Source organism: Coloeus monedula (assembly GCF_965178545.1).
Source record: "Coloeus monedula genome assembly, chromosome: 6".
In the NCBI taxonomy this organism is placed as follows: Eukaryota; Metazoa; Chordata; class Aves; order Passeriformes; family Corvidae; genus Coloeus; species Coloeus monedula.
In genome coordinates, this window is record NC_138786.1 from 39,050,801 (window position 1) to 39,122,889 (window position 72,089).

The window sequence follows — 72,089 nt, forward strand, 5'->3', positions numbered from 1 at the left end:
AGGAATTAGAGTGCCAGTTCCTCAAAGAAATTACACCAACGCTCTTTATTCACCTCCGATAAAAACAGGGAAATACACAGAAAACGATCTAGGTCTTAGTTAAAGATGAATGTAAAAGAATAGTAGGAGTGCCTAGAGACAAAATCAGGAATGGTAAGACAAAGTGAGATGCAATTAAGAAGGAACATTAACATATACACTCTGGCAGCTAGAAGAATAGGAAATTTAGCTTAGGAATTCAAAAAAGAAAAATATTAAAAAATTACACAAGTCCACAACACTTAATGTCAAAATCCCCAATAAGAACAATAGGTTATGATAACTTGGCCATCCTTTTTCATATTGGTAGAGCATGATGTTGTCTGTTCTAGGATAATAATAAAAAGCCAGAGGAAGTGTTGGTAGCCATCCTGAGGAACTCATGGGCAGTTTCTAGAAGGGAGAAGATCTACAGCACCTCTAACAAGGGGAGAAAAAAAAGAGGAGCAGAAAATTAAAAACCTGTCATGTTCAATTACCAGCAAACTACTGGAATAAATCATACCATCTGTAAACCCACCAAAGGTACTAAAGCAGATGAATGGTAGGGAACAAATCAGACCAAACCAATCTACTTTCCTTCCACAAGAGACCAACAGGCCTTGTGGACAAGGAAGAAGAAATCAATGCCAAAGCTCACTTTCAGTAAAGGCCTTTGACTTTACCCAGTATGACAAACTTGTAAGTAAGTAAGCTGCAGAAGCAAAGGTTAGATCAAACCGCCATAGGATGCCTGCAAAAGTCATCAGACACTATTCCTAAGGGATAATTATCTGTGGTTCCCTTTCAAAAAAGGAAAATGCATTGAGGTGGATATTTCATGGATAACTGCACCACTTCAGCTTCATTCAGTGCTTTCACTAATAATTTGGACAATAGAATAAACAACCTTATTAAATCTGCACATGAGAAAGTAGGGAGAACTGCAAGTACACTGGATGGCAAACAATTCAACATAAACAAACTGGAAAGCAGTTGGGAAAAGGAAAAAGGACACAAACCAAGCAGGAATTAATGTCAAGCACTGTATTTTCATAATAACTCCCAAATTAATGACTTTGAGACAGGAAATGGCTGGCAAGGTAACAGCTATTAAGAGGAAGGGAAGGCAGCAGATACCAAACAAAACACAAGTCAATGTAACGCCATTGTGAAAAGAGAAACATTGGACAGGGATGTATGAACAGGATTATTTCATGTGGTTTTCAGGATACAATTTGTCTACTTCACTTGGCACTGAGAAGGCCTCAGATGAAGTAATATCCAGTTTCAGAAAGTATCTGAGGCAATTTATCTTATGGAAGATTATTAATTCCCTCCCTTGTCCCTCCTGCCTTGAAGTATATAAAAACTTGTTGCAAAAGATCACCCATCTTTGCACATGGTAGACAAGACAGGTAGCAACAAGCTTAAGGAAAAGCAGGATTATGGTTAGAAATAAGGAAAATCATTATAACTGGAAGGGTAGTAACCCCACCCCACAAGAGATTACCTGGTTTGTTTCTTTATTTGCACAAGCATATGACACATACAAAAGCATCATGAAAAGACACATAGGGACAAGAACAATCAGACCACTTTTTAGCTTCCAAAACTATAGAAGACCCCACTGATCATGAAAATAGACTCCCTTCTCTTCAAAACCATGCACTGCATTTTTCTGTGCTAGCAGTCCCCAAAATTAATCTCTAATTGGAACAGAGTTCTGCAAAAGCACACAGCTGGGAGCAGCTGGGGAATCAGCCACTTGCAGATAGACAGGTGCCATTTGCTTTTCACTAGTGTAAACTCCACAGCTCACTTGACAGCACGCTTGTTAAGGAGTAATTCTTGCAGGTTGTCATTTGCTGATGGCTTTGGGAGGTTGTTTTGACTAGAAACCTTAGACTTACAGCTCATTTAGAAGCATAGCAGTTGTTTGATGTTTTTAATCCAGTTGACATCCTGGCTTGTTATACCGGTACATCAAGATGGTATGACAAACAGGCTAATTAAATGGAGAGCAGGGATTATTTTCACAAGCTTCACCCCACACTGTAGAGGTGAGGTGTAATTCCTGGAGTGCTGACATTCAAAATAAGTGACTGAATTTAGTCCTGTGGTTGCCAGGAGAATTGCAGGGATCAGGTAAAGGTGCCCTGAGGTATATCAACTGAGTTGCCAATGGAAAAATCTGTCTCATTCCCAGAATGAAATTTTCAATCAGGTGTAAAGAAAAATTGGAAGCCAATGTACTTGAGGCCAAACTAACCTGGACACGTGCTAAGAGGGATGCTACAGTCTCCCTGATACTCTCCTAAATTTACTTGGATGTGAAAGCAGTGACTGGAAGCTGAGTTTCCCCCAGGTGAGTGACCTGCATTTTAGCTACCTAAGTAAAGCTGACATTAACTTCAGCTAGAAAGGGTAACCGCATCCTGTACCCATTAGACTGGACATAGAGATGGGAGGAATTCAGTTACAGGGATCCTCATTTTTGCCAAGATCTCTGAGACCTTATAGTCCAAAGAAGCTAAAAATCAGCTCTAGCAAGAAGAAAAGCTCTCTCTCTTTTCAGCTACTGCAAAAGGACAAAAAATAAAGGGCTACTCTCTGACAGAACACATCTAAGTGGCATTTTTAAAGTGTTCTGACCCCTACAATAAAAAAGTTCTTTACAGGGTACTTTTTTTCTTGCTAAGGAAGATCCAGGGCTGGGAGACAACAGAGCATTCCTTTTTAACAATTCTTAACCACATATCATTCGGGAATTCACAAAAGAACATTAATAGCAATTCTATAATAAAAGGAAAGAAAAAATTACTCCATAAATACTTACTGCAAAACAAGCTTGTTTTCCCTGGTTTACAGTTTAGGGCCTTTCATGAGAAGAACAAGCCCCCAGAAATAAGCCATTTTCAAGTTCCACATGGAAAAGCCTCAAACTGAATCAGTGGAAATTAGATTCTTCTTTTTGTTCTCTTCCAGAAACAATACTATACAGAAAATGAGAGGAAATATTTTGATTTCTTAACAGCAGAGTCATTCAAGACTCAAATACAAAAGTCCTCAAATATGAGTAAGGATGAATAAATGTTTAAGCCCAGAAGACAACTCAGGACACATATTCCAAGGCAAAAATAATAACAAAGTACAGGGCAAGTCCATGAGACACCTGTTCTGAAAACAGAGATCATTAAAAGGTAAATAACTCTGCTCAGCTTGCAAGCTGTTCAGTTTTACAGGAAACATACTTGCAAAATATTGCAGCAGATGCCTCTCTTGATTTTTTTTTTTCTCATTTCAAGCTCAGAAAATAGTTTGTTCTGTTGGTTTCAGTCTTACTAACTGTGATGTTTTATTGACTAAAAATAGCATAGAGGGAAATGCAGTGTTGCTGCAAAGATCATCTTGGAATCATGTCACCACTGTCATCTCAGCACCTTCCCTATACTTTCACTCTGTCATCCTATGAGTTTCTAACACTTTGGATTCTATATCATTCTCCTAATGCCTACTGCTTCATTGCTGTTATGATCCATGTAAATTTTTTTCTCACACTCCTTCACCTGACTTCTTCCTTGGTCTTTAAAGAACAATAGAAAAGCTGTTTCAAAGGTGCTTCCTGAGATCACCTAGTCCAGCCTCCCACTAAAAGCAGGACTAACACCAACACTAGTTCGAATCAGGTTAGTCACGGCTTTGTCCAGAGAAGTCTTGAAAACCTTCAAGGAGAAAGGTTTCACAACTGCTGTAGGAACCCTGTTCCTAACTCCTAACTATATAGTCTCTTCTGGATAGTTTCTTACCATCCTTCTGGAATCAAAGAGCGCAAAACCAGACACAGTATTGCAGCAGCTGCTTCAGCAGCATGATGAGGACAGTAATTTCCCTCCATTTGGTGGCCACATTCTCCTACCATAGGCTGGCATCCAGGCTGCCATATTCATGTTGTGAATTCACTGTTGGCTAACATTCAGCACATACCACTGATTCCCAGGATCTCTCTCAGCAAAGCTGAGAGTTCTGCACTTCTTGTCAAACAGCATGAAGTTTCTGTCAGCCAAATTCTGAACCCAGGCTCTATCTTCCAGCATATTAATTCTCTTTCCCATAGAGGAACATTGTCTAATAATTAGGGTCAGCTATGAAGATACTGAACATCAGCCCCAGTATCACCTTACAGGGTACTCCACTTTTAGCCACTTCACAAATTAACATTGAGCAACTGATGAGAGTACAGCGATCCATCCAGTTCAAGCCACCAACCAGCCCATTCGCTTTACTCATAGTTCCTCTGGTCCACATGCAAACACTGGGGGAGAATGTGTCAGAAGCCATTCTAAAGTCAACTTATGAGAATAGCCACCACTGCCCCAACTGACATAACAAGTATTCAAGCTTATAAGGCCATCTGGTTGTCTAACCAATGCTTTTACACATCTCCTTTATAGCCTGTCCTTACTTATTTCCACTTCTTTTTTGGTCTTCTAGTACACTAGAACTTATTCTTGTCTAGCTTATATAAGTAAGCCTTTTTTAAAAAAAATAAAAAAATAATTCACCTGCACAGGCCAGACATCTGAGCAAAGCCTCAACACAGCATCACAACTGTTACTTTCTAAGTCTTGTCTTTCTTTGTTAGTGTAATTTAGTGCTTTACCTTGGTTACTCCAGTCTCCAACTGTCAAAACACACCTGGTAACTTCGCAGGTGAAATAAAATGGACATGGATGGATTTCAGTTTCTCTTATCCCTGTTACCTCTTATGTCTACTGTCCTGTCTAGGCCTGAAACTATTTAAGAAAGCATCCAGTGGTTGAAACCAGTCTAACACACAAGGCAAAGGGTTTATCAGTAGTTTTATGTAGAGTTCCAACATTGCTGAAATGTCAGACAAAAGAGGGTTTTCCAGCAAGACTGCTTCTTGAAGCAGGTAAAGACATCCAAATCATTGGTATATCCCATCTATATATGGGATACATAATATGTTGGCTTCAAAAGGAATGAATATCACCATCATCTATCAAATTAGAGATTACCAATCAGTGTAGCACCTGCTCCCCAGACTGCAGTCACCAGGCAAAGGAGGAACAAAAGACCTGAACTACACTTGTCACTCTCCTAAACAAGCCTTATGATTTTTCAAAAAGCACAAGACAGAACATTTGTGCTCACATGTGCACATGACATTGAGCAGAGGTAGTATGGAAACCCAGTATGTCATGAGGATACCTAACAGCTGTCTGCATCACACCACGCAGCACAAAGCAGAGACCAGAGCTGGCATGCTTTACTTCAACTTCTTCATGATTCCTCACTAACATTTGAAATTTTTTCAATGTAAGCATTGCTTAATATAACTCTCTTTTCAAGGAAACGCAGAGAAGTGGCACAAGTCCTTCTGCAGGGTACTTCTGATCTCAGCATTAGGCACCATCACATAGTGCAGGCACACCCTGCAGCTGTGTCCTGACCCAGAAAGCCTCACACCCACAGATGTTGTCTCTTATTCTCTGGGTACAGATAGCCCCTTGATCCCTTTCCAGTGAACTCCACCTTTCCATTTGATTAGAAAACCAAGAGTTCAGCAGTCCCTCTTTGTGGTCTAAGACAAACAGACTGAACATTTCATCCTCAGTCACGCTGAGCTGAGCACTACTTTTTTGACCAACCTACTGAAATACTCTACAACACAGAAGGGGTTTTGAAGATTTTTTTTCTTTTAAACAAGTGTAACAACAAAACATACCCCACTTCATATAATCACCAGCCAATTCTATCCTGAGTTTGGGAACTATTTGCTAACTCTAATTAAAATTCAGGAAGTATTACCTAAGCAAGCATATAAACTTCTGGGCTTCTGGGATGTGGCACAGGAGGCTTTCTCTCAAAAATGCTTACTTTGAGGTGGTGATATAAGATGAGCACAATAAAAAGCTGTCAGTAGTCTGGCACCTAGATACTAACTAGATATTCAAATTAAGAGTGCATGCATGCCTCAGATGAACTGATAGGACAGTCCTATTATTCCAGCAAAAATATTATTCAGAGACATCTTCCAGAATTTTGTAACCTTACCAGTGTGTATTAAATAGCAACACAGAGCAAAGTGTTCTGAGGCATTCATTTCTTCCTTTTTGAAGTATCTGCAGCAAAAACATCTTGAAGGAAGAGAGGACAACAGCCAATTACAGAAGTGGGAAAGAACATAAACCTTGGCGACAAGATTTTTGGTTTAAATTCCAATGTAAAAATAACTACTTACCTTTTCTGCCTCAGTAGACACAAACAAACTTCACAGAAAAGACAAATAATATCAATCATTGCCATGACAATTTTTTTCCCAAAGAAGTTGTTTTAGGGGTTTTGTAGTGCATCTCTTGTCATTGTAAAATCTGGGCCTGAGACATGCTATCTCAAATTGCAGAGAACACAAAATGCAAGACATGCTGAGACAACTCCACCTGCAGATACAGGCATAAATACAAACCAGATACATCAGACATGATTATCAAGGTGTTGATCACCTATTAGTTCCAACTATGTGACAGATCTTTTACTTTAGAAATTGGAGTGTTTGACTCAGGTTTATATCAAGGCCTGTTCAACTCTTGTCCAGCTAAACTCTCAGGGAAAGTTCTTCGTAACTTCTTAGTATTCAATCATGCAATGCTAGTTAAGATGGATTTAGGATCTAGTGGTGATGCACTGAAGGTTATGAAAAGCAGAGGAGTTTCTGCCCAAATCCCACACTGGAATCTAGATCAGACCTAGAGTTTCATCTCTAGATCCAGCTCTGGACTATGATGCCAGATTTTCTTCTTAAATCATCACTACACAAACAAAAGGCAGAAAAGGCAGCAGCTATTTGATGACGGCTGTTTAAGGCTGACCTAGCAGATCAAATAGAGAAACAATGCATAAAAGTTTTGGTTTCCTTTTGTCTGGGGGGGTGGGGAAAAAAAGGATAAAAGCACCACACTGGTATCAGGAAAACATGTCAGCAAGAGGGGAAAAACTGTCTTCCTATGATAGCAGTCGTAGAAAACATGAGCAAATAAGCACGTACAAGGAACTTCTGGCACTGAAAACCTTTATTGGGGTGCCAATTCCAGACTCCACTGCTCTGGTATTTTAGAGGATGGCTGCTCTGTCCACAGCTTTGTGCACAGCCCATGGTACCCAATCTCTTCAAGTTGTGTCTCTTCACCCCAATATAACCTTTATTTGTGTTAGTCAACAGCAAGTACCCCTTCTTCAGCATTTATAATGCACACTTCATTTCTTCACCTGAACGGAAAATGGCAATGCTTCGCACCACACCAGCTGGAGCCAATCTGCAGTAACACAATGCCCATCACACAATATCTCTTTACAGTGCTATGCTCCTTTCACACCTATTTATTTTTAATATTGATGGATACACAAATATATTTATTGCAAAATTTTGTCAAGGAAGTCTCACTTCAAGATTCTCTGGTGTTCTCCTTCATAGGGTCGTTAAGAAACCAGAAAAGAAACCCCACAGCCTCTGTCTCCAAACTAATTGCTATGTAATAATTTTTTACAAGAAATAAACTGTATTTATATATATATATACACACACACACATTTAAAGACCAGAGTATGTGTGTACATATGTACATAAAAAGATAAAACTGATTCAAGCCATACATACACCACACAGGTCCTGGATCTGTTTCTGGCTCCAGCCTGACATCATCCTGCAATACAATGCCTGTTTTGGTTAGAGCAGCTCCTTCTGCACAGGTTTTTAATAAATAATTCCACAGTACCCAGCCCTGGAGGCAGCCAAGAAGCCTCTGCAGAGCTGGCTCTGGGAGCCCCAGGGCCTCCAGCACAGCAAGTCACCCCAGCTCAGTCTGCCTGGCAGGAACTGGAATTATCCGTTCTGCTATATGACACACCTAATGCATTTTTAAATGCTTATTTCTAAAGATACAATCTAAACCCCAAGAGCTATTACTATTAAAAGATTAACATACAGCCACTTGGCAGGTCTCTCAGGCCATTTTTTTTTCTCATTTCTCACAAATGTTTTTTTCCAATTTCATCTAAATTACTAATGCCTCAATTGTTATCAACATGTTTGAACAAAAGCATAATTGACCAGCTGCCTCCAAATGGTATTTGAAGCACCTTCGACCTCCAGCTTGCAGAGAAAAAGCTTATGGTTCTATCATAGAGGACATGATCCCCCAACTAATAAGACAATAAGGCAGATTGCAGTGGGAAAACAACTTGGTAGCCTTATGATTCATTTATTATGATTCAAATGTAATGATTAATTAAATCCCTACCAATACCCTTACTTTAAAAAAGAAAGCTCTGCTTTGTAATAATCACCACTTGAACCATCTCTTCACTAGCTCAACCTTAACAAAATGACACACAGCAAAAACTTTCTTCTAGAAATTTAAACTTTAGTAACACATCGTATTTTATTAATGAAAGTACTCCATCTTTCACAAAGTATTCAGAATCTAAAAAGAACTATCCAAGACTGTAAGATTCTTGATTTATACTAAAAGAAATACTGAAAAAGACTACTCAAATTAGCAAATTGAATTCAAGTATGGTATCATCAAGCCAACATAACACAAATAATTGGAAATTAGTGGTTACTCTTTTTTTCCTCAACAAAAAGCAGACAGCTAATAAAAGTCAGTATATCAAAGCCCTTTTATAAAACCTTTCACAATTAAAAATCATGCTTAACATTCCTAATGCCACCACACTGAAGGGATTTTCTCACCCTCATACAAATAACATATCTACTGCTGAGAAAGAGGTTATCAATCATGGTAGTAGTTTGCAAAGAAACATCACAATCAAGTATCAATTTAATCCACAGAGAGACTGGACTTATCATTATCTCCATATATACACTTAAAACGCTCACATACAACTCTGGATACATTTAAATAAAACCACAATAAAACACCACCAAAAAAAATAACAAAAAACACAATCCCAAAAACCTACCCATGTTTTGTCGGCCAGTTATTAATAAGTGAAAGCACTGAATTTGAGGGAGACTCCTACCAACTTCAGGTTCATCTGAGAAGTTTAAGGCTCACTGTTTTTAGTTCCCAAAACAACAACAGGGTTTTTAATCAAATACATATGAAGTTTTTAAATACAGGAAAAAACACTCTCTTCTCATGAATACACCTTTGAGAAAATTAAATAAAAGACAATATCTCTATAGATACTGGACATCTACAATTTCTGATGTCAACAGACGTTGCATAAAAGACATAACAGTACCTATTATTACTGGACCATTAAAATCACAGTTCTTTGGTCAAGTATCACTTTTGGAAAGTTCTGAGAAAAGCAAGCAGCACTCGGAAACACATTTAACTTCTCCAGGAAAGTTCCGCATCAAAGCTCTGCTTTTTAACTTTTATTTTTTAAACAACAACAACAAAAAAATTGTCCACTTAGGAAAGTTAAGTTGTCACCATCTTACATTTCAGAATACAAAACTGAAAAAAATCCCTATTAAAAAAAAGACAGGACTTCAGCCAAATATTCAGCTACTTATTGCTGTAATTGTAACTCAAGTCCATTGAAACCCCTATGTTTTGGTCATTTGTAGCGAAAACATGTTTGGAACACTAGCAGCAATAGAAAACCCCTTGAAAACCTAGACATAGTTAAACTGTTGAGTGAAAATCAGCAGAAACCATAGCTATTGGAACATAATAAAGCATCCTGTAAAAGTACAATTAAATTGGTAGCTAGAAAAACAGGGTTGATTTAAAGTGCTATCCCAAACCTTATGTGGGCCAATACCAGTAAAGGAAAGTCTATTTCTCCTCCCACCCAGATAGAGCCCAGAACCACAGCACTACTTCAAACATAACGAATGCAGTCTTCACTCTGCTTGAATGCCTCATTTCCCCCTCCCTCCTCCAACAGGTAGAATACAGAAACTTGAAATAACTGCCAATTCCAAATTTAGGTGATATGCACAAATATACTGTTGAACAAAGTTTGGACAGCAAACAGTACACCTGAGTTCAGTCATACAAACTAACTTTTGTAAATAGCATTAGACTAATATATCCATGTCTCTAATATGAATCTAGATGTATTTTCTTACAAAAAGCATTAATAGAAATATCCAGGCAAATACATACCATACAATAGCAAAAGCTTTAAGCCCCATTTAATAAGATGACTTTCTGATTAAAAATAGAAGGCAATTAAGATTTACTCAAAATTACAATTAAGAAAAGCTTTCACAGTGCAATATTGAAACTGTCACAAAGTTAAGAAAATACTGATATCAAAGTACAATCACAATGTTAAAGTAGACAAAACTACTATACAAGGGCATATCTTGTAAAATTAAAGGGAATGAACACAACACAGGGGACATCTCACGTCCCTGCTCTACATATCTCATTTCCTAGTCTTCAGAGTCATAATTGTGTCTTTCGGACATCAGTAGAAATCTTGTTAAAACTAAGAGGTTCATTCTTCTTTGTAGACCAGATTTCAAAGCCCAGTTACTTCTTGAAAATACGTTCTTCATCACTGCACAATTTCAAAGTAGTGCAATATTGCCATGATGTGCTGAGGCATGAACACATAGCCTGTGTACAGTGCCATTCCAACAATGGAAACTAACATGGAATCTGAATTACAGTTGAGGAAAAAAGCACTTGAAATAGAAACCGCACAAGACATCACAAACTATAGCATTAAAATTTTAGTGGCTACTATCTTATAACATCATGTTTCTGAAACAACAAGATCAACTGTATTCGGCAATTATAAGCCACAGAAGAACCTAATGAACACTGAAAACCAGAATGCCAGTAGAAGCAATCAGCTGAATTGCAAAGGATGCCTTGCAAGTTATCCACTGCCTTGTCAGTGACACAAGAGGACACGCCAGAGCATGGGAAGTGTGAGGGAGAACAGAAAGTGGGCACTGAGAAAATACACGTTTTCACATTCATCTTCTTAGATGTTGAGCAAGTCTTGCTGAAGCCAGCCCCATTCAGCCAAGCAGAAAAAAGTCAACCACCACAAAAATCCAAAACAAAACAAAACTACAATAATATGAGTATTTACTGAAAAAGTAGTTTACTTACTCAGTAAATTACTTTCTAAGTAAATCAGTATTTACTGAATAATACCATTCTTATTTGTGGATGACCTCCTTTTTAAGCAGACAGCATTGGATGTTTTCTAACGACTTCACTCACAAAGCCTCAGAGCATCAGCATAGCTTTGACTCAAGGTGTGTACTTAAACACAGTCATTAGTACTTTACTATAGCAGATTACAATGCAAAATAAACTTCACATGATGCTATCAGCTAAAAAGTCTTCAGATGACCACCTTATTAGTTGACCTCCTAACAGGGAACTTTTGTAAAACTTATATAGAGAACTGAGACAATAGCTTATAAAGTATATGTACAGCTGTATTTTTCTCAAGCTCTAGCGGCTCTTGAAGCTTTATCTAAACAAATTCCGGCATCAGATTACTGAAAGATTATGGTTTCAAAAAGCTTAAGGTTTCAGAAATTCGGAAGTACTCAAAATTAATAAAAAACTGTTGATTTCGTCCAACTACCTGCAGAGATTCAGTAAACTTAGCCAGAAACACTATAAAACACACTGGAGATTAACAAGCACGATAAGACAGACAGCAGTACTCGGTTTCCACAGGTGAAACCGGAGGAGCTGTGCACGCTCTGCGCTTTCCTGAAATCAAGTCTCCACAGCACAAGCATAACAAGCGCTCTATGACCGACTCACCCACGGCAGAGCAGAGCTATGAGGTGTGCCTTTTAGAGCTGATTGGTGTATTTATAGTCCCAGAAGATTATACAGCAAGAGATACTAAAATGAAGGTCAACTCATAAATCCACATTTCCATATCAGTGCTCACTTCTGATACTGGAGCACAGGCAGCAGCATGACACGCAGCACAGCCACACACCATTAGTTCCCAAGGCCACTGTGTCTGCACTGCATCCATACAGCACCTGGCAGACATGGCCCACCTACAGTCAAAGCATCCACTTTGAGGACAAAAAACATTTTTGGTGATCTGAGATCAGAAGTGATACATGTGCCACTCCTTACATTTGTACACTATGCGGCAATTACAATATGAGCATTTTATGAAAGTAAGCATGTACACACTTTCATTTACTCAAATATTTTGCACAAGGCAAAAAGGAAAAAAAATAATGATGATTAATATAATTGCAGGGAAAACAAAAATTAGGTTTCCTCAATAACGCAAGCATGGCATAAAAGGAAGAACGTATGTTAACAAGGAATACAACAGAAGAACCCCTACCTGAACAATTGTGCACAGTAAGTCTATAAAAACATAGTATTCCTCTTTTCCAGTCATCTCCATTTCTACTGACTTGGCACACGAAAAATAAAATGACTGACCACAGCACTGTAACTTGGGCAACCACTTTTATGCAACAAATATGAGTTTCTTTACAAAACTGAGCAGAATCTCAGCAAAAGCAGATTCTTGCTACTGCTTATACCCTTCTCTATGTTAATGTTTCAATTAATTTCTCTATCCGCCTCTCAGCATTAACTGGAGATGTCTCAGGGTCATTCGTATTAAGACATCATTTTAAGTCAAGATCAAAACAGTCACACTTCAGAGAAAAATACTTGCAATGCCATAGCAATACTTAAGAAAATGCACTGCCTGTACAAAAGGGCCAGGTAAAGAAGAAAACCTATAAATAGTGTTTATACAGATGCCTTTACATGAGCATCTATCAAGTTCTTCCACTCTGAAACAGCCAAGCAAATTTACCAGCTCGAGGATTAAATACCCATGTAATAAAAGCTATGTGACAAAGCAGCATGAAACCCTAGGCTTCCCAGGTTTTGCAGCGTGCACATTTACTTTCCTCTAGGCAAAAATACAAAAGAAATCTTTAAAGACACTCATCCTTAACAGAAAGCTCTGGATTTCAGTGCAAGAGACAGAACTACCACAACTCTAGAGATAAAAACTTACACCGGAGGAGAAACGGACTAGGCTGCCAGGCGCCCGGACACGACATACGAAAACAGCAGTGAGGCTTATTCCCAGCTCGGGCAGCATGTAAGTTTGGAAGGGTGAGGAGCTGAGTCCCCGCCAGCAAGGTGGGGCCAAGCCTCGGTCCCAAGCGGACACAGCCGCCCCTCTGGCCGCGCTGGGCGCCTCAGGCCGGCTCGGCTCGGCTCCCCTCCCGGCCCGACTCTCCTCCACCCCCAGCAAGCCCCGCCGGCGGCAGCGCCCTCAGCACGACCACGGCCCGGGCGCTCCCCGAGCCCCGCGCAGGGCCGGCGGAGCCGCCACACCCGCCCGGAGGCCTTGGGGCAGCCCCGGAGCCACCGCCGGACACAGCGCGGCAAGGAAGGGGGAGAGCCCCCGGCCCCGCACAAACCCCCCCCCCCCCCCCCCCGCCAGGCCCGGCCGGCAGAAGGATACTGAAGACGGTGCGCTCCCAGGGCTCCAGCATGTAGAGCGCGGTGACCAGCAGGTACTGGTAGTACAGCCACGACATCTGCTTCCACGCCGAGCCCAGCGCCATGGCGCTCCCCCGCCCGCCAGCGGCCCCGCGCCGGGCCCAGGCCGAGCAGAGATGGGGCGGTGCAGCCGGGACCGCCCTCCCCCAGCCCCGCCCTGTGCTCGGGCGGCCGCGGCCACCGGCAAGGAGGCGCCGCGGCCTGTGGGGTCGGCACGGCGTGCTCCGGGCGCTCCCAGAGCCGGGGAGCACGGTGGGGACACACGCCGCTTCCCCGGCCCTCCCCGCTGAACGCCGACATCGGGCTCCAGCTGATTAAATTATACGGCTGACCTGAACCTGGTAACCTCCCGGCCCGAGTCACACCGAGGAGATGGTGCTGCAACCTAGTTTCTCTCATCCTGTTTAATCTAAATTGACGTTCTGGGAATCACGGAAGAGTCAAAGCCTGTGCTTGGCAGGGCCTAAGGGAGGCATGTTAAAAATTATCTGCACGAGTCTTCAGTTTCGTTCAATTGTCGGAGGGTAAAACCCACCTAAAAACGTGGCTCGGATAAATGCGACCTTAAGATAGGCCAGCTCTGGCGAGATTAATCCATATGAATAGGAAAAACAAAGAAGTGATAAATCAACTGTTTACTGTGACTGTTCCTAACTTTGCACTACCCTAAGGCACTCGGAGACAGAAACCAGAGGGTGTGGGACATCCCTGCCCTGACTGCTATTTGGCCTAAGAGAAATTCCCAGAGACTGGTTTGGAACTTGGTGATTAGGAAGGCCCTTGGCAGTTTATGCTGACACTCCAGAAGACAGGTGTTGAAAGCCCACTGGAAGGGGATGTACACAATCATCAGGCCTTAAATGAGCAGAGCATGTGTTGCAACTTCCAGGCACTGGGGCCAGGCCACTGGTCCAGACCACACATTCCAAGTGTGCACAGCATAGATTAGAAACTGGAATTGACCCACTATACTTACTCTGCTTAGTAAATCAATTTGCAGTTATGTCACTGAGCAATGTGATTCTGTCCTTTTAGCCATCCCACCCCTACCTTCACCTGTACTATTTATCCAATGAAAAATAAGGAAATACAACCACAGGAGAATGCACGTATGAGTTACTTATACAGCTGCAAAATACAACCACAGGACCAGGAGATAACTGTGAAAAAGAAAAGCAGCTGGCAAAACTTAAGACTGTACAATTTTGTGTACTATTTCAGGAATCTGAAATGGGATTTAATTCACCCTGAAGACGTTTAGACACACCTTATCTATGCAGTTTTATTTCAACACAAGGGGAAATGAGAGCATTCAGTTAACACTCCTACACAATGCCTACGGGAGCTGTTGCCACTATCCAAGTCTGCTGTTACTTGTTGCAGTTGCTGTTGGAGGAGTGCCGTGTTGGTGTTGCTGCTTGAGCACATGGTGGTAATCACGAAAGGTGCCTTTCTGTATAAACATGTCCAAAGTTCAAGGACAAATGGGGTATTCAGCACAAGTAAAGCATTACTCCAATTCAAAGCTGCAAGAACATTATCAACATGGAGCAAACAGGTCCAGTCCTCTCTGTTCCTGTGATTCCTAACAAAACGCTGTGCAATTCAAGTGGTAAGGCAAGCAAAATGCTTGCAGCAGCAAGAAAGGACCTGGGATGAGAGGAAAGGTAATGCCTAGAGGCATGCCAGCTTCAAAATGTACTACATCTGTCCTAACCTACCAAGTAGGCAGCCCCTTTTTTGGTATGGTGAATACTCATCAGAGTTTTTTTGCTAGTTAGCCCCTTAAGGAAATTGGACATTATTCCTCTATAGTTTCCCCTCCTTCACCAGCTCCATTGTACCCCCGCTTACGGACTGTCATCATGTAACTGATTTTTGTGACACCACCTGCATTGACACTTGAGCCTGTGAACTACATTCTCACGTGCTCATGTTTCCAGCAGGTCAGTGCAAACATCCTTAACCTGACACTATAGACAGCCTTTGTGTTTCACCTGGAATGTGAAGAGAGCTAAATTGAGGCCAGCATGCTCTAGAGCACAGACCATACTCCCTATTACATGTGTTCCTCCACAGTTCTACCAAGAAACAGTTCTTGATACATTCAAAATTTCCTGTATACACCTCTTGACTCGTGGCACACAGTAAGAATTTATCCCACTTCTGATGATCCCACAGCTGATACTGCAAGTTAGATACTTCACTAATGAGTCTGAATGTAGGTAGCAAAGATGAGATTGAAATCTTGTCTCATGCATACCCCAAGCCTCAGAACCAGCAGAGCTCCATTTTGTTCATAGGTTGCAAATGCAGAGGAAGGCACATCATAGTGACCAACCACGTGTTCAGCAGCTGCATCAACAGTCCTCTACTTCATTAGGCAGAGGCTAAGTTTCTGCTGATTTGATAATAGTAATTCAGTGCTTTTCTCATGTAATCCTGACAGAAGAACCAGGATGTTTGTTTCTTCCTAATCTCATGTAACAGCATAGAATGAGTATGTGTGGATTAGTAAAATACCACACCAGGGACTACAAAAGGTAACAAAAGAGTTAGAAGGTTTTATTATAATCTAAGGCACAAAAGATGCTATTCAGGTTCCTATCTCCTAAGTTCAAATATTTCTGACAATTCCTCAAAGCACATATAACTAGTTACTCCCAGTACTCTTACGAGAAAAAACACAAAGATGAGATTTTTTTTTTTTCCCAGACAGACCCTTATTCAAAGTAGAGTGAAAAAAAATCAGGCTATAAAGAGATGTTAATTACTAATAAAAAACAAGAGTTCACCTCTTGGGCACACACCTGAATGGAGACCGGGAAAATCCAGTATTAAAAATACAGTGGCTTCATAAACATAAATACCAAGTAGCAGAAGCTCTTCGTGCTTCCATAAAGAAGCTGTATATCTACTAAAGAAACAGAAAAAGCATACAAACTAGTTCTATGGTAATAGATCTGACTGTAAATTTCTTCTTAAAATGTGTCATCGTAAGGAAAAAGGACAATAAAGTCCAGTACTTTCTTCATATACATATTTACATGTACAACATTTAGCTGTATTGCTGGGCATTAATATGTTGATTTACACGATCAGTGGCAGAACAGTCCATGCCAGCAAAATCAATGTAAACTCATCTTCCACTCTGTATAAAGGAAAGTTTCATTTTTTTGAGAGCTTAATGAACCAAAAAATCCAAATATCATTACAATCTATCAGTGTCCTGGTTTTGGCTGGGATGGAGTTCATATTCTTGTCAGTAGCTTGGATTTAGTATGAGAATAATGTTCTCATGAACACCCTGATGTTTTGGTTGTTGCTAAATTAAGTACTAAGGTCCAAACAACAGGCCCTGAGCCAAAGTTAACCTCTAGATGAACATTTCAACCAAATGTTATATATATATTCGCTCATTAACAAAGTATTGTTATATGTATTCATTTATTGGCAAAACATTTATTTACCTTTCCATATCTAGAAACCAGATAAGGCCACATCTGGCCTTACTAGAGGGGTATGGGGTCAAAGACAACTCCCTTGGTTCCTCCTGGAGCCCTGGTGGGGCTTTAGGGGAAAGCAAACAGAAGAATGAAATCAGAAATTATGTCAGCTTGTTTGTTTAACAGTACAAAATCTGGGCTACTGTCACAGTTAAACTGGGGGAGCCTCGTGGCCTGCAAGGTGGACACTCCGCTGGAGTTCCATTACCGGGCCTGGTTCTCCAGTCCTTTGCCCCACAGCTGATGTTTTGAGGGCTTGGATGATGGTCAAGTATTAGGGTAACTGGTGATGTATCTTTCTTAAATCACTATAGGCATTCTTTCATAGTAACAATTAGGTGCATTGCTTAGCCTTGTGTAATTGTTTCCTAAGGATTATGTGCATTGCTTAGTCTATGCTTTTGTGATTCTTTGCAGTTTTGCATTATAGTAATTTACACTATTCCTTAAGTTGGTGTTGGTTTGTGTCTGTGTCTCTGACCCTACTCACTGGCAAAACACTAGGTGGTACTTAGGATAAGTCAAGGACTTTTCAGTGTCTCATGCTCTGCCAGTGAGGAGCTCCACAAAAAACTGGGAGGGAGCATGGCCAGGACAAGTGACCAAATTGGCCAAAGGGATATTCCATACTCTAGAATATCATGCCCAGTATATAAACTGGGAGAGTTACCTGGAAGGCACATGATTGCTGTTCAGGGACAAGCTGGCTGTCGGTCAGCAGGTGGTGAGCAGTTGTGTTGTTGCGGTGGGTTGACCCTGGCTGGACACCAGGCACCCACCAAAGCTGCTCTGTTATTCCCCTCTGCATATGCACAGGGGAAATACAGAAAAAGGTTCATGAGTTAAGGACTGGGAGAGCTCACTCCCCAAATACCACCATGGGCAAAACACACCAAACTTGGGGATATTAAATGGACTTACTACTAACAAAATCAGAGCAGGATAATGAGAAATACAATAAATCTTAAAAACACTTTCCCCCAACTCTCCCTCCTTCTTGGGCTCTACTTCCTCCCCCACCAGCAGTGCAAGGGGACAGGAAATGGAGGTTACAGTCAGTTCATCACCTATTGTTCCTGCCACTGCTCCAGGAGAAGTCCTTCCCCTGCTCCAGTGCGGAGTACCTTCCACAGGAGACAGTACTCCACAAACTTCTCTAACATGAGTCCATCCCACAGGCAACAGTTCTTCCCAAACTGCTCCTATGTAGGTCTTTTTCTATGAAGTGCAGTCCTTTAGGTACAGCCTGCTCCAACATGGGTCCACCACAGGGTCACAAGTTCTACCAGAACACCTGCTCTTGTGTGGGCTCCTCTTGCCATGGGTTTTCAGGTCCAAATTTTCCTCCCCGCTGCGGGAGGGGGTGGGAGGAGTGAGCAAGCAGCTGTGTAGCTTAGTTGCCAGCTGGGGTAAAACCGTAACACAGATTACATGTGTGCAAATCTACCAAGAACAACAGCCTAAGCACATCAAACATCCTGACTGAAAGCTGTATATCCCTTGCTATAAATATAACCAATGCAGCTGTGGAAAATCAGTTACTATAAAGTATTTATTCCAAGAAGCAGTTCTAATACACACTGAGATAATGAATGGATTGTATATATACAGGGAATGATCATAATATACAGATCTTACATGGTATTTACAAAATTTTTAATCCCCAATGATTCAACTGCCTGATGGTGGGAACGAATATTGCTCTCAAATACATGCAGTTAACCATATGCCCTTTACAAACTTTGCAAAAAGTCCAACCATTATAAAGTTCTCAGATGATAATGTACATTTACAAGACCACATTTTAAAAAGGCTAGCATGCCTGCATTTCTAACACTTCCCATGCTCTTAAAAACAGCACAGGATTTTTCCCCTGGCATTTGCACATTAGGAGTGGCTGGCCAGAACATTGAAGAAGTGAAAAACTTCATCTTTATCCATTACTGCTACTTCAGTTGAACATTCAGTACATAATACCGGATGATAAACTTCCTCTTCTTCTTGATTTGATTGTATAGAGCCAATTTCTTTGCTGTGCTTCATTTTCTTACTTCTCTTTACCTTCTTTCTGTATTTCAGTATTTCCTCTTTGTTAACAACACAGTTCATCACAAACATTGCTCTGTACTGTGTTTTGTAAGATTCATGTCTATGGAGAAGGGAAGAAAATGCAAGTCATACCTTACACAACTCTGCTTCCAAGAAATCTGTTATCACCATTGAAAATGGGATTAAAGATAGGAAATAACATGCTAAAGGGCTGAAAGCCAAATAAATAGGAATTTTATAAACAGAAGTCACAGCTACAAAAATAATAAAAACATAGAATTGCAGCCATCTGTTGTTTTTTTTTAAGGCATTTAAAAAAATACTGGCTGTTGCTGAAAGAAACACTCTGGAGTACAATGGTATTGGTACTGCAGAATTATGCATTGCTACGTATAGCTGATAATAGGCAAAAGATCAGGAAGCTGTGAGTGCAAATGACTCAACTACTGGCACTGACATCCTAAAATGTCGTGCAAGTCTGAAATTCCTTACTTATAAATAACAACATTGACACATCACATTAGAAGACACGTCTATAATAAAACATAAAACAAAATTTCAGCTGTCGTCAGCCTTAACAACTGTATATCTGGAGTATGTAGCAAAATTCAGTGCTGTAGGTCAATTTATTGCTATGTCCCTCAGGCTGCAACTTTACAGCAGCCTAAACCAACATAACAGTGGCTATAGAAGTCCAGTCTCAAATTCTGCTGGCTTACTGCTTGTATGACACTGTGCTGAGCTATTTCAGTTTATTAAACCCAGGAAAGACCAGTCTGACAATAAAAATAGGGAGTTTTCTGTCATCATAGCAAACTGAAACACTTAACTATAGAACAGGGTCAAGAAGTACCAGAGCCAGCAAAGCAAAAAACAGGACCAGTACTTAGATGATTTTAGGCTGCTGTGGAATTTTATCCTCAATCACCAAAAATACTCAATAAATGACAGGTAGTTTATTCCTCATTTCAGAAGATTTCTTTCTACTTTACTCCCAGTTCTAGAGTCCTTTCCTTAGCACGGGTTAGCAGCACTAACCAGGCCTGCAATGCAGTCAGACACTGAAGACTGGCAAAACACACTGTGGAGTCTCACCTAAATACCTCACCTAAATACCTTCCTGGCACTTTTAAATGTAACTACACTCAAGACACTTTTAAATGTAACTGCTAAGACTCAAACCAAGTATGAATACGCTATCTTTATTTTGCTTAATTCTCCTTTAACAAGGCACTTTTAGACAAAAATAACCTGGAATAGTTTTATGCCTCTAAACATCAAGCCAAAATATATATAAGTAAGTATCTCTAAAAACCCCAATCTACCTAAAATGCCTGTTGAGTCTCCATGGTTATTATTTTTTTGAAAAATTTACCTTCTCCACTATGTTAACATTCCACCCTATTCTTCCACATCTCCACACTGCAGGTTAAACTGATCATCATTCTTACAAACCAGCATCCAACCCTAAATCTGATTCACATCTACCTGCCTTCTCTTTATTAGGGCAACCTTGCATGACGGAATTGATAAAAATCCATGATCAAACTGAATAAACTAATACTACTACTACCGAAAAAAAGACATTACAAAAAGACCCCTTATTGTTCACTGTTGTTACCTCTGGCAGTCCAGGCATAATGTTGTCATGCAAGCAGGGCAATTCAGAACAGCATCGCTATTTGGAACAGGTGCAGGTTTTGCCTGCCGCTGCTGCGGTGCTCTTCTCTGGTTACGGTACCTACCAGTTCGACAGAGGAGGAAGGGGAGACAAAAAGTGAAATGACATGCCCTTGCTGCTGGTCATATCAATTCAACTGTCAAACCTTTCTTTGCATTAAAGTACACCAATTAATACTTGGCTCCGTCTAGACACCTTTTTCATTAACCCAAAGAACATAAATGATAAGGTGAGGGGAAAATATACCAGTATCATTTCATTTACAGAGTATTTTCATTTGGTGAGACAAATACATCTGGCATGAGAATTTGTGCCTAATAACCCTCTCCTCTAACAAGGCAGGTGTCTCAAGTGCTATCTCTGCAGGCAACATACATCATCTTATGCAATATATTTATGTGGAAAATTTTACCTCTGGTGAAACAAACATTTTTCTACTTCAACCTTCAAAAAACCCTCACTAAAGCAGCTTTGTATTGTTCCTGTTTTTTCTGAACATTCTGTGGCTTGCTAAATTCAGAGTTTTCCAAAACCGGAAATACAGTATTTATCAGAAACAGATATTAATCAGCAATCAAATTATCTTGCAATATTTTAATTCATAGCATGGTTGTTCGATGAGATCTACAGACAAAACTGGCTTACAGAATTTGGAAATCCTGATTTTAAAAGTTTTGAAGTTTTGTATAGTTTTGAAGACTCAACTTCCATTACATACACCTAAACCATTTTACAGGCTTTTAAGTTTCCTATGCTGTAAGTTATATATAAAAAATACTTCCACTGCATGGACTTGACAGCATTGGCTTTTTCTCTGTATTTACCATTTTCATTTAAAATTTTCAGTTGATGTTAAGCATCTTACAATTCAAGTATTTATGGTTGCTTACCCTCTCCTCTGTGAATCTACCCACTCTTGGTCTCTACTGTCTTCTTCTGGGTCATACAACAGCTCATCATTGGAAAGAATCCGGCGTTGCTGATGTTTTCTGTTTTTACGGACATCCTGTGTATCTGAAAAATTTGTGCAAGAACGTGTTACAACCATCCGACACAAATTATCAAAAGATACCATTTCCAATTTTCATTTTCCATCCTTGCAATAAATCTAAACTGAAACTTAAAGGCCTGGCTCATCGCTCCTCCAAGTGCATGACACCAAAGCATTACACTGGGATACATAATAAAACTGCAGGAACTACACTGAGATCATACAGGCTGGTAATTACCCAGCAAAATGCTGCCTTCAAAAACAGCCTCTTGACACCCCCAAGAGGATTTTACAGGATCTGAGAGAGTGAGTGGTACTATAAAGATGCCCTCCTCTCGCCTCTATCATTTACCTATTTTATCTTCATCCTCTGAATCAGAATCAAAATAAATGTCATCATAGTATTTTGAAGTGCTGGCAGATCCAGTCAGCCCAGTACTTGAGGAAGTACCTACAAGTGAAATCAGAAGTGGTAAGAACACTCCACTAAAATGACAGGAAGTATATAGCCCAGAACAAACCTTTACTTTCAAGTTACTCCGTCCAGAGTGCTCTGTTCTACCTGGGTGTGTTAAGTAACAGCTCTCCCAAATTATTCCCACACCCTTGTCATTCACATCACTTGTGTTACTTCATTTATAGCCATTCTCAGAGCAAAGCTGCTCCCCCTCCCTTGAAGTTGAACCTCAGGTACAGTTTGATGGAAAGTTCCTCCCAACACTCCCTTCAGACACAGAGGACACTACATTAAATATGCCTGTCTCTGCCCTACATAATACACACAAGACATCTTTACTCACATGAAAGAAGTACAGGTGTGGCACATTGTTTCACAAACTTTGATTACAATAAAATTAACTAAAAAAAGTCCCCCAAAATTTCAGGGCCACAGAAGTTCAAAAAAGACCTAGATAAACTGCCAAGCAGTCACAGTCACTTTGCAACAAAACTGCTATTCTGTGCTGTATGGATGTGGTGGTGTAAATATTGCTACGTACTCTCAACTGCACAACCAAAACGTAAAGATGATTTGGCCACTAAGACATAATTCATGATTTCATATGCAACCAGATGTTAAGCGTGATTTACCCATTTCTGGTGATTTCCATTTGCCTTCCATAGTCTTCATGGTGGTGTTCAGTTCTGCTTCCATCTCCTTTTGGAACTCATCATCACTGGAAGACTCGCTCTCCCCAGTCAGGCACTCCCGTATCAGCTTCCGCTTCTGGTCAGGAGTGCCATGTAGGAGCACATCCACCTCATCCTCTGAGCTACAAACATTTAAGTGTTACACACCTAATTATTACGAATAGGCTAAAACGTGGACATAGTCACTTGGAGAACGAATATCTGAATTGTGTGGGGGCTGGAAAGCATTTATTCCTACGTTTATTGGCAACGTACATATTAAAACATTTTATTAGCTTAGTGATATTAAAACTCCAGTTTAAACGCAAAGGAGCTTCAGCCGACTGCGTGCGGCCTGCCGCGATCCCCTGCAACTCTCGCTCGGCACAGGAAGCTGTGCGGTCAGGAATATACGCCGGTTTCAAGGAAATCGCCACGGCTGGTGCGAGGCCGATCCTCCTGCACTTCGCAGGCAGCCCGGGGCCGGCACCTAGGGTCGGGCGAGAGCCGCGGCACCCACGGCTTGGCACCGCCAGCGTCGCTCCGCGCCCGGGCCAGGACACGCCAGGCGGCGAGCGGGGCCCGCCGCCGCCGGCCCGAGCCCACCCCCCGGCCGGCAGCTCCAGGCACCTGCTGAGCGCTCGCTCCTCGTCGCTGGGCTCCTCCACCACGTACGGGTCGTCCTCCTCCCGCAGGCGGCTCATGGCTGCGCCGCCGCCGCTCGCCCGCTGCCGCAGCCCTGCCCCTTCCGGGCGCCCCCGCGACTTCCGGCGGCCGAGCCCCGCCCCGCCCGGAAAAGGCGCCCCCGCCGCCAAGGGCCGGGCGCAGAGTGGGCCCCGGCGGCTCCCGGGCCGCCCCGCAGCGAGCACCGGGCAGGCGGGTCTTCTCCCGTTTCTCCTTGGAGCTGCAAGTCCTCGGGTCACGTTTTAAGCACTTTTTTCCAGAGTTACGGAGTTAGAGCTTTAAGAGACACACCCAATACCAAGAGGCTTGGAAAAAATTTAATGATTTAGTAACACTCAACAGCGAGGACTAATCTAAAAACTGTTCCCACATCCTACTTAAAATATTTACAATATTGTTAACTATATATACATTGTCATCTTTGTCCCTTATAGTCTATTTATAGATGAGTTCCTTAGGAATTATACCTGTTATATCTGAAGATGAACAGCACAGTATTGTAGTAGGGATTGCTGGGAATACTCTCTGTACTAGGTAAGTTGCCAAGAGCCACTGGGCACTGGTCATGGAAGCCTGAGGTGATGAGTACACAAATAAACGCACAATGCAAAGTTCTCTGCCTTTGCAGTGTTTTAATGTGCAAGGCAGCAGGGTAAGTATACTACACTGCAATGCACCCTATTTGAGGAAAACAAAACAAACCACGCACCTGTGTGTGGCAGTACAGGGCATCTGTAATCACAGAGACAATGACTTACACTGATCTGCATTTCCAACCATACCATTCACCCAAAATTCGATGCTCCACTGAAGGCCTACAAACACACACAAAGCAGCAATCCCACTGTGAAGAGCGATTCATCAAGTCAAGCCTAATTTTATGACATCCTGAAATTACACAGCATAACAGCACCTCTGAAAAAAGTTCATGGTTCAAGTAAGAGAGGCCCATCATTACAACTAATGATATTGGATTCACAGCTCTATGTCTTAAGTCCAGTTAGCAGAATGAGATTCTTTTCACACATTCCTTTATAGGGGATACCTTCATTTTTTTCCTGAAGCAAAATGTTTTATCTGTATCACAGTGGGGCAGTATTACTTTTCACTGATAGTTTATGCACCTTCTCAACTCCCTTCTGCTACTGTTTCCCCTTTCCGGGAAGAAACCCAAGAGGTTCTCTCAAATGTATTTCTGCCAAAGAAATTGCAGAGTCAGCCACTAAGCTCAAAACAATTTAGGTACACTGGACTGGAAAGTCACAGAGAAACAGATAAAACCTGAGAATGCAAGTGAAAAAGTACTGGGCAAGTAGTGTCAGACCAATCCAATACTTAGTCAAAGGTTTTTACATGGTGAATCAAGAAAAAAACAAATTAATCTAATTTACTAGAAAGTACTAAGCTTACAGATGATACAGTGTCTTCATGATTTTAGAAAAATCACTGATTTCATGGTTTATTTTACAATAATTTGATTAGTCTACAAGTTAAGGCAAACATACTAATGCATCTGCTTTTCTTTTTAAATCATAGTTATAAAGGTTACACAAAGTTCTCCAAAATTTCTAAGAAATGTTCACAATTCAAAAAAAGATAAGTTTTTTGATATAAGTACATGGAAAAAAAAACTAAGACAGTGTATACAATGTCATTATAGTAACAATATTCAAATATCTAATGGTAATATTTAGGCCATTTGAACAATGTGCTTCAAATGGTGAACTTCAGAAATTACTTACAAAGGTAAATAAGATTGCAGCCGTATCATAATATTTGTAACATGAACATTATTATATTGGCTATTTTCACAAAACCCGAGCATTTGGTTTCTGAACAATGAAAGCATATAATGATTAAATAAACATGAATATGTATGTATAACAAGTATGCTGTTCATATAGTCTGGAGCTACTTTCAGGTGTTTAATTCTTTTGAAAGAAGAAGCTTGCTTATGTGCACTTTGTCAAATGTTTTCTCCAGGGAACTGTAAATGCCTATTTAAAGTCATGAAAACAAAATCCAGAGGAGGGCAGCCCTTGTTAGTGGGAGGACGGAACGTAGCTTATGTGTCACCATTTAACACTGCCAGGCAGCTCTGCAGAAGTTGTAAGTTACCCTGTAAAAATAAAGAAAAATATCACCACATTTGTCTTCTTTCTTTTATGCTTGTAACAGAACAATGTTTTTTAAATAGCAATGACACCACTAAAAAAGAACAGACAGGATTTAAGCTTATGGGAAAATATATTGTGTCATGGAAATTAACAGAGCCAATTTGAGATTCAAAAATAAGCACTTAATGCCTTTTATGTTTCTTCCTAGAGGTCTAGTCTGGCCACAAAAACTATTCACTGCAAAGCACCCTCAGCAATGAAATTCACAGTTGCAAAGTTAAAATTTTTTTATATAGAAGTACCATTACTCTGTCTCTAGAATGAGACTCCAAAAGCTTAAGTATTCATGTGTTTCACTGAATACTGTATTCATTGACAAGTATTAAACAATTTATAGCACTCCGGATCTCCTCACTTATAGCAGCCATCAGAGCTGACAGCTTTGTTCAAGGAGGAGGCCTTGTCAGAAAGGCAGCAGAGTGATTTACATGCTTAGCCAGGTGATTTAGCCATCAAAGTTGAGTTTAGTCATTAGAAGTAATTATCAGAACATTAACTCAACTCTAAGCCAAGCTCTGGCCTTCTTTCCAAACACGGTTTTTAATCTTATTTAAAGCATTCTGACTCTACCATAGAAATATACAGACTGATTTTCAGGTATCTGAATGAATCTACAGAACTGATACCCTTGTGAATTTAGCAAATGTGACTACCAAGCCAGGATTTACTTTGCAGGAAAAAAAAACTACCACAAAAAACCAAAACGACCCAGTATTCGTATGTGCATTCATTTATGTTTCCATCACTTAAAACTACTAGCTATTCACTATGAAATACCTGTACTAGATTTGTTCCCAAATCTGAAATCTCTATGTAAGAAAAAAATGTTGGGCTGTTGACAGTGTTAAGAGTAATTCATATCAGGTTCAGATAAAATGCAGGAACAAAGCAGTCTGAATGCCCAGTTATGAACACAGAAGGAATTGCTGACTTCTAAAAAAATTTTTGCATCAAAAAGGAAACATATAAAGAAAACTTCAGACACACCAAAGCATGTGATTTGCATGCCTTTCATAAACAGTCCACAGAAGTCCTTAAGAATTTGTAAATTTTTCAGTTAGAAGCACTCCAAGTGACCTGTGATAGATAAGCAGGACATTCATCCCTCAACCCCAAAAGGTAAATCATAATTCTATGCCCCATTTGGGTTCTTATAATCCAGATTAAGCAATTAACTGATTTAAAGGTTTGAAAGCAGATTCCCAGTTAGGCCTACTAAATCCTTCTCAGTCTTATCCAGAAAGCAGCAATTTCAGTAACTTCAGCAGCTTTTTTGTCTTTTCATGTCTATTATGGCAGAGGACAGTCACAAGCTATTTTTCAGAAGGCTTGTAATTCAGTGACATTAGTAAGTTCTATATAAAAGCAAGATACATGGGGACTTGGTGGCCCATCTTTGTGGTATACAGGACTCATAAATCTAAGGTCTCTGTTACTGAAAAGCTGATTATTGACTGTAATGAACTAATGAATTGAAAAGAATACTTCAGTCTGAAGTCTTCAGTCTTCAAATGGAATACTTCAATCTGACTTCTATACTTATGGACTGCACAAGTTACCTATATCTGAAGTGTGACAATACTCATTTGGCCATCTTATTACAGAAGCATGAAGTATATTTGTAATTTACAGGCCATTATGTAGCACTCAAAAAAAAAAAAAAAAAAAAAAAAAAAAAAAAAAAAAAAGATGCTACCAAGACATCTGTGCTGGTTTCGCCTGTGGTAGAGTTAATTTTCTTCTCAGTGGCTAATATGGGGATGTGTTTTGGATTTGTGCTGAAAATGGTGTTGATAATATAGAGGTGATGTCGTTATTGCCAAGCAGCTCTTACTCTGCCTTTTCTGCTCCTTGTACTGGCACACTGGAAAAGTGGCTGGGGGTGCATGGGAGGGGGCACAGCTAGGACAGCTGACCCCCAGTGACCAAAGGGATATTCCAGACCATAGGACATCACACTTGGTATATAAGGTGGGGGAAATAAGAAGGAAGAGGGAGGCATTCAGAGTGTTGTCTTCTCAAGTCACTGTTCCACATAATGGAGCCCTGCTCTCCTGGAGATGGCTAAACAACCTGCCTTGCCTATGGGAAGCACTGAATAAAGTCCTTGCTTAGCTTTGCTTGTGTGCACGGTTTTTCCTTTCCCTGTCAAACTGTCTTTAACTCAACCCACAAGTTTTCTCACTTTTCTGATTTTTAGTTGCCAGCTGAGGTTCAACCACCACAACATCCTTTACACCTCAGTAATTTCCACACTAAGCCAGCCAGTCTACTAAACTTTTCCAAATAAGCACATAATTCATTTTCATTAGATCAGATTTACAAAATTCACAAGAACCACCTTATTTAAATTATAATAAATCAAGGACAATAGAAGCTGTGAGCCATTACTCTTTGTGGCTGCAGTATCTGACATACTTACATCAGCACAGCTTGAGAAAGTCCTATACCTTCAGATTCAGAAAAGTGTTTCTTGCCAGCTCACACTCCTAAGCTGTAGATACTAAAATTATTGGCAGAACCACAGTGACAGAAACATCCTTTTCAGGAAAGAAAGAATTACTGACAAAACATTTCATCAAATCCCTTAGCACTGCATTTTGCTCACTTCCTTGTTCTGTCAGTTCCAAACAGACATCTGTTGCTAGTAACACAAGAAATTCTTTTTCCAAAAAACCCATAGAGGCAAGAGTGTACATCTTAATATTTGTGGAAAATATATGTTTCTTTTTATTTATATGAAGGAAGTGGCTATCTTACTCAGTTACAATTCATATGTCAAAAGATTCTAAAAGTACAGCCAAGGCTATGAGTGCTCTGAGTATATGATTACAACCTTAGCAGTTTCACCAGCTATCAAACCTCCCTTCTTGAACATGAAGTCCAACACAGGAGTACCTCAAAATCCAACCATTTAAAATACTGAACAATACACCAAATGCAGCTTTTGCACCAAAATGGTCAAACACTTACTCAGGTCTTACATTAGTTACAGCTGCATGAAGTCATGAAGAAACACAAAAGCTAGCAAAACAGAAGCTAAAGCATTACCTAGGGAGATAAACAGCCAGAATGGCCATAGAAAAAGAAACATCAGTATGTTTAGTGTAGGTCAGAGACCAATGACAATCTAAAGCTTCAGTTTGGCAGCTATTCTAAATAAATCTAGGGTACATGCTGCTGCTAAGAAGGCAGCTCTCTTTTACTGCCAGACCCTCCCAGCCAAAACTGTGTGTTTTGATACAAGGGATGTCGTGAAAACAAGACAAAGTAAAGCTTAGGAAAACCCAGAGCAACTTTAAGCTTCTTTGTACTATGCAGCTGCACACATAATTGTGCCAACGTAAGGGAAAGGAAGAATCATGCATCATCATCCTTCCTGGCAACAGTCTGCCCTTTCATCAACTTAAACTCAACCCACAGTCGGATTTTTAGCTTTTTCAAAAGTCTTGAGTTGCAAACCAAAAGGTTAAGAGGATAGTAGCAATACTTCCAAGAAGTATTTTATAGGGAAGTAGTATAAATGTAACTGGGCAGAGAGGGTTTACTTAGGATTTGTATATACAGTGTCCCTGATTTACTAAAAGTTTATTTCCCTATTGCTCTCGAGTCTTCTAGAGCTACAGGCAGGTATAGCTCACAAAATGTGAGCTGCGCCTCAGAACCTTCTCTCAATTCTTTGGTTACTCTGACTTCTGTGCAGCCACCTCTGTATTTTGGGATTTGTGTTTTTCCTTCCACACAGAGCAAGTAACTTCAAACAGCAAGTCAAGCAGCAGCCTTCACTGTGTCTGAATTCCTCCAAAAGACAGCCTCTCAAGTGAGTTTCCAGCACCCAGTGCTACATCATATTTCACCTCCATGTTTCTTGTGTGAGGCAGCTCCGAGTCCAGAAGACACATGGCTGTGGGGTATGCCCAGCCCCTGCCCTGGAGGGATCTCTGCTGAGATAAGAGATTTCGCAATCGCCCAGCAGGACTCCCTGGAAAGGCAACCACTTCTGTGATCACAGCGAGGAAAGACAGATCCACAATCCTTTAGGAGACACTATGCAGATCATTCGTAACCCATTGGCCTGTACCCATCCCAGACCCTCTGTAATCCATTGGTCCCCTACTGATCCCCTGTATCCCTATAAAAGCAAGCTCCCTGGGGCCCCTCCCAGAGAGGGTTCCCGTCCCTGGCTCCCCCCTTCGCGGAGGGGACCCACAATAAAGCTACCTCCGTGCGGAACCAGCCACACGAACCTTCTCATCTCTCTCTCTGGTCTGGAGGCTGCCCTGCAGAGCTGAGCTGGAATCACGAGCTGATAATCACTAAAGAGCTGACAGCCTCTGCAAGGGCCCTCCTGCCAGCAGCTGAGGGAAGACACTGGACCTCGGGAAGGCGATTCCTTTCGGGACCATCTCCCCGGACCGGTCACCTCTTCCTGGGACAGAGCCACTGACCCCCTCCACCAGCTGTAATACATGGCTAGACTGATTCAGAGACAGATCCATCTGCATGGCATCTAGTGTGGAGGCACTCATTACAGAAAAAGAAAACCCACAATAGAAGACTTCTAGTAAAAGCCTACAGCAGTGGGTTTCCATTGTCCCTAGACCTCTTCCCCACTTAGCATTTTTGCCAGAAGGAAACACTTAGACTTAGGTAACAGGTCATGTTGCAAAGTTTGTCAGGCACTGTGCTCCACACACGACTGACCAAGCAATTGCCATTTTGCTGCTACTAAAACTTCACATGCCTGCCTCCAGCAGGTGCAAAAGCACAGAGACAGGGACTGCCACAGCATCAGGCAAAGTATTTTGCCCAGAACCTAGAAGCAGGGGGCTTTCGATCTGATGTAATTAAGTGACTGCCTACATGAAAAACATAGCTTTCTTTTTTGCTTCTACTAGTCCTCCTCTGGCTGTACTCCAAGATGAATTAGGCATCTAGAAACAGCCCAGCTTAGCCCAGTCAAAAACAGGGCCCCCTAGTCCTTGAAATGGAAGCACTGTTCATGATTTCATTTCATTCATATTCCCCTAATATTGGTCTTCCCACATCAGGGCACCATATTACATAAAAAAAAAAAAACCCAAAAAACAAGTCTTTTAAGATCTTCTTTCTTCCTTTTATGGAACTAACTCAGAAAGTGTCCACCAAACCATTTCATCCTTCAATATTCTGTACAGACTAATAAAAACCTATCCATAAGGCTCTCTTCAAATACCTTAGTTACAGCACTAATAAGAACATTCCCCATTATATAATGTTGAAAAATGCAATCTACTGTACTTGTAAATTCTGTAATAATCTAACTCAGAATTCACAGAAAGAAAAGCACAGTAACCAAACTGATCCACCTGTAGTAGCTTAGCTTATTTTAAATATGAAACAGTGGTGTTGAGAAAACAGAACTTTCAAACCTAGTGAGAAACAAAACATCCTTTTATTCAACAGGTTACAGTATTTGTTAACATTTCAAGATTTGTCACTCTTAGTCAAAATGACCTTTGATTATTGTAAAGCTTTAAAGATTCAAAACTGCCTAGTGAATGTTGTTGCTCCATGATGAAGTAGGTGAAAAGGGTCAGCAAAAACAATTCATCTTCAAAAACAGAACTACAATTTAAAGCTTCTATTACAGCTTTATGGACTCCTTGTTAGCAAATTTACTAAGACAAGGTAAGTCACAGATAGACTGTCCAAAGAAATGCATGTTAAACACAAGCTGTGACAACAAACTCAAGCTCAAAAACTAAAGCACTTCCAGGTACACTGAGGACATAGGAAGTACATATCAAGTTGAAAGCTACAGAAATTAGGCATCTTCCACCTGCATTCCACACTTACTAGTTGTCAAAATTCAAGAGAATATTACTCCAAGATTGTGACTTGTATAGTTAAAAGAAGTGATTCTTTAAGGATACTTTAGAAGACAGAGACATTGTCTAAGAATTCCACTTCAAGCCATGTGGAGACTTCAGCAAGGGTTAGTTACAAGAGATGATGAAGAGTCAATGATTGAAGCAGGACAGGAGCAGTGTGGATTCATTCCCTTACTAAAGCACAACATGGCAAATCAATAAGAACTGTTGCAAGAAAGACTGTTAGGACTATTTAAAGTAAGGACTGTTCATCTTAATAAGGAGTCATGCGTTCCATACATGGCTGATTGCTTTACCAGCAGTATATAAATATTTCATTAAGCTGAACTTATACCTACCAAGATTTTAAAAAAAAGTCCCCCCAAAAAACCTTTTTTACAGTGCATTAGTTTTGCAAGCAATAGGTTTAGGGGAATGAAGAATGACACCATCAACACTACTGAAAAGAGTGTAAAGCAGCAATATACCTCTTAACAAGTCCTTTCAACAGATATATTCTGAGTTAATTCACAGCTTCCTAACCAATCCAGTTTCAGATCTGAAGAGAAATGCTAAAGAACTAATTTTTAAAAGAAAACTGCCTCCAGGTATAAGATTGTTCAAATAAGAGAGTGTTGTACTTGTCCATGAAATCAAATACATTGTGAAATTTAAGGACAGTCCAGGCCCCTTAAAAGTTCTTTTCCTACAAAAATTAATTTTCCTGGAAAGGCTATCTGCACCATGCCTCTTTTGTTAATGGTTTAGAGTTTAAAGGCAAAAAGGTTCAAAAACATACTCATCATACCAGACAGGCCAGTGTGATCTCATGCTTAACATCCTATACATCAAGTCCCAAAATCTGGATAACAGGAGAAACCACTTCCTAAGTGAAATGGTGAGATGAAATTTTAAAAATAGGCAAGTTTTCAAACTCTGCAGATGTAAATATCAAACAGCCAAATAAACATAAAACTGAAGGCAAAATTTTCTTCCAGGATATGTGCTTTCCAAAGGCACCTCAAGCATACCAATCTCTCAGAGAGACACGCTCCACTTGTACTTTTTTGTCTTCTCTGTTATTAAAGAAAGTTCACCTTTCTGAACAATGCTTAACTTAAAATTCCCCTTCCTGAATGTGAAGTATCATACAACAAATGTAGCCATTCTGGTTAATCAAGCATATAATATTCAAAATCACTTGAAATATAGGCCAAAAAGGATCATAATTACCTTAGCATGCTTTAATTCCAGTTCTGCTAGTTCCACCAGATTTTTTCTGAAGGCTGCAACTCTTCTTGTCTTGAAGTCTATCAGTTCTATAGAAAATAGAAACGGACTCAGTAACAGTATCCTGCTAGTGACCTCAGTGATTAACAGACATTCCTTCAGGATGGAAGAGGTAAAGGGTGAGAGAAGGAAAAAAGAAAAATCTTGAGTTTAATCTCAGCACATTCTGGGCTCAAAAATGCTGCTACACAGTTGGAAGAAAGCAAACCATCACTGCAGTTCCTCACCTCTAGGAACCTTTTGAGGACAAAAAGCTTTTTTGAAAAAAGACTGCCACATGAATGCTTTTAATATTTATTTCTCTTATTCCATCTGCACTGTTCTTTCAAGGGTGATAAATGGAAGTCTTTAAGGAATATACTAAAGTTAAAACTAGGAAGAACAACAGTGCGCTTTCTGCATATACCTTTGTGGCTAACAGGATCACTCATTCTCCACTGTCTCATTTACAGGAATCATTAACCAGATTTACAGCCTCAAACAACTCTTCAGTGATAAAAACGAAAGAGCATGGTGTTTAAACCTTGAACAGATCTGCCACAAATCATGAGTCAGATAACTACTAACTCACTGAAGTATTAACCTAAAAAAGACAGTAAGTTTCCAGAAGAAAAGTAACATGTAAATAAGGTTCCTTTTCTCTATTAACTCTGTAATTCAGTGAAATCTCATTTCATTATTTCTCCCTTCTCTAATGTAGTATCATATCTGTGACAGACTGGTGCCTTCACAGAAGAAAGCACAAAACCAAAAGGGGAATTTTAACAACACTTTAAAGTATTTGTTTGCTATTACTGCTAGCAGTTACCATTTTGTATCCCAGCTTATGTATGTGAAAAAAAAGCTTAACAAGTAATTTGCACTTAGACTTTGCTCTGCCTATCAGAGCTATGAGGAGCCAAAGAAAAATACAATTTGAACGTTCTAAAATAAGTAAATAATCATTAAAAGATAATATTCCTGCTTAGGAAACAGTACAAAAACCTATATTCATTAATTACATTAATTCTCATTAAGAACATACTAAAATGTTAAATTAAAAGTAGTAACATAGGATCAAGGACCACCCAAATACCTTGTTTTGCCGATTCAGAAATTTTCTCAAATTTCTGACAGCATATTTGCTGAGTAGTTTCAGCTTGCAGCACATCTTTATTTTTTGCTCTTGCTTTATCCAATGCCTTATTAGCATTTTCATAATCCACTAGTGACCTAGATCTTCTATATAGGAGATCCTATTAAAAAAACAAAGGTTATATGGAGTTTATAAGACTCTACCCAAGGATTTTACTGTATTCCATACAATTAAAAAATCAAATTAATATTAGTCCTTCTTGCTGTATTTCAGTTCTTACTAAATTATTTGCATTCACTTTACTTCATTCTGCAAGTCACAGGAATGTCTGTCTATACTAGATCAGATCCAAAACATAATACTGTCTGGTCTCCACCTTGTCTGACAGAGGCCAGCAACAGACGGCTTAGATCAAACTCCAGAAAGCCAAAGAAGGCAAATCATGGGAAATTTCACAGCTTCTTAGATTAGAAACAAACTACATTTACATTATGCATTTGAAATACACACAGAGCCCAAGAAACAGTAGTAACATTTTTGGTGCAACAGTTTGTGATCTTACTACAGACATTTTCTGTGAAATGCTTGCTCATTCTGTGACGTTATTTAATCATGTCACATCAAACAACAGTAAGAATGAAATTTTCTGTAAGCACAGAATATCAAATTCAGCCCATGCGTTTTTGTATCAGCACTAGTAGATTATATGGAATACCCAATTTTAATATTTTAAAAAAAGCAGAACTGCTTGCAATTACAAGCACCGAACACACTGCAAACACACAAACAGCCCTTCCAATGTGTTTCATTACTGCATGATTTGGCCTTGACAAGTGGCTCACTCAGTTCCACACAGTCAGTCCCACATCAGCAACTGCTTTGTTACTCCTTATATGCACCAGAGACAGGTTCTACAGCTAAGGAAGAAATTGCAGGCTAGGGTGGCAGCATTTTAATCTATCTATATTATGAGTTGATGATCTCTTACCACTTTCTCTTTCTCTCGCTCTTTTTTTTACGTTAAAAAAACACAGTATAAAAGAAACACTGAACAAAAACCTATAAATTCACCTTAGCAGCTTGAGATTCCCTAAGGTAATATTTCAGAAGATCAGAAAGTTTAAGATCTTCATCAGCAGATACCCGAGCCTCTATTTTCTGGAAAAACAAAACAAAACACCACCACCAAACAAAAAAAACCAGTAAGCAAAAGGATCAACTTAAAACATCCAAACTTTGGATATTCTTTTGTATATACAAATTCAACGTAAAATATACAGTACATGACAGATAGTCTTTTCCAAAAACTAAGATCAGGCATTAATGACAGGATACTTAAAAGATGCAAAATGAGAAGCAATATTAGGATTTTGTATTAAAATGTAAGCAATAAGCTACTCTCTGAGCAGTAATTGACAACTGGCTTTCTACATTAAACACTGCTTTTTTCCCAATAGCAATTATATTTATCATATGCTAGAAAAAATGCAGAGAAACAAATTTATATTAACAGTTGCACAAGTAGTTTTATGTTGTTGTTGAAATCAAAGGAAAACAAATTTTTAAGGCACCTTTGCAGACTAATTGTGTAACTGCATGCACTAAATGGTTTAAAAAACCAATACACTAATTTGCTTGTATTTGAAACAGATTAGAAAGAGTCTGCAAGCGCATTATTTAAACCCTAATTTTTAAAAAAATAATTTCTAAAATGCGACATTTTGAGTCGAAGCAAGTAATTCTGTTAATTTTCTTTCAAGTATGTATTTGTGCAGATACAATTGTCAGTTTAGGGAATACACACATTTTTCATTTGAAAGTTTTCCTGATACATGGCCCACATCTTCTCTCTACCAAACCAAACAAGTAAGGCAAAAGAAGAGATATTTGAAAACTGATTAGAAGCATAAGCAATTCTACTTCTCAGTCAAATAATTGCAGAAACCGATCTTGGCTCCAGAAAAAAAGCAGCATGGCCACCATTTTTTTGGATAAAGGATTACATTTCTTCATTTCTTTTATCCATAACATGTTCTGTGATTCCCAGTAACAAGTATGGAAGATCTCTGTGCATTTTAGAGGAAGAGCAGCTTTACAAGGGTATTACAGGAGACTGCCTAGAAATGTTTAGTCAACCGAAGAGTCCTAAGGTTCAATCATTTTACAAAACACATGACTGAAATCTTACGTTTTCTCATTCCATACTACACATTGCTTAAACGCTCCATCTAGAAGCTCACATATTAATCCACTTATTAATGCCTTGTTGGCACATGAGGTCTGTTTCATAGTACATACCCTTGTTTTGTCAAATAACTCTGACACCTTCAGAAAAAACCTGTGCAAAGGAAACAGCCCATATTACAACATTGTTTTAAACAGTCTAATTACTTTCTAGAACTCACACTCTAGTCTGCATCTGGCAAGAAAGACTGCAAAGGCACTTCTTAGGATTATAATCCAAAAACTCAGAGAACATACTAGTTTGAAACTTCAAACATGTGGGAACTGTGCAATGTAAGAAAGGCAAATGACAAACAAAGCATAACTGATGGATATTTTAAAGTAAAGAATAATTGCTCAGCTCCTCAAGGATTCTTTATTCTTCTGTGAATTAAACCCCAAACACCAGCACCCTGGTCAATGGTCTTACACTATTATCAAGTGTGCTTTACGTAAATTTGAATGTACTTTTCTTCACCCAGTAAACACGACGTATGTCCTAGTTGGAATTCAGGGATGCTGAGCAACAGTGTCACAACATCTCCATTGCAGGAGACAATACAAGGCTTCAGTCTTACAGCAGACTGAATTACAATCAAATTATACTATTTTGACAGAAGACAGATGTGATTTCTGACAGACCCTAACAGACTACAACAAATATCCATACTATTATCAAAGTATCTGGTATATAAGCTGTCACCACATTTGGATGTATGTCACTGTAATTCAGGTAAATTAATAAGTTAACTTTCACATTTATGTCCTACCTGTCGTCACACGGACACCAACATCACACAAATGAACTATGTGTGTATGTTGATAACCACTGACATCTTTAAGCTAGTTAACTAAGTTTTATTTTCAGATACACTAGACTTCATCTTCAAGCAAATCTGAAAGATTAAAGGACAAACATCTGTACATAGAGACCCCCTGCTATTTTCAAATTTCTGGGGATCTCAGTAGATTGCTTTATTTTCCTAAGGGCAGTAAAGTTGCCAGAACAGCACAACTATTCTTCAAGATGTTGGTACACTTAAAAAAATGCATATACTCCAACTGAGACCTGCACTTGCTGCACATGTAAAAAGCATTTGTAACATTTAAAAAAAATGGTGAACAGTTGTGGTTTTTTCTTATTCAATGAGGACTTTTCCATCTCATCTGTGTAATTTTCTACAGACTGTAGAAAACAGCATTTTTTTACAGACAAATATTAAAGCGGAAGTATTAAGCGCAGTCTGCTAAAGAAAGGAAATACTAGAGAAGCAAATATCTTAATGTGATACAGCTGTAAGAAATTCTGGTTTTCTCCTAACAAGAGCTACCAATCTCAGCAGGTCACCATGAAGACTGCTACATAGCAAATTATCTCACAGGTTATTAACAATATCTTACTTGCATATGTCTGTGGAGTCCTGCGTTCCTAATGCATATAATGAAGAACCAATTCTATTATAGTCATCCGCCACATCTAGAAAAACAAACAAGCACTTGTTTTACTATCTCATTCCTCTTCTTTCTTTTATTCAAGAGCTTTAAGTATTAAATCAATGAATGATGAAAACAAACAGATCCAAGCAATGAACAGGAAAATACATTTGCTTGTTTTTTCTGAAGTTTATATGCCTTTAAGCAGATTTTTTTTTTTTTTGATAACACAACCTTGAGAGATTGAGTGGGTCAATTTCCACACAATTCATTACTCCACACGTCATCAGTGCAGTTGGTTACAGTGAAGAATGGTATTAGGAAGCTATTAATCTCCCCTTCTATTCCTCCCATTTCAACATAAAAACAGATTTTCTGCTGGAAATAGTAAGTCAGTGTATTTTCAAGCCCTGCACCTCTCTGTTGATCATGTTATCCATAAACTACAGATTGCCCATTTCCAAAACAGCTTTCCCAGGTCATTGCTCTACTCCTCTAGCTAGAATTTCCAAAGGTGCCATTTGTCCCAATTCACAGTTTGGTAAAAGTTGTCAATAAACATCCTATGTGATTCGAGCCTGGAAACCAACGAAGCTTTGTCATGAGTTTCCCGTCAGATTTCCTCATTTCAAAACCTCATTTCAAAGGATTTTCTTGGTTCTACAACCAATGTAAAAGCCATTCTCACTCTGTAAATAAATCTTGGCACTTCATTACTATGAAGGAAGTTCAGTTCTCATTTTAGGAAAGCAACCAAAAACACCAGGAACCACTTCACGTGGGTACTGAATGCAGACACAGGGCCCCTTAGTAATTCACTGAGCCATAACTGACTCTTTCCACCTCCTACCATAGATACCAAAACTACAAAAGACTCAGTCTTCATACAACAGCAAGAGAAGCGTCTGAAGAACTCAGAAAATCCTTGGTTTAATGTCTCATTCAAACTCCACTTTAGAGATCTTATCAATGAAGATTCATAAAACGTTTGTGACCTGGTCTTGTGCGAACTATATTACTTTAGACAGCAAAGACAGTATCTGTAAATAAGACCCAAACTCTGAAGAAGCAGACAGAATCTGGAAGATCAATTTTGATTTATCTAGGCACAAAAACTTATAATCAAGGGCAATATAGGTAATTTTTTCTGAGCTTCTCAAAACACAGTAATCCTAAATCAAACACAATAGTCCTAACCCAAAGGTTTTTCATTTTCTCAAATAAATGAACTGCACTTGGGAAGACCATCTAGAGCTTTCAGAAATCACATTAGCTAGCACTGAGCTCACAAAGACAAATCAACACGCAAGTGGAAAATCTTGTCTCAGTATGAAAAGGGGTCCTGCAAACCAGGCCACTGAATGTACACATTCCAGCCTCCAATCTAAACAACTAAAAAATGGAAATCTAGTCTAGAACAATGGCCCAAACAGGAGCTTGCTACAAGCAAAAGTACTTAGTTAGCAAGGTAATGCAATGCCCAGTGTGCCAAGAGATTGCATTTGGTGGAATCAAGCACATCCAGTCAATAACAACTTCTCTAGGTGTAAAATCACATGTACTGCCATACTACCCACCTCTACACATAAATGACTAAGTCAGACTTCAACAGAATATTAATACTTAAAGTGTACTTCTTTTCAAGCAGACAGCATGAAGAATCAAGGTATCCTCAGTGTTGCACCAGGCTGTTCTTACCCCATATAGTCTACTGCAGCAAAGCCTAAACTTAGAAAGTCAGATTGAACTTCTTTAGACTCTGAAGGCTACTCTTGGAGAAATTAGTTCACTTTTCACATGCAAAAAGAAAACTAAAAATTACTTCTCCTCATTAACAACTTCTGTACACTTTAACCACTACTATTTTCACCCTGGAAAAAACCTCACTTTTATGTGATCTTGTCATTTTATCAGATTTGGCAGAGGCGTCTTTGACTCGATTGTGATATTCTACAAGGAATGTTCTCTCATGTTCAAAGAAGTCATCCACATCCTACAAAAAAAAGAGAACAATTGAAAAAACAGGATTTCACTCACTCTCTACAGAGCAATTGCAGAGTAAATTTGTACATTTCACTGTTGCTGTGACAGGAAATGCAGCTATTTTTATTGTCTAAAACACCATTTATGTAAACTGATTTCTTCTCCACTTATATAATGATCTTAAGTTCTATTAAGAATTTAGCAAGAACTAAGAATTTGCAACAAGCATTCTAAAGGTCTGTTACTAAACATGAAGGAACATCAAAGGGTCACCAAGGGTGACAGAAATAGAATACATGTCAAGTACTTAATTTAAAAAAGCATCTACCTAGAAAAAGGGGAGAAGGGATGAAAGTCACCCAGCAGTACAGAGGCTGTGGTCTCAGATGAGATGATTTGAACTCCTAGCTCAGAACACTGATCTTAATGACATACTTCTGTCAATTTGGTAAACACAGGTAATTGTTAGTATTTTCTGTATTATAACTTGACATAATTGGTTTAATACTTATATTTAAAAACCCTCTAAAATAACACAGATGCTCAATACCATGAAATAGCCTACAGCATGGGCTTTGAACAATGTTCTTATGAATGTAGTAGTTATTTGGACTTTTTTTTTCCCCAAGTCATATTTAATCCATGGTTATATCCACTTTCCAGCAGTTTCAAAAACCAAGACTTTGAACCTAGAAACTTTTAACTCTTGTAAAAATTGCTATTACCACTAGAAAGAAAAGAAATTAAAAATTATCCTCTGCAGAACTTCTGTTTGTTATAAAAGCAATCTTGTAGCTTTTGGAAAAGTGAAAATTAAATTGTATTTTCTTCTTTTTCTCCCCCCTCAGTTACATTCTTACATCTACTGGGAAAAATCATATAACCTCTACTGCTGCTTCTAGCCTTGAAATAGTAAAAGGATTCTACAAGACTGGGAAAATTCACTCAATTAGTAACTTCTGAACTGAAGCAGTTGTCACACCTAGTTCTCCTTTCCACTACATAAAATGGCAGGCCTGAACAAAAAAATCCAACCATATTATCAATTATCTATGTTTATTTAAAAAAAAAAAAAAAAAAAAGCTTAATTTCACAGAACAGGAGAAAGAGTACTGAAAGCCCACAAGAAAGCTCTCAATCCCACAAGAAAGCTCTCAATTATTTTGCATCCAGGCCACAAGTTCTCACCCATGGTCTGCCACTAATTCTTAAGTTAGACATCACTATAAAAATCCCATATTTGTACCTATGTAAAATTCTGCTTCATTTAAAAGGACAACAACAATGTTCATACATTTTAAATCTTGCTATGTTAAGCAGTAATCACCTTTACTCCTGAAACAATGACACCATCTGCTGATTTAACCATATTTTTGAAGAAGTCTTCAAGTTTCTCTTTCTTATTTTTCCCACGAACACTCAACTGAAAAACAAATTAATTTACCAAGTTCAGTCATTTTCTGGAGGCAATACAAGCTTTAAAAAAGAAATCACAGAATTACATACCCCTGCTTGCTACACCTAAAGCAACTTTCCTGTTCTCTGTTCACTCTTACACTCTACACTAATGGGGACAGGGCACCTTGCATCCCCAATGAAGACTACCTCATTTACTAGATTGCTCATCACCTAAAATACTATTCTAGGCAAAAAAAAAAAAAAAAAAAATCAGCAACATTCTAGCACCTACAGACAGTACCAAATGTACAGAGTGTACATTTCAGTTATCAATAACACACTATTTATCATGCACAGTACAGCTGAGTTGATGTAACTATAGTTAATACAACCATGTTTCACCCTTCAGTGAATGGCAGATCTTTGACTTCCAGAGGATAATGCTGGTTTAAGCCCCCTCACACTCCTCCTGTCCATCTAACTTCACCCAGTTTTGACTGCCTGAATCCATAAGCATTTGTACATCAAGCAACAGAGGAACCTCTGTAACACATTTTGAATTAAGTATGTATGCAGTTGAACCAGTCTTTGTAATAATTTCTTTCAATGTTGATTCCGCAATTTTAAAAAGTAACTGAAACTCTTTGCAGAATACGAGCAACCACTAACTCCAACGCCAAAGAGTTACGAGGCCAAAAGTACTCTCCATTACCTCAATTCAGTATTTACATATGGATAGCCACACTAGTCCAACACTTAGAAAAAAATTAACCACATTTTCATTTCCATCATTAACAAAAAGGTTTTATTTATCAGAACATTTCATTAGAAATTCTCTCTAGTTTTGTTAGCAACAGAATTTATACCACAGTTCCAAATGCTAAAAATTAGTGTTCCATTTTGTTGCATAATTCTTTCTCATAGCAAAAAAAAAAAAAAAAATTCAAAGAGTGGAAAAGTATACTGTCATGTGAAATCACCCAAAAGCTCAGCTTTTAAATCCAAAATATACTGGATTTCCAGTAATATTTTTGATGCCGAGGTTAGAGCATATAGTGCATTTGGTTCCCCAGGTGGCAGAAAATGAACTCCTACAGACTAAACTAATTTCTAACTTTTACAACACAAATATGTCTGGCATGAAGGAATTGATGTAATTTCCTCCAGGAGGTAATTCCCTCTTAATCAATTTTCCATCCTACCATAAAAGTACATCTTGATTTCTCTCACCAGCAATTCAGTTTTCAATACTCACATCCTGATTATATTCCAAGAATACATGGAAATTTAAGTCCTTTCTCAAAATAGGATGTGCTGCCACGCGACACAAAAACACTTCATGCATTGCAACTGTCTTCTTGAATATTGCCAAATATTCACTAAAAACAAGAAATAAGACAGACATAAGAATTTTGTATGAAGCAATTAAGTTTGAGATAAACCTAGTGAGCAGCTTTAAGAGACCCTAAGGAAGGGTACAAAATTACAAGCTGATATAATGGAGTTTATCACTCCAATGTTTGATAGAGACATAAATAAATAGTACAGTGTTAATACTAGGGAGAAATTTGAAGCCCAAACACATTACAGAGAGACTTTTAATGAAGAGTCAACAAAGACACTCTAATTTTTATGGTTAGCTAACAGATGCGGGTCTGCTGAAACTGTAACCTCATTTCATTGTCCTTTCCCCAGCACCCCAAAAATCAAGAAACTGAGGTACAGACTACAGTCCCTAGGCACTATGTATTGATGTGCAAATTCCTTCCTCCCCATCTCCATCCCCTTGCCCATTTGCACCCTCCTTACTTATTTATATAGTTCATATACTTTTGTTAGCTGATTAGCCAGTCTTTTATTTCGTGTTAAAGCACCTAGCCTTTTTGAGCCAAAGCTTACATTGATGTCTCACTTCGTGGTTCTAAAAGTGAAATTAAGAGCTGCATTTGGTAGGTACAACAAAAAAATCACATTTAACCATAATAATCACACAGTTGCCCAGTTCAGCCAACTCAGCTTCAAAGCAATCACTCACTTGCAATTTAATTAAGAGGAAGGCACTCTTACCAATACCAGTTTGCTAGAATTCATTGTGCTTTGCAAATTCAGTAAGATGCAACTCATCTAAAAAATGAGGAAAGGGCTCTTTTTCCCATTCTGAGGTCAAACAGCAAAATTATAATCAACGCTTTTCCTTCCACTATGTGCAAGGAGTTTAAGATTTACATACCAGCAAACCAGCAGGGCCAGTGTTGGGAGATGTTTGATCTCAGTGATAGTAGTCATTCAGTGAAGACAAAAAAGGAGGATGCAGAGGATGGAGGTGGCAGTAGAAGAAACCCAAAGTTTTCTGTGTTATCCAACCCCTAACCAGACCACAAGAGAATCATGATCAGGGCCGCTGGAAAACCAGATTCTTTAAAATCTATAGTGTTTTGCTCATTTCCAGTTTTCTGCATATGAAGTGTATATCTACTCTGCTATAAATTATGCTGTACATATCACTAATACAGAGCTTTTTAAGATATTTGCTCACAGCAGCTGAAGTTCGGAGAGAAAGCAGCAGTTCTAACAGTTCTATGTACTTTTCTTGCCAATTCAGAGCTCTTGATAGAAGCAGTCTAGAAGCAGCGTAAATATACACTTGAAAACTGAAACCAATGACAGGAAAAGATCAAAGAAGTGAATGCATGATAAAATGGACGAAGCAAGGAGAAACTTCACTGTGTAACTCCATATGGAACAAGAAGCTTCAGAGCAGATATTTCAATATAAATTAAATTCATATTAAGGGAAAATAGTATTTTCAGGAAGTATATTCTCCTTGTGCAAAAAAAATTTTTTAAAGTGTCAAAAAAGTAATTTTCTAGTAATCTTCGTATTTCTTGGGGAACAGAAGGTTGGCATCCATGTTTACAGTACCAACCATATGCACAACTTCCTACTCCCAATCACTATATGTATAACCTTGAAGTCTCATTATGCTTATAAAATGTGGAACACCAGAACTAAAAAAGAGGTTATCTCCTCCCTTTGCAGATGTTCTGTGAAGAAAAGCATCTAAGTACTTTATTTCTTATAAAAGAACGCTCAAGAACAAGCTGATGTATTTCCTGTTTCAGATGATCTTCCATGAAATTATTTCTACAATTTTCCTAATGGCACTGATCATGATCACTGAGATTAACCCTGTTTACATAACACCTGGATTCTCAAGTCTGTATTTCACAGAGAACCATTACAGTGAAACTGGAAACATGGGACAGTAAACAGCAATAGAAGTTTTGGAATATAAATAAATAAAGTAGTAATAAAGTCTACATACGCTTCCAGTTCTTGTTTCATCTTGGTGAATTCTTCTTTAGTCATTGATCCTTCCCCTTCTCCAAGTTTCTGCAGTTTCTCCCTGGAGGCATCAAAATCAGGCCTGGGTGGTGCTGGTGGAATCTGGAATTGAATCCAATTTTTTTTAAGTTCTCATTTTCTCAGTCAAACAACACCCATTCACAGTACAGGAACTGTAGACTGCCTGCAGCTTTTTAATACATGTTTCTCTCTTTCATCATTCATTACAGCATTTCTAGATGAAGTCTCTCTTTCACGAGTTATACACATGGCATTACTATACCAATTTCGGTCAAGCGTCCTTGAAGATTACTAGAGTATTAACTAATGGCTTCAGTTTAATTACAACAGAAACCAAATAATACTTCATTTCCCATGACAATGAATTAAAACTTGAAGTAATTATTTTTTAATTAGTTTTGGTTTAGCTTAGTTGCTAAGGATTACTTCTTGTTTAAAGAAAAAAGAAGAATTCCACGACTGTTTTCACACCATCCATTTATAACTCCCCAAAACTTTAAACCAAGAAAACCATTCCCTATTGTTTGCAGACACTAGCTCTTTCTTGCAGCACTGCTGACATTAAAGACACGTGTTTAAATAACAAAGCCCCTAGTCAACAAGTCTCTAGGTTAATTTTATAATACAGTATATTAACACTGAAAGAGAAAACACCACAGTCAAACTAATCCTGAATTGTTGTCAGGAAAGGAACACAGAACAAAGTTAAACTAAGTTTAAATTTTAGTTTACCGATACTGGCCCATTATATTAACACTTACAAAAAACCAAAAAAATCCCATATCTAGACGGTCAACCATTTGAAACTAGTTATTACCACACTGAAGGTCTAGTCACTTCAAATAGCTTTTCTGACTAAGAAAAGACTAGCTCAAGAATAGTATGACACATCACAGATTATACTCATTATAATGTACCCACTAATCAATTAGAAGTATCTGTTTATGCTCTGAATCAGCAAACACCTCCCCCAACACAAAATGAATAACTTTCACACCAAGATGACAAATACTCCTATTTGCAATTAACATATGAAGAGCAGCACCATTTTTAATATGCACTATCATACAGTGCCTCTTTTGAAACCTCTGCTCCTGGAAGGCCTGAAATAAACTTCAAACCATAAGTTACTACATATTGAGGTTCCCTGTAGTTCCACATGGTATTTAAACTGTTTTTTCCTTCCTCTTATTTATGGAAAAATGATTCTGATCTTTATAATGAGAACTCAAAAAGTCTAGTTACTTCACTCTGCCATTCCAGCTAAAACACAGGCAACATGGAACTTGTAACTAAGTTAAACATTACCTTGCAAAAACAATACCACCAAGTCACACAGTTCAACTCTCTCCCACACTTTTAACACGGTGGCATAAAAATACACTTGGAGACAAATTAAACTACTCATTCCTTAGGAGTAAAAGGCAAGAAAGTATGACAGCTACAGTAGCTTTCTTCCAAGCTTGCTTCAACCATTAATTTTGTGTAATTGCATAAAATTAAGTATTAGAGAAGCTGATCTGATTTTATACAGAATGAACACCTCCTGTTTCCACTGCATTTAAAAGCAGTCTCAAGCAGTTTTGATACAGCCCACAGAAAACAGCACATATAAACCAAAAGAATATCAGTACTTACAATATAGCCAGCGTAGTCCTCATTCTCAACAAAAGAATCATGAAGCCAAATAAACTCTTCATGTTGCCGGACAACAGAAAATTCATTTTGTTTGAAATTTGGTAAGGAACTCTGGAAGGGTAAAAGGAGGTAGAGTTATGGGGGGGAAGGAGGTAGGGAGGAAGAAAACCACAACAAAAACCCACAATGTTTTTCATTAATAGATGAGAAAAAAACTTGAAGGAACAACAAAAATGTCCCCAAAAATTCATACCACAGTAAGTACCCTCATCTTAATTAGTGCAGCAATCAACTGGCATGTTTGCCCAAAGAGGTTGTGGAGTGTCTGCTCTCATAGACATCTCTAATATTTTTATCAGTTTAATCCTGTTATCAATTTAATCTGTTTAGTATCTTTATCGATGATCTGGATGAGGCAATCAAGTGCCCCTTAGTCAATCTGCAGATTGAAGTTGGGTGAAGGTATTGATCTGCTGAAGGGCAGGAAGGATCTGCAGAAGGATCTGGACCAGCTGGATCCATGGGCAATTGCAGGAGATTCAACAAGGTGAAGAGCCAGGTCCTGCACTTGGGTCACAACCCCAGAGAGTGTGACAGGCTTGGGGCAGAGCAGCTGGAAAAGAACCTGGTCAACAGTGGCTGGACATGATCCAGCATGTGCCCAGGCGGCCAAGAAGGCCAATGGCATCCTGACATGTATCAGAAATAACGTGCCAGGACCAGGGAAGTCACAGTTCCTCTGTACTGGACACTGGTGAGGCCGCACCTCGAGTCCACGTCTGGGTCCCTCACAACAGGTAAGACATAGAGGCGCTGGAGCATGTCCAGAGAAGTACAGTAAAGTTGGTGAAGGGTCTGGAGCACAGATCTGATGAGGAGCAGCTGAGGGAGCTGGTGACATTTAGTCTGGAGAAAAATCAGGGGTGACCGTACCACTCTCTACAAGTATCTGATATGAGGCTGTAGCCAGCTGGGGGCTGGTCTCCCCTCTCAAGTAACAGGTCACAAGACAAGAGGAAATGCCTCAAGTTGCACGAGGAGAGATTTAGACTGGATATTAAAAAAATTTCTTCACCAGAAGGGTTGTCAAGTTTTAGAAGGGGCTGCCCAGGGCAATGGTTGAGTGACCATCCCTGGAGGTATTTAAAACACGTGTAGATGTGGCACTTAGGGACATGGTTTAATGGTGGACTCAATCTTAGAGGTCTTTTCCAACCTAAGTGATTCTATGATTCTGTAATCAAAACCCAAATGGACAAATCCTGAGCAATGTGCTCTCACACACTCTAATTTAATGGTGAGAGTGAGGGAGGAGATAAGGATTTAATGATGTCCAGATACTTTATTCAACTTTAATTATTCTGTCACTCTGCAGTCAATAAACATTCAAATCTAAAAAAAAGTCAAACAATAGTAATTAAAAATGATCCCTGAATGTAAAATTACAACACATGTTCTTAGAATCTGAAATTACAATAAAATCTAATTTAATTTAAAAAACTATACTGAAGTATATTCATGTCTAGTAAAGATTCTACCTGCAAACAGGCTAATGAATAAGCATGGAAATGACATGACAACACATCAATACAAAAAAAAAAATGAACATAACTTTCTTCTAAACAGTTCTTTAGCTCTTAGTCATCTTTTTCTTATGCACTGTAGCTACACAGCCTCTTAAACAGGAGATAATTCTACTTTCTCATTTCCTCTGGACTGTGTTACACGTTGTTTCAATAAACAGTTTAAGCAAACTCTCTTTTGTATATAATTAATAACTGTTGCGTGTACAAACCCAGGTTTTTACCTTTGTATGGACCGTGAATTTTACTTTATCCCTCTCACTGAGTGCATCTGAGATATCCACTTGCAGAGCAGCATCGGTCTGGAGATCTACATTTATTGCTCTAAGCTAAAGAGAGAAAAATATATTTAGCTTAAAATTTAAAAAAAAAAAAAAAAAAAGTAAACTATATTTCCATTATTATTCTTCCTTTGAAATGAACCCTGATCTTCCACTGCACAAGACAGATCACAAAACCCCCCAACATTAAAAGATTCTTTCCAGCAGAAAAAGGAAATCCAGTAGTACTTCTCATTGCACAAATGACCATACAAATAATAAGCTCCTTTACTCCGTGTTAGTGCACTAATTTCATTTCTGTACATTGTTAACCTGCTAGTAATTGAGATGCTCAAGACAAAGTACATTTACCGATAGCAACAAGTTTGGTAGATTTTTCTCTTTATTCTCCCCACTCCTCTGAACTAATAATCTGTCCTAAGTAAATATATGTAAAGGTAATTATAAAGATACTAACAGTTGGAAAGGTACTTTTAAGGAGAAAAGTGGTTCTATATTTCAAAGAAGCAAGAGCTGTTATAGACCTGATTTACTCACACTGTCTTCCACTATTCTTCTGTTCAACATCTCTCATCATATAATGAAAAAGCATAAAAAAATATCCTAAACTTCACAGAACTAAGTCTTCTTGGAAATACTTTTCTGAAAAAGCTCAAAGCAAAAAACTCAAACCAAAGACTTTGATGTCTTCAAAATGAGCATGAGAAATGGCAAAAGTGCAAGAAATACACATATTTTTTTCTACAAGACAAGAAACCTGAACTCTTTCACAAAATAATTCCAAAGTCACATTGAAAAAAAAAAAAAAGAGACAATGATAAAATATAGCAAAACTGCAGTATTATCTGAGCACCACAATATTTGGCAGTAACTGGACCAAAGGCTTCATTCAACAGTACTTGGTGTAACTAACCTCATCGAGACCCCAACTGGAAATTCAAGTCCCCTCGCTCTTGCACCCTTGTTCTAGAGGAATTTGGAGGAATTTGTCTCATGACGATTTCATCATCATGACCAACAGACATTTGGAATGTTTTTACAAGCACTAAGGCTAACTCTGAAATCTTTTCCAATCACATTGTCAAAAAATATTTCAACATCACACTCACACGGCATACTTTTTACTAAGACACAGTGTTTTCTTTGATGCTGCATTTTTTCTACCAATATCCCATCCTACAGTATAAAAAATGCTTTACCATACAGAGATTTGGACTTTTTCTCCATTAATTTTTTTCAGGATTGCATTTTTAAGTCCATACTTAAGTACAAAAATGCTTTAAGTATCCACAACACATAGTACAGAGGTTACATATGAGCAGATTTTGAAGGTAATGCTGTGAGGCACTGGAAAAGCACTAGGACAAAAGCATCACTGCCAAATCTTGTTTTCCATAAATTACCTTTATCTTAAATCACAGTGGTCAGATCCTACTGTAGTCTTGCTGTTAACCTCGATGCACGGACAACTCTTGCCTATGTAGCAGCAACCAGACTCATGTATCTTAGAATTAGTGTATTAAAGTAAACCAAAATCATGCACTCTAGCATATTGTGCTAAGGCTAGCAAAATATAACAGTTCAATAGCTCTTACACAAGTAGTAATAGCTTTTCCTTACAGTGAAGTTGGAAATCATTAAAATGACTGCACAGTAACATATTCACACACGTGATTCAGGCATTGCCTTTTGTTTTGTTTTCCCAAGGTTTAGGGGGTCACTGCCTCACACAAAGGCATATTATCATGCAATGGCTCCTTGCAGATCACTTCTCAGAGGCAGAACCTCCAAGCTCCTACTGAGTTTCCAATGTGCTTACCATCTAATTTAGGAAAGAAAAATATAATGACATACCAATGCCTCCCTTATGTCATGACACCACATTTTTCAGCGTGTAAAAAGGTTTTTGTGGTTACACTGTCTGGGGTACTGTGTGTTTTTCTCCGGTCCCCCCAGCATATGTTAACAGACTGAGTAATCTCAGCAAATGATCTGGACTGTCTAAATGGTATTTTTGTAGTCTTTCACAGGTCACAAATATTTCTACCAAAATACTTTTCCACCTCTTTTTATTTTTTTTTCAAAGTGGTACCATGTAAAATTCTAAAATTTGGTATAACAGCTGATAAAAGTTTGTCATTAGACCATATCCAGTGCAGTGCAGCCTGATCTATATGCACTATTCACAACTTCAGATACAAAAGTCCTATCTGTGCTGAGATAGGATTAAGAACTACCTATGACTTTGCCTATGACATACAACTATACAGGACTATTTGTTTAATTTATACCAAGTTTGTAAGAGTTTTGAAGAGTTTAATCGTATGTTAAATTATGCTGTGTAGCCTGACTGCCAACAGGGAACGTTTTCATCTGCAATGGTAATGCAGCATTTATGAAAGGTGTCAAAGACAATCAGAAAGTTGAAGGAATTTAAATGTATTCGTGTCACACAACAATTCACTTTGCATTACTGGAAACTGAATTCACAAACAACATCATCACATCACAAACTTAAACAAACTCTGCATCACTAGTTCCAAAATAAAACTGCCACCAATGGATGGTTTTCTAGTCACAAAGGAAGGAGAAAATGAAAAAATAAAAGAAGTCCGATACCGAAGAAAACTGAAATGAAAGCACCTTAAAGTACGGAAAAAATAGAGATAGGACTGTCCCTTTTTATCTTGCCCCCTCCAAGTCTAATACATACAATATCGCATAATAATTTTATGCTTAGACATGTAATCTAAATCCATGCTGAAGAACTTGCAAAACAAAAACTGATTTAATTTTGTTACTTTACAGTTTCCTATGCTATACCAAGAAAGTCCCTGTTCTATTCAAAGGGTCTAGAAAACACCAGAAGCCAAACCCAGGCCAAGCGATGTTACAGTACTAAAAGACAACACAATGCAAGGAGAGGATTTAACATCTAAGCTCTTGCTTAAGGATCAATTAAACTTCAAATGATAATGGGTGGAATCTGGTAGAGACAAGGGAAACAACCAAGTATTACATTCCTAGGTAATGTCATCCATTAACAGTAATGTCCATGCTCTGAGCTCTTCCAAAAATGTTAGAGTAGAAGGACCCCTTCTTCAGCCGGTTCTTTACAGGCAGATAAATACACAGAGCAAGGGGATGAAGAATACCTTTACAACAAAAGCTTTCAAAGTGTTTTCACAGCATTAAGTTTCCAGCAGACCTGTTCTATAGGATAGCTCATTTCCTCTGAATAAGTGTCAGCCAAGCCAGCTAAAGATTATATAGCTATACGATACACAAGACAGTACTAATGGAGCAATACTACACCACTTTTCAAAGCATGTATTGTTTATGTTAGAGAGAGCACAAAAATCTCAATAGGACCCAAGTTACACCAAGCAAACTCAATCCAGTCTTCCTAAGGGAAATTCAGAAAAGCAATTCCCACAAGTTGATTTTAAGCAGACCATTTATAATAAGTTCCTTCTACAGACCACCCACTTCTACTTCCTCAAAGATGATTCTCAGTACTCTGTTTTACAGTTCTCCAGAAAAGGCTCCATATGGTGTAACACAATTGTTTGAGAATTACTCTTCAGTGTGGCATCAGCATAAATTCCAGCCCTCTTTCATCCCATCACCCTAACGTTAAACTTAACACGACTGTAGCCAACAAATTCCTGCAGCATTAAAAGTACAGTTGTCACAGCAATATCTAAATTCAACAAAGGCAAGAATATTGCTTTTCAAAACTAAAAGCTCAATTACTCCAACCAGAAGTTGCCATCCATGCTTTCAAATAAAGGCTTGACCTACTCGTTATTTAATTGCAAGGACAGGAAGACAACAAAACAGAACTAGGGAATCATGTTATGAAAAGATATTTATTTTTACTAGTAAGAAAAAAAGTACTACAGTTTTGAAGATTAGAGCACAGCAAATCCATTCATGAACAGACTGCCATATTGCTTCTGATTAATTTCCCATATCACAAACAAAATCATGCAGATAACAACCCGTGTTTTAACCCCAGAGATTTACACAGAAGAGAAAAAATTAAAGCCCCACAGTGACCAGTGATTGGAAATAAGAAACCCTAAAAAAAAAATCAGGGAAATGATAAGGACACTGTTCTAGTTTAATTCCTCAGTACTGGATGAAGATGCAGTAAAAAAAGACCACACTTGGCCAACTGAGATGGTATATTGTGCAACAGTACAAACAAGACTGCTAAGAGATTTCTTAAGGTTTTCAAATTACCTTGTGAACTCTTAACGACCTGCAGCCTTAGAGGGTTAATAACCAGCCAAACAAACAAGTTTCACACGAGGTGAGATCTGCATTGTTATGTTCTACCTGCATCTTCAGTAAAGGCAACTTAACTGTGCGCACCAAAGGCCGTTCCTAAGTACCAGGGACAACCTATGTAAAATACCAATGTAGTTAAAATTCCACAGTTAGTAAATTCTGCAGTCCTTGTTCTGAAGACACCCAAAGGACAACAACGATTTCTACCTCCTCTCTCTTTTATTCAATATTCTTAGTAAAGTAGCTATATACATAAAGACGAAAGCTTTACAGTGGCCAGAATTGGCATGATACAATATTAGAATGCCTTTTTACATTTCTGGTCATAAACTGGAACATAAAATGCACTAAATTTAACACCTGACTGTGGTGTGCATGATAAAACATGCACCATCACAGTGTTTCTCAGATTTTTGTATTTTTAGTAATACACTGTACACAGTCACTTCAATAACCACCAACAGCCAAGGGAACCTAAGTGACCCTGAAGCTGCTCACCTACCTTGCTCACAGTTGGTCTTTCTCAAGATACTAAGTGACAGGAGTAATCAGTCTGACTAAATTATACTAGATTAGCTGATTTGTTGCTTAAGAGAGGCAAGCAAATTAAAGAAATACGGATACAGATAGAAGAGAAACTAAGGGCAGAAAGAGGAGGGCGGAAAAAAAGGTTTTCTCAGTAAGAAACATAATTGTGGCATCCTGTCCCAACAACAGAACTTCTTTCCAATAAAGAGTTTGTTATGCAGCATGTGTCTGCAATATAAGTGTCCCATTGTTATCTATGGGAGAGCCCCTCGGGCCTGAAGGGAGAAGGGAGAACAGGACTGCATCTCCCAGGCCTTGGATGGCGGCTGGCGATGGAACCTGGTGCTCCCCAGGGTTGGTAAACCTGGGCAGGACCAGCCCCGCCGGGCGTGTGCAGCGGGAGGGGGCCGGGGCACAACCCCTCCCAAGCTATTCCAACGACAGCATGAGAGAACTGTCCTTCCAAAACTTAGGTGACAGAATAATGAAGAGCACACGCACACAGACGCCGATATCAGCGGGAGACTGTGCCAGGAGCAGATCCCGGCGGGCGGGCGGACGGACAGACAGACAGCCAGCCCGGACGCTCGCCGCCCGGCAACCCGCCTCCCTCCGGCACCCACGCGGCGGGCTCGGGCCAACAGCGCCCGGAAGCCCCTGAAGAGAGGCCGACCCTGTCCGCCCCCACGCCCAGCCCCAGGCGCCGGGGTCCCGACGCCTCCCCGCAGCACTTACACCTCGGTCCTCCTCCGAGAGGAAATCTGGGCCGTCGTCCGAGCCTTCCTGCTTGGGGGCGAGGCGGCGGCGGGGGCGGGGGGCGCGGAGGGGCACGGCCGGCGGCAGGGAGGGTGAGGGGAGACAAAGCGCACAGGTTAGTGAGTGCCCGGCCGCGCCGCCCGCCCCGCCCCGCCCCGGCCCGGCTCCGCGGCCGCCCCGGACCCACCATCATGGCTGCTCGCGGCGCTCTGCGCCCGCCGGAGCCGCGGCCGGGCGGGGCTGCGGCGCGCGGGGCGGGACGGGGCGGGGCGGCGGCGGCAGCGGCGGCGAGCGGCTCCTGCCGCGAGGGTGCGGCCGCTGAGGGGAGGGAGGGGAAGTGAGGGGAGGGAGCCGGGCGGTGCTTCGGCGGCGGCTGCAGGCGAGGGAGGGGAGGGGGAGCGGGGCCGGCTCCGGGCAGGGCGGCGGTTCTGTGTGTATGGCTGCGGCGCGCTGCTGCCGCGCGCTGCTGGGGCTGGCGAGCGCCGGGGAGCGGGTGTTGAGGGCGCTGGGCGTGCCCCGTGCGCGGGGGAGCGGCTTTGTTCGGTGGGAGGCGGCGAGAGCAGCACGCCGAGCCTCCGGGGGTGTGCCCAGCGGGCAGCGCCGTGCCCCGCCGCTCCGTCCGCCGGCCAGGGCCGCCGCGCTGTCCTGCGCTGCTTCCCGGCGTTGGTGCGGGAGATGGGCTTCGCACGTTTGTGCAAACCTGAGTGTGAAACTGTGCAATGAGTGAGCGAGAAATTAAGAGGCTTATAATATGGCTTTGATTTATGGGCAGTTACGTGATTTAAGATTGACATCTGCCTATTTCACAGTAAGGAACGGAGCCTTTAAATGCCGATTTGTTAATGATAGTGGAGAAGGTCAGCATCCGCACACTAAACCGGATGTAAGCGTGGGGGGAGTCCATGCCCGAGACTGCATTTTTGTGTGAATCAGAGCTAGAACGGCCAAGAAACAGCCTCAGGGTGGGGCTTCATGATCAGCATACTGCGATCTCGGTGTTGCCGAGGGATGCGGGCAGGTGTGGACATCAGCACTCCCGTGGGCCTGCACTCACACGGAGGAGGGCACCATCCGACCTGCAAATTAATCGTGCAACAAATTCGTAGTTTCCATCCCAGCTGGCTCCCTAGCCAAGTCCATAGTTAGTTACACGAGCACTAGTGAGACAGGAACACCGCCTGCCACAGCAGCACCAAATATTTAGGTGGAATTAAGCTCATCAGGAAACTGCACCTTGGGAAATGGTGTTCGTGTAGCCTCCAGATAAGTGAACATAATGGTTTCTGAACTCTCTACTGTTTAGAGGTGTGCTTTGGAATTCAGAAAAAGAAATCGTTTCTTGGAAATTGTTCTTAGTATGGAGAAAGGTATTTGAGTATGCATTTTGTAAATAATTTTAAAAGCTGTTCTTTAAACAATTTTCATGTATGCAGCCTGTTTCTGTTTTCATACAGACATGTGCAACATCATCCAAAATACTGACTTACTACTGAGTTTGAGTGAAATAAAAATATTTTATGAGGTACAGAGAAAAGAGTATGTGACCTCTGGTTAAACACCAACTTTGTCATGCTGAAGGGGTAAAGAAAAAGTCCCACAGGAAACTGATTTTCGGGGGTTCACCTGCATTAGCATCCTGTTCTGTGCACAGTCTGGGTTCAGTGTCATATACCATTCCACTCAGCAAACATCTGTTTTTATGGAAGAAAACATTGGTCACAGATTGAGTTTCCTTTTTTAATATTTATTATTTACTGCTGATACATTTTATTAGGTCCAAAGAATCCAGGTCAAACAATTGAGGAAGTGCTTCACAAGGAATAATGACACGATTTTTTCTTATGGGGGAGTGCTAAGTAGATCAGCTGACTGGTATGAATCAGTCTAGCAGGATGACCATCTCAGTTGCATTTACAAAAATATAAGGTTATATAGCTTTCCAGTGTGACTCTGGGAGCAGTCTGGTCATGTTTTGGATGGCACAGAGACTCATGAAGGACCTAGTCTAGTGAAAAGTGTCCCTGTCCACAGCAGGGGCTTTCAAACTAGGTGATCTTTAAGGTCCCTTCCAACCCAGACCATTCTGGGATTCTGTGATTCTATGATATTCCAAAACAGCAGCAGTGCTATGGTTCTAAAAGTTGATACCAAAAGTTGATAGCAAAAGTATTAATCTTTTGTCCTGCCCTGATCAACTTATCCCAGGTCCATGTCTTGCCCTACTTTTCTCTCCATGCTCCTCCCTGCTGGCAGAGTAATGCATGTTGTGGCTGTTTCTGCTTCAGCAGCTGAGACAGATCGTATATGCCATGGTTTCACTCTGGCTGGGAGGTGGGAGAAGAGCATTCTGGCAGGAGACGAACTTCTTGTCACTGCTCTTCTGTCAAGACCCAATAAACCTGCTCTGCAGCTCAAGGATCAGTTTTCTTTGACAGTGGAGCTCACCCCACCTAATGAGTTTCCATCTTGGCTGTTTGCACACTCTTTTCTATGTCTACATAGCAATAATAAATCAAGTCAATGAACTAAATATAACTGAGGAAGAATGAAATTACAAGTTGTAACTGAGGCAATCTGACAGCGCTTCGGTTCGACCGCATTCCTGCCCTCCTCCACACACCTGGTTGTCTACACCAACTCTGGTCTTCAAGCAGGCCCCTATTCCTGTCAGCCTGTCTCACCAGCAGAAAAATTACATGGGATAAAGGAGGGGGAAACTCTTTTAACAGTGAGTTGCACTGACTCTGATAAACTATATGAATGGCCGAAAGGAGAATGCACTTCAAAACCAAAATAAAGGAAAGTCTTGGGGCTTTCAAATGACATCTTGAGAAATTATTCCTTTTGCTAGCAACATCCTACTTTTGCTCCAGAACACATTTTGACTCACTCAGCTACTCATTTTTGGTACCATTTTCCCTCCTTTTTTTTCCTCATTTTTTTCTATTCATATACCATGTTTTCTCAGTCTCATTTTCAGCTGCTAAACCCTTGAGGCAAGGATCAGCATTATCTTGAGTTTACAGAGCTGTAAATAGAAAGAGGAACCGATCCCTTGTCAGTTAGGGGAACGCTGCTGCGCTATTGTAACCCGTAGGTCTTAGGATTTTTAAAAAACATCCACCTGCAAAGACCCATAATGTCAGTAGATGGTGCTATATCCATATTTTTCGGAATTCTTTTCGGCCGAGGTTTATCCAACCAATAACATTTCCTTTGTGTCTGAGGGTGTTATCCCTGGGAAATCAGAAGCCATAGAATTTAAGAAATATTTGGCTTTTATCAGAGGATCACTGGGGAGATCTAAAGGCTTCTCACTCCATGGCATCATGTCATACAGTACTATCGGTACTGGATGACTCATCATGGAGTGGTTCAATGGATGCAAGAGTTTGATATAGGCAGGAACTGTAGTTCTGGTATTTCATTAGCTGAAACTTTTTTTTTTTTTTTTTAAGTGTGAGGAACTATTTTTCATGCACTTTTTTCTTTTTTGAGATGTTTCTCGACTTCCCTCTCTAAACCTAATTACTCAAAGTTTCCTTCAAACTACCTCAAGTATTGTTCATGTGAAGCTCAAATACGGCACCTTGCAGTCAAACTGTGGTTCTAAGGACCAGCTTTCTTGTATCTCAGTAACAGATTGATTCCTCCTTTCGTTTTGTCTTTGAGATGAAAATACTTCATTCCCTTACATATTTACTTAAGATTTTCTTTACCGATGCTAACTGAAACTGCATTAAGGAACCGTATCATTAAAGCTTTATGGTGGTGCTTTTTTTCTTTTTTGTGACAGAGCAGATAATTACATTCTGTGGAAAACTGGGGTTTTAAGTGTAATGTTCTCAGAAGGTTAAGGCTGAATGAGAAAAAGGCTTCAAAACCTTACTATAAAACCTGTCTAAAAAGCTCAGTTAGCAATAGAGGCTTCTTACCTGTTATGGAGATAGATCACATTACAGCAAAAAATTACTATCAAACTGATCATATTTCCTTAGAAACACAAAGTGGATGTGATATGTAGGATTAAAAGAACAGACAGGGAAAATTGTATAACATTATAGAGAAGAAAGAAAAACATAGCTTAGCACAGCTCAGTAACTTCTAGACACTCTGAGGAACAGTAATTTCCATAAGAAAAGAAAAAAAAAAATATCTGTTTCTCAGTGTGGAATAGTCTTCTGTGAATTCCAAAGCATAATGGGGACATATGCAAATAATAAGGATGTGTGGGTTTCTATTCAGACTGCAGGGACCCAGAAAAGGTTCACTCTGCAGTTTCAAAAATCCTGGCCTCTTTGTGCAAGATGCTGACTATATGTATGCAGATATATTGTAATGCAATTCATCACACTTCTTCCCCAGGAAAGAATCAAATTCTTTCTTTTTAAAATTCATTTACATGGCAGTATAGACACTGTCTGCCATGAATGACTTAATGTCCATATACAGCTACACTGATGAAGAAAGTTGAACTGTCTAAAGCTTCATTTTTCACCAGTGCCATGAACTACCACCAAGAAGCTATAAGGGGAAGAATATATTATGCAGTACACACAGGTAAAACTCATTTATTCTGAGCTCTGAACCTTTTGACAGTTTTTTTTCTTCTTTGGATTGCATACTGTTATTAAATTAATCGTCATATTCCTATAACAGATTGTAGGCAATCACTGCTCTGCACAAATTCTTCATTACAAATGGATGCAAAAGGAGACTGCATCTCCCATAGCTCCTATAGGATTGTCTAGGAAGGAGCCTATAAAGAAGTTGTCTCCTCCCTGGTTCACAGGGATGCATAGAAATGTTTATAAACAAGTCACAGACTGATCAGCATTTCAGCTGCCTACTCTGGATTTAAAGCAATTGAACTCATCTCTTTTCCTAAACTCCAGTCCCTTCTTTATAAACCAGTTGAAATGTGGAGTACTTCAGAGAATATTCTGAGAGAATCCTTTTTGATCATTCTTCCCAATTCCTCATTCTTAATATGTCTCTTTTTTTAAGAGAAAGCCAGAATCTCCTGCCTCACCTTTGCTCCACACTAAAGGTTTTACTTGTACTAAATACTAGCACAAAATTCTTTAATTCTTTATTGTAATAACATTTATTATTATAACAGAAAAAGAAAAACCTTTTGGGTGACATGACTGCTGGAACCAAGGAAAATCTTTTCCCATGTTGGTTCTCAGGTTTTTAATTTTAGAGCTGCCTGGTTTAATCCATGCACTGTGGAGGGCAATAAGAATGCTTTGAGATATCAGCCTCACAGTAGTCTTAACTCTGTAAATCATCTGCAATGGTAAAAGCACTATGGGAGACTTCTCCAAAGCAGTGTTATTATTCTTTTCATGTCAGATGTTGAGATGAGTCTAAGGTAAAAATACCAGAAGACCATTTACAGTACTGCTTGTCACAGCTAGGCAATAGTAAAATAGAAAAAGAAACCCCTCAGTATAAATAAGGCCTTATTGATGAAAGTGTGACCAAGAAGGATAAAAAGCAGATTTGCTAACACTGACCTCATACACGTCATTCCTCAAAGGCCAGCTCTGCCCCAGCAGGGCAGCACCAGGCAGGGAAGACAAAGCAGCTCTTGTCATGTCGTGTCACTGGTACAATAGTGGGTATCAGGAAGCACTGCACAGTGCTGCTTATTTTGTCAGAACAGACTGAATGATGCTTTCTGCTTAATTCAGTATATATCAGAATTGTTGGGGACTATTAGTCTTTTGCTCCCTGTTATCTTATTTCCTTTTATCCTAATACTTTTTGTTTTTCTTTTTGATTATTTTCACCTCTTATTTAATATTTAGCATTTTTCCTTCCTAATATCTTATTCTCCTTCCAATCTGTCTCTTCCTTTCTCTTTGTTGGACCACCCCATTCCAAATTTCCTTTGGTCTCAACTGAGGGCAGCTGTCTGTTCTCTCCAGCTTATTGCAAAATGACTACTTTCCCCTCAGTCCCAAACCTTTAGGTCCTCTGTGTAATCAGCTCATTCCATTTTTGTCTCTTCTTACTCTCGGTCTTAGATTCAGTCTTCTGTTTTCCTATTCTGCTCCTCACTGGCTTCTTGGTCACTTGTTTTTCACTGTTGCGCTCTTGAAAGAGACACTCTTCTGAGTCCTCCTCTGAAAACCTTGGATGTCTCCCAGTGGTTCCTCTGAAAGCCAGTAGTAGTAGGGCATCACTTGTAGCGTGAGAAGATGTTATGACCACTAACATGTTCTGTTTAAGGCAACATTCACAAGCTGGCCAAACACTAACTGTGTGTTCTTTGTCTTCTGCACATATCAGGTGAGCCTTACCTGACCAGCATTCTAAAGCTGTTCTGACCAAAGTGGTCTCATTCAAAATCATCAAAGATAAATCAAGAAAAAAACCCGAACACATTACTCCTGACATGTTTACCAGAGAAAAAGCTTAGTTTGATAGATTCCATCAAGCAGCATTAAACCAGCCATCATTGGATGCATTATTTAATAGCCAGGAACAGCTCTTCAAGTGTGATGATAGCTGACTCAAAAGCAAAGCTGCTTCCATCTCCAGGTAGATGTGTTGTGACATTCATATTACAGCACAGCTGCATGGGAGTAGCCACCCTAAGACACATCCTATGTTTCGTTTATGGTCTCAAACTCCTGCTTGCTCAGAGGTCCAGTAAAAAAAATAATTCTATGCTGCATCCAAATTCTATGTATTGTTCCTTTCTGTGTAGTATCTGCAGAGCCAGAGGCATTAGGGATAGTCAGAAAAGAAAAAATTGGGCCATGTAGACATTGGCCCAATCACCAATCACCTTCTTTGTTCTCTTTTTCTGTCTTAACAGCTGTGGAGATGCAGATGCTTGTTAATTTTAAACTGTGTTGGACAGCCAGTTGCAGTAAGAGGCATGGGTTAAAGTGCAGCCACAGAAAGCACTCACTGTTTTGCTTCACTGTAGTTTTACTTCCAGCTGTCTGCTATTGAGTTAGCATCTTCTAAAACAGCTTGACTCGACTGATGGTGCTCACTGCAAGCAGCCAAGATGTGCAGGTCGATCATAATAGCTGCACTGAGTAACTGATTCCCACAGTGTGACCACCAGCACTTGAGCTGCAGCCCATGCTTCCAGACAGGCCAGTTCTCTCGACCTGGAGATGCTGTTGTAAAACAAGCAAGAGTGCAGATGGGATTAAGCTCATTGTCATCACTGAACTCCAGCTGATCCAATTTACTTGTTTATCTTGAAGGACCAGCTTCACTTGAGGCAGTACAATAAGAACATAAGGAGTGTATTAAGGGTAGCACAGTGCTTTTTAGCAGTAGTGCAGTTTTAGGTTGGCTCAAACCAATCAGGAAACCTCTTGTGGCATTGCTAACACAGTATTTCTACCTGCACTTCAGGTATGTTACAGTAAAGTACCCTACTGTGAAAATCCAGTAAGCACACCAGGAAAAATTTGCACGGCTCCTACTGTGGTGTTTCAGAGTAGTGCAGTGGTTTTCACTGACGGACAGGATGTGCCATCAGGCAAACACAGAGCCCATCTCAGCACAAATCCAGCTGGGATAGCTTTCATGACAAGGGAGGGCTGCACAAAGCATGCATGGCTAACGATAACAAAAGCACTTGTCCATCAGCCTCTAGCCAGCACAACTTTATGATATTGTCAGGACAGGCTATAATCTGGAATGAAAATTAATGAAATAACATTAGGGTTTCCATTAGCACTTTATTGAGTTGCAATAGTCCTGATGTCAAGGCAAAAATAATGCAATACTATGAGAGGTTATGTATTTGTATGTAGAAATCAAAACTGTAATTGTGTATTTGAGTACAAGCCTTCTGTTGCAATGTGGGGAACTGAAATGTTTGGTATTTAAGCCCCTGACCTGTACTGCATGTGGTCAGACAGAGAGATACTTGTAATGAGCAGCTCCAGGATCAGCTCTTCAGAGAAGAGCCGAGCAGTGTTACAGATGCTTTTTGTCTCAGCTGGATTATGTGTGTTGGAGGGAAGGAAGGAACGCACCGGTGCTTTGAGTTTTTTTTGTTCTTTTTCCACGTTAATGCCTTTTGACTTACAGATTTTTGCATCTGAGTGGGTGGATTTGATGGTGAACCAGCCTCACTGAAATTTTTTCATGTGGCCAAAGCCACATGGGTGGCTCTGCAAACAGAAATTGAACCAGCCTAGGAAATGTTGCCAGTCCTCCCACTGGGATGAAGGTCACTTTTTCCCAAGCTACAAAACCAAATCCAGAACATTACTTTGGGTTTGGGAATATCAGCTGTGTTATCCTAACTGCTATATCCAGATCCATCCACAATTATCACAGTAACCATGACATGTAGGGCCAAATCCTGGTGATGCATGAAATAACATGGACTCCAAAAAAATCTTCAATCATGGCAATTTTTGACTCCATGAAAAAGGCAAGGAGTTGAGTGTCCTGTTCATTGCTGCTGAATTCTCAGGTACCCCTCTCTGCTCACTCACTCCCCCCTCCCCACCCCAGTGGGATCAGGAGGAGAATCAGAAAAAGGTAAAAACACTGGGTTGAGATAAGAGTAGACACTGTACAAGTGCACAAAGCAGTACATACCAGCAGTTGTAGAGGGGAGCTGTGCCTCAGGACTTGTGAGGGATCCTCATACAGATCAGGGGAAAAAAAAGGTGATAAATTCAGACTCCCCTCTGGAATGTGTTCCTTGCACTTTGTGCAGTAGTACTGTTACAGCTTTGGCACTGAAAGTGTAAGGACCAGAATGGAGCTACAAGAGAAACATAAACTCTTAATTATTTCTATTTTTGAGAATTATTTCAGGAATATTACCCACATTAATAAGACAATCAGTAATGGACCTCCTTCCTCTCAGCTCTTCTGCTAGTGCAAATCAATGTTTTTCCATTAAAGTCAATGGAGCTTTGCTGATTACATGAAGTCAAAATCATTATGTACAGTTTATGGGCTCTAGTCATTTTATAATACTCTACAGTAGGAAATCTTTTATGTCTGCTTCTTTTATAAAACACAAAGGACCCATGCAGTTTCAGGTCATTATATTTGTTCTAGTCCCACCTTCTCAAAAATATATCCTTTTTTTATCTCTTGCTTGAGGGGGCAGCTATGACTAAGTGGCTGAACAAAACCTTCAGATTTACCAAACCTGCAATGCAGCTTATTTTCCAGCATTTAAGGCAATGCTATTCTTGGAATTCAAACTTTGAATTCTCCCCACCCAGAGAATCAGTACTTAGGACAAAGGCAGGCCTTTACAAACCAGTGTAAAGTTCATTTGCAAATGCACCAAATAAAAGTTTTGGTTAAATTTTGCCTTTCACTTCTCACAGAAACATTTTATTTGCTGTATTTCTTTTTTTACATCTCAAATAATCACCAAGCTGTAGCACTGAAGACTGAGGAGTTACAGTGATATGTCCTGGCAATGGATTCTCCCTCCAGTCTGGGCTGGTTTTTCTTAGCTCTGGACTTCATGTAATCCTGTGTCCCAGGCACATAGTCAGAGAATCAGCTCTGAGCCACCAACAGCTAAAAATTTTGCTTAATCATGACTACTTTACCTCAGTGTACACATTCATTTCAGATCCATAAAACACACCAGTGTTCTGTAGTGGTACAATATTGTATTGAATCCTGCAGACAAAGCAAAACTGAGTTACACCAAGTCAGTACCTGTGGGACAGGCTCATGGGAAGGAACACTAAAATGTGCCATACTGATGATTCATTAGGTGACACTCTTCCCTCTCCAATGCCTCTGAACCAAGGGCCTACAGTACACAGGTCTCGTATTTCCACATGAATCATAAAATGTTTTGGCTGCTCTTGAGATGTGATTGTATGTGACTTGTAAACTTTGTGATGAACTAAATCAAATTACAAGAACAAGTAAGGTTCGATCAGGTTCAGTAAGGCTCTTTGTTAAATCTACACATTTTCAGCTTAAGTCCCATCCTAACGTTCTACCAATTTTTCTAACCCCCTCCTCTTTGGGTCACCTGCAGTTTACATCTGGTTCTGAATCTAAAACACATCAATGAGGAAATTTATTTTAAGGATGTGCAATGTCACAGCTGAGTCTGATTGATTCATATTGGGTGACAAGGCAGTCATGTAGGGCTCCACAGTGAGATAACAGTTCCTTAATTGAAAGCTGGCTATATGATGTTTACAGAATTTGTGAATGCTATCCACAATAACATTTATAACCGTTTCATTGTTTTCATATTTCCCCTCTTCGTACATTTCTGAGACACTGTTTAATAATTATTAACAAAATATTAGAAAATAACTTAATATGTTCTAATTCTAGCATTTTCATTTTGAATGAAGCACCAAATATTTGTGGCTTAATTTATTAACAATAAAAGTGAGATATCAATCTCTTAATATTAGTTTTTAGACTTAACCAAGAAAGAGAATAAATTAACTAGGCAGCTGCCAAAGCATGTATCTCTGAGCTAAATAATGATCAGGATTTTATGACACATTTGGAAGGGAAATATAATAAAAGATAAAGAAGTATCAGAAGTAGGATAAAAGTACCCACTTGTCACAGATAAGTTATTCTAGACTTGTCTGATATATTTATTTAATAGTATGATTTTGTGTTCTTTACAGAGATAGACTATAGACTTGATCTTGCTGGACTCCTGAAGGTATTTTGTATAATATTAATTAAGATGAAAATCAAGACTAACATATGAACTGTAAAGTATAAAAGAAACTGACCAAAGAAGAGTCTTCTGTCAGGAGAAAGGGGAATTATTAATGGAGTTTCCTAGATTCACTTTGGGAACAATCTTATTTAATCTTCTCATTAATGACCTTGGCACAAAAAATAGGAGGTAAATGAGCAAGTGAAATCTGCTAAAACAAAAAACTGGAGGGTACCTCTGATACAGAAGAGGATTGGAGTATCACACAGGAAGACCTTCACGACCTCAAGGACGGCAGTAACAGCAACTGGATGGAATTTTTAGTGAATAATTCAAAGTGATAGTCTTAATGGGCCAAAAAAAATTTCTGTAAGAGCAGAGGAGAAAAAATAATTAGATGTACCAGTCACATGATATAATCAGACTTCTATGGAAAAAGGCACAAGATCCTGTGATGCAGAGACAGCAATGCATTAATATCTTCATAACCTGTAGTGTTAAGGCCCGGTCAAATGTGTCCTGAAAAGATAGATTCAGACTGGACCAAGTACCAAGAGGTGCTGCTAGAACAATGAAGGGGATGAAGAAGGCTATCTTACTGGAACTATCTTGGTGTGAACATGTAAAAGAAGGGAATATAACATCAGAGGATAAAAAAAAAGGGGAGAAGGGAAGGGTATTGTAGATAAAGAACAATACAGGTGCAAAACAAAATGCCCAAGAATACATTTAGGCTGGTATTAAAATAAGGCCTCAAGGCATCAAAGCAGGATTCTGGAACATCATCTCCATTGTAGCAGTAGAAAGTAAAAAAATTTAAGTTGCACTTGTTACATTTGAAGGAGGGCGGAAGAAGAGCGGCAATATGGCTTGATTGCAGGCAATAGCCAGTGACTGGAATGAAAGCCCCACTGGATGGGACCAGATTCTCTATTCTCTGTCAGGCAGATTTGCATAGAAAAACAATGTGCAGACTTTCACATGCACTGCATGAAGTCCTGACCTGTACCACATCTGCAGCTATGGAGCTCTAGGGTGAGACTTGCAGACATTTTGGGTGCTGTGGAACACCATATGGCTGGAATATGGGTGCCTTTGTGAACCTGTGTACCTTTGGCTGTGGCAGCCCTATCCTTCAGCAATGCACAAGACCAATCAATTCCCATGTGAGAAGAAGTGAACCAAGCAGCTTTGACCTGTTCAGTGAGTCCATTCTGCAAGCCCTGGCAACATGGAGAGCACTGTGTTTACAGCAGTAACTGATTTTTATAGAAATAACTTACAGGGATGCCTGTCTCACTTCCCAGATTGTGAGTGCATGGAAATATTTCTTGGCATCTCATCACTGGAGCTTAGGCTGAGAAAAACACATTTACCTCTGATCAAAGACAGTGATCAGGAGATGATTCCTGAAGGAATTAAATTAAACTCACAGTGATGTTAAGTCATCAAAACAAATAAAGAATTGTTCTGACAACTGAATCTGATTCTTCAAAAAAACCCACCTGGCTTATTAAAGAGAAGTACTAAACAGACAAATAACATGAGTAAGGCATGTGTTAGATGTGGAGATGCTCACGTTATGATCTCTAAGAGCTGAATCTACGAAGTGCAAAGTGAGCTAGATATGATGTCACATCATCACCACGATGATACAGACATCAGTGTGTCTGATTTCTAGATGATTGCTCCCTAATCTCTTACTAACACAGAACATTTGAACAGTTCTGGAGGCAGAAACTAGGCAAGCAAGATACCAATAACCAGTGTCCTTCAAGATGTGAAGTTATGCTGCATTCAATGCGAGGGTGTGTTAAAGCAGTGATTTGTACCTTGGCAGTATCAAAGGGTGAGTCTTGACCATCAGACCAGGCTGTCACACAGGAACACCAGTGAAACCCCTTACCTGCAGTGCAAACAGAGACTGGAGTCTTCAGACCTAGTTAGGGCACTAACATGTGAATTAGAACCATAACTAGTCACAAGAGAGATGAATTCAGGTTTCTTCCATAATGGGCAGATTTTCTAATGTTTTTTCTTACAGTTTTGTATAAGAAATGGAGAGAACTCACCCATTTATTAATTAATATGGCAATAAGACTGGGCTGTGCATTGTTTCTGCTGAATCTAGTGCTGTCAGTATGTGCTAGTCACATTTAAAGTGCCCTTACCACACTGGGCCGCTGGGGAGACTGGGACAGGAGAGTCCGGATTCTGCCTTACGAATGGCCCTGGATGTTCATACTGTTTTCTGAACTTATATTCACAAAAATGAGGAGTTCTTCTGTGGACATACAAAGAACATAAAGAGACAGTACATAGCTGCTGATCCAAAAAAGGCTGTAATAAGTATAAATGGCCACATGACAAAACAACAGCATTTATCATTGCACTTGGTACATTTAAAAAGTGAGTGCTATTAGGTTAAATTAATAATGTATATTTAGAATAACTCTTTGATGAAAAGAACCATACCTGCATTTCTTGTATATATTGAGACCTATCACTTTTCAGTCTGGATTCTTCATCTTTGTTGTCTAAAACTGCAAATCTGTGTTGCATGCCCTGAAATATGCATAATGCTGGTAAAATGTTTGACTTCATCTACTGTACACCCAGAACATTTCCCTGCTGCCTTTAACATCACACCATGCTGTTCTAATGATTGCAGACAGTAATGAACTTATAATATGCATTTCTAACTTCTGCTGATTTTAATGTAGCTACACCTAATTATGCCTGGATTACACCAATCCTGACAAAAACTCCCTCCAACTTCATAGATATTTAGCATATACATGCACTGGTTGAATTCCAAATACACATCAGGTCAGCTATTTCGCCTATTGTTTTTGTTTTCTAATTAGTCTACAGTAAATTCCTAATTTACTTTTCCACTTAAAACACCACCAATTCAATTCACCTGGAATGCTAACAGGAAGATGAAGCTGAAAAAACAAAGTTTTTCTCACTAATTAAATTAACAAAGCAAAACCCAAACTCTCTAGAAGTGCTGGCCCTTAGATATTCAAAGTTTGGTGACTGTGCTGGACACGGAGCATGCTTGCCTACACCCTTCAGAATACTATGGTATGGCAGGATTCCCAGTCTCTGAAAGCTTGTAGTCAGAACTTCAGAATCTGAGGAATTCAGTTAATTCATATCATGGATCTTCATGGGGGAAGGGTGGTCGGAACACTGTTAAAAGGAGTAAAGGGAGGAAGCAAGAGCTGCAGTCAGGCATGCACATGTCTGATGTAGTGTAACTCCGAATTTCACCTTCAATTACACACCGAAATGCCTTTACATGTCTTGTGCTGGATGATCACCAGCTGAGAGTTGATGGACTGGATTTCACCACTGCTCTACAGGAATCAGAGTGCTGAAGAATACACAGTTTAAAGTATGTGCATAGCAAGAAGCTGAGATGCCAGTGATCATTGGACTTTCCAGAGTTTTGCCCTAAGTTTGCCTGCAAAGACACAACATGACGATGTCAGAATCATTCATTATCTACCAGAGACCCAAACATCTGGTGCTTCTGATCTTTGTTAAATACATTGTGAGTATACACATCAGCTGTGTGATACATGGACAGAGAATGTCCAATTCTTCCTGGAGGCACTGGACTTACTGTACAAGATATATGTAACACAGGAGCCTGGTATCACCTGGAAATACACTGAGCAACATGCAGGAGCATGGTGGCCATCATGAATCATAAAATCATTTCTAGAATCATGGAATATGCTGAGTTGGAAGGGATTAAAATCATTGATTCCAGCCATTAACCCAGCGATGTCAAGCCCACCACTAAACCATTAAACCACATCCCCAACTACCAAATCTACACATCTTTCAAATACCTCCAGGGATGGTGACCCCACCACTTCCCTGGGCAGTGTGTTCAAGTGCTTGCCAACCCTTTTGGTGAAGAAAGTTTTCAAAATATCCAATCTAAACCTCCCCTGCTGCAACCTGAGGTCATTTCCTCTAGTCCTGCTACTTGGGAGAAGAGACCCACTCCCACCTGGCTACAACCTCCTTTCAGGTACTTATTGAGAGTGATAAGGTCTCCCCTGAGCCTCCTTTTCTCCACGCTGAACAACCCCAGCTCCCTCAGCAGCTCCTCATCAGACTTGTGCTCAGGACCCTTCCCCAGCTCCATTGCCCTCCTCTGGACATGCTCCAGCACCTCAATGAACACTAAGTTTAGCTCCTCCATGGACACCCTGCATACCAGCTGCTGACCGAGGCAATTCTCAGAAACATTTGAAACATTTCAGGCATTGTGCCTTCCTAAACAAGCAAAAGAAAAAACTTTTCCAAAGTAAGTGAGGAGTGTAGATTCCTAAATTCACTGCCTGATCAGGCAGATATAAGCACCAGAAAAGAGAGGCGGCATTCAGCCCAGCATCTGCAGGAATCCCCCTCTTAGCCCACTCATGTCATTGGAGTGCCTCCATTATATTGTCAAATAGCACCCTCAGATGGCCCTACTTCATATGTCTTCATCAGACATTTTTCCTTTCTTTTTAAGATCAGGAAAAGGAAATAAATCCTTACTGCAATGCTGTCAATTTCTAGTCTCCTGACTGCAGAGAAAAGCCCAAGGAGATGAATAAGCCTAATACAAGGTTGCAGAAAAGAAAGCAGATGAAAACTCTTAGAAGGTATTGTATTAATATAATTTCTGATAATACAAAAGGTTACTTCAAAATTTATTGAATCTTTTTTAAGATGTAATATGGGCTCTAATTCTTGTAGCAGTTTTCTATATGTTTTATAATACTGAGTTTTTCTTGATTTTACTAGGAACCAGTGCATTTGGCAATGAACCAGTGAGCTGTGCAATTAACTTCCAGCTTCTGTCTCGATACACAGTTTATTTCACACTATTTCTACAGCTTCGGTTTTCAATATATCATAAATTCATGCATCCTAGCATTTCCTCACACTGTAAGTACTTAACCACTTTCGTGGAAATTAACAGCTGAAATCAGATGCTTTAATGATTGCAAAAAAAAAGAAGAGTTCATGCTTCTGGCACTGAGAGCATAAAATAACCCAATATGGCAATTTCCCATCTAAGTGGTGGAGTCTGGATTTCTGAGTTAAATCCCGTGGGCAGAATGGAACTGTTCAAACATCTCAAGAGATTATTTCAAACTGTTTGACACTTTGGTAAACTGTAGTCAGGTTTACACTTTGAATAATTTCTTCATAAAGATTCATATTTTTAATAAAAGAAAACAGTAAATGGATCAAAAGTGGTTGGGCTTGTGTGGGTTTTTTTTCTTGTTTGCACTCTTTGTTTATGGTAAAGACTTCTAATATGAAGGAACAGGACCAGAGGAAAATCAGAACTAGCAGGGAGAGAAAAGGTGATGAAAGGAAGTGAAACTGAGGCAACTGAGGTAAATAAGAGGATTAGAGGCAGCAAGTGAGCAATATCTGCATGTAGGGCAGAAGAGGGAAAATGCTTTGGAGGAGATGGGACATTTAAAGCAAATCAAAGGCAGGGGAAAGGCTTGGGTTTGTCATTTTCATCTTTAAGGAAACAGACACGGCAGGACACTTACACCTGTTCAAAGGGAACTAAATGTTACTGTCTATGAAAATGACAAATTCTAATCTGAGAATAGTTCCTATTCCTTTTACATTCAGCATGACTTGTAACTTCACTACCATTAAATGAATTTAATGTCATTGATGACAGATACTATGTTACCATAACAGCCCCTTTCTGTGCATTCTTTCATACTGTGCCCAATGGATGGAAAAGGAAGCCTGATAACATTATAGGAATTCCCCCAAAAAGTTTAAGTGAAGTGGTTGCTTCTATAACCTTCATTTTAATTTTCAGACCCATAAAAGATGTATTTGTTCAGAAATACATTTCCACTAGTTGGAAATCATATTTTAAAAGACACAACATATATTTGTGAAAACATCAAAACACTGATCACAGGTAGAAATATTCTATATTTATCTGGAGAGCTCCAAGTTTATAGTAATAGAAAATGATCTCAGACAAATATCACAAAGTAGCTAGAATATTCATCTCTCTCAGATGCTGATGCAAGGTTGATGAGATGGTATATGATTATTTTAGGATTAAGCACTACAATAATAATCTCATTCCCACTGAGTGCTCCTAAATACTCTCAGCAAACCCATTTGTCCCTCTTCCTTAACTGTGATCCCATCTCTGTAGAAAGAAATAGCCCCATAAAACCGGGTCAAGCAAAGAGTTTACTCTTTCCTACAGAAACTGTGTATGTTACATACATAATACCTTCTTCCTCTGAGAACAATTTAATACTGAGTTTTATTAGGCTGAAACATGATGCAGTGTGGGGAAAGTGAGACCACCAAAACCAAAAAACTAACCAAAGAAAACCCCAGATCCCAATGGGTAACTTAAGTAATAAAAAGTAAACTGATAGCAGAGGAAAATAAAAGCTTTAAAAAGTTACTAATTTTTTCTCACAAAAGATGCCCTTTTCTAATTAAAAGTTTTTATCTCATAGCTCAAAAAACATGTGCATGTTCACATTAATGCTATAAAATGTGGCTTACAAAAATCCTAGATTCTTGTCCATTAACCACAGAATGTTATCCAAACACTATTTTAAGAAGAAACTGAGAGGATCTGTATTTGCACACAACATAAGATGCTGATGCAAAGAGAAATAACTCTTCTCACATTTCCACAGTTAGCTATTTCAGCAGAAAAACTGGTTAGTAACACCACTGCTTAAAAAAAAAAATAAACAAAAAACCAGGTACGATCTCACTATTTTCCATAGAAAACAGCTGTTCAATTAACATAACATTCTGAATTACCATTAGTGTTAAATATATATTTATGTGTCATTATTTGTGCACTAAATAACTGCAGATAAACACAGAGCCGGCCATATGCTTCTTGAATCTGAAGTGCACAAAGCAGTTACTGGAAGTATCCCAACTTTGTATTTTCTCTTACCTTAGCTCTTTTCTGGAGTTTTCCAGGACCATGCACAACTCATTTGACAAGGTCACATTTTGTTCCTGCAGGTACAATAGCTGAAAACAGTTATGAGGCCTGCATGTAATTTGAGTGCTGAATTTTGGCCTTATGCTACGCAGTGGGATGAGACACATTCTTTTCTCCCTTCTGGTAATCAAGAAAAAAATGAAACTCATAGCTGTGATCCTCGACTGTATTACCCTAAGAAAAAGCTGTAATTGCAATCCGTCCATTCCATTCAGAAATAGAAGGTGAAATACTTTGAACATTGATACCACAGTGACCTCAACATCTTCCAGGAGAGGAAATTCATCCAGCTATGCAAGAAAGCAAAGCAAACGGCTCTGATAGGAATGCTCCAACACTTCTTCAATCTACACAAAGATCTATGGCAGGTGTTCAACCAGGAACTCCCTGGAAGACCACCTAACTTTAAGAGAGTTGTCATCCTCATTGCAAAACTGAGACTAGCTCAATAAAATAAATAAATAAAATGGATTTATATTATTAATAATTTTGATGATGACTACTTTTAAGTGTTCCTCAAGCTGTGTTACGAGATCACATTGGCAATGCTGAACTCTAGGCAGTTAAAATTGTAATGGAGTTGAAGTGACTGAATTAAAATAATGAGATCAAAGCAACTGCCAGAATTATCAAAAGGTTATATATCTAAATATAGCTTGTCCTGAAGATATTTCCAACCATTGCACCTGTCGAACTAAATTGATAAAACTGGCTAGAATCAAAGCCAGGTGTTTCTGTCAGGACAGGTAAAAAGAAAAAATTACAAAGTGGTTATCACACCCAGCTCATAAAGTCTTTATCTGAGCAAAATTAAAACATTCTTTCCTGTTTCCAGAGATTTTCTGTGTTGGGCTATTCCACGCAAACCTGAATGAGCTGACCTTTCATCAGAATAAC

The 72,089-nt window shown here is 39.5% G+C and overlaps 3 protein-coding genes across 3 annotated transcripts; all 3 read right to left on the reverse strand.

Moving 5' to 3' along the window:
• Window positions 1–10,192: 10,192 nt before the first annotated feature.
• Window positions 10,193–13,659, reverse strand: SPTSSA (serine palmitoyltransferase small subunit A). Its single transcript, XM_082284258.1, has 2 exons — window positions 13,525–13,659; window positions 10,193–10,691 (listed from the first exon to the last, which is right to left on the reverse strand). Exons 1-2 carry the CDS (start codon window positions 13,625–13,627, stop codon window positions 10,588–10,590), a joined length of 207 nt encoding a protein of 68 aa, XP_082140384.1. The 5' UTR covers window positions 13,628–13,659; the 3' UTR covers window positions 10,193–10,587.
• Window positions 13,660–18,380: 4,721 nt separating this feature from the next.
• Window positions 18,381–23,644, reverse strand: EAPP (E2F associated phosphoprotein). The gene is made up of 6 exons (XM_082283014.1): window positions 23,548–23,644; window positions 22,879–23,060; window positions 22,142–22,240; window positions 21,689–21,812; window positions 20,739–20,858; window positions 18,381–19,217 (listed from the first exon to the last, which is right to left on the reverse strand). Exons 1-6 carry the CDS (start codon window positions 23,619–23,621, stop codon window positions 18,956–18,958), a joined length of 861 nt encoding a protein of 286 aa, XP_082139140.1. The 5' UTR covers window positions 23,622–23,644; the 3' UTR covers window positions 18,381–18,955.
• A 326-nt stretch (window positions 23,645–23,970) lies between these two features.
• Window positions 23,971–53,713, reverse strand: SNX6 (sorting nexin 6). The gene is made up of 14 exons (XM_082284412.1): window positions 53,669–53,713; window positions 53,461–53,508; window positions 47,845–47,949; window positions 46,038–46,148; window positions 44,359–44,480; window positions 42,289–42,412; window positions 40,963–41,058; window positions 39,540–39,645; window positions 37,620–37,695; window positions 36,294–36,333; window positions 35,067–35,153; window positions 33,996–34,155; window positions 32,864–32,949; window positions 23,971–25,720 (listed from the first exon to the last, which is right to left on the reverse strand). The coding sequence occupies exons 1-14, from the start codon at window positions 53,672–53,674 to the stop codon at window positions 25,667–25,669; spliced, it is 1,221 nt and encodes a 406-aa protein (XP_082140538.1). The 5' UTR covers window positions 53,675–53,713; the 3' UTR covers window positions 23,971–25,666.
• Between the last annotated feature and the right edge of the window lie 18,376 nt (window positions 53,714–72,089).

Excerpts from the sequence above, each read along its gene's own strand:
- SPTSSA (XM_082284258.1), bottom strand. The coding sequence starts at position 13,627 with ATGGCGCTGGGCTCGGCGTGGAAGCAGATGTCGTGGCTGTACTACCAG. Across the intron at positions 10,692-13,524 it reads CTGGGAGCGCACCGTCTTCA|ATTCCATGTTAGTTTCCATT; the intron begins GTATCCTTCTGC and ends ACTGTAATTCAG.
- EAPP (XM_082283014.1), bottom strand. The coding sequence starts at position 23,621 with ATGAGCCGCCTGCGGGAGGAGGACGACCCGTACGTGGTGGAGGAGCCC. Across the intron at positions 21,813-22,141 it reads AGAGGATGAAGATAAAATAG|ATACACAGGATGTCCGTAAA; the intron begins GTAAATGATAGA and ends CAAATTTTTCAG. Across the intron at positions 20,859-21,688 it reads GTAGATTCACAGAGGAGAGG|GTACCGTAACCAGAGAAGAG; the intron begins GTAAGCAACCAT and ends TCGAACTGGTAG.
- SNX6 (XM_082284412.1), bottom strand. Across the intron at positions 46,149-47,844 it reads AATTCACGGTCCATACAAAG|AGTTCCTTACCAAATTTCAA; the intron begins GTAAAAACCTGG and ends TTACCCTTCCAG. Across the intron at positions 32,950-33,995 it reads TTCTGAATCGGCAAAACAAG|AACTGATAGACTTCAAGACA; the intron begins GTATTTGGGTGG and ends TATTTTCTATAG.